General features: G+C 38.2%; 4 protein-coding genes across 6 annotated transcripts; 2 read left to right on the top strand and 2 right to left on the bottom strand.

Annotated features, from left to right (window-relative positions):
• The first annotated feature begins 18,944 nt into the window (after positions 1–18,944).
• LOC119786137 (presenilins-associated rhomboid-like protein, mitochondrial) lies at positions 18,945–26,887 on the top strand. Its single transcript, XM_038289247.1, has 10 exons — positions 18,945–19,061; positions 19,880–20,066; positions 20,354–20,458; positions 20,546–20,678; positions 20,764–20,859; positions 21,908–22,057; positions 25,778–25,848; positions 25,918–26,019; positions 26,293–26,390; positions 26,599–26,887. The coding sequence occupies exons 1-10, from the start codon at positions 18,982–18,984 to the stop codon at positions 26,753–26,755; spliced, it is 1,179 nt and encodes a 392-aa protein (XP_038145175.1). The 5' UTR covers positions 18,945–18,981; the 3' UTR covers positions 26,756–26,887.
• A 1,269-nt stretch (positions 26,888–28,156) lies between these two features.
• On the bottom strand, positions 28,157–31,890 carry extl2 (exostosin-like glycosyltransferase 2). The gene is made up of 5 exons (XM_038289324.1): positions 31,816–31,890; positions 30,275–30,723; positions 29,878–29,948; positions 29,635–29,750; positions 28,157–28,909 (listed from the first exon to the last, which is right to left on the bottom strand). The coding sequence occupies exons 1-5, from the start codon at positions 31,818–31,820 to the stop codon at positions 28,507–28,509; spliced, it is 1,044 nt and encodes a 347-aa protein (XP_038145252.1). The 5' UTR covers positions 31,821–31,890; the 3' UTR covers positions 28,157–28,506.
• zgc:110366 (uncharacterized protein LOC550476 homolog) lies at positions 31,803–35,645 on the top strand. 2 transcript variants are annotated; one of them, XM_038289325.1, is made up of 8 exons: positions 31,803–32,103; positions 32,192–32,302; positions 33,169–33,417; positions 33,535–33,636; positions 33,811–33,902; positions 34,268–34,450; positions 34,558–34,617; positions 35,503–35,645. In XM_038289325.1, the coding sequence occupies exons 1-8, from the start codon at positions 32,034–32,036 to the stop codon at positions 35,596–35,598; spliced, it is 963 nt and encodes a 320-aa protein (XP_038145253.1). In that variant the 5' UTR covers positions 31,803–32,033; the 3' UTR covers positions 35,599–35,645. The 2 variants fall into 2 exon arrangements, with proteins under 2 accessions (XP_038145253.1, XP_038145254.1); XM_038289326.1 differs by lacking the exon at positions 32,192–32,302 and having other exon boundaries at positions 31,804–32,103.
• A 535-nt stretch (positions 35,646–36,180) lies between these two features.
• On the bottom strand, positions 36,181–53,950 carry rc3h1b (ring finger and CCCH-type domains 1b). 2 transcript variants are annotated; one of them, XM_038289321.1, is made up of 20 exons: positions 53,795–53,950; positions 51,477–51,920; positions 48,531–48,651; positions 47,210–47,449; positions 46,915–47,090; positions 46,507–46,707; positions 46,236–46,368; positions 44,781–44,899; positions 44,519–44,631; positions 44,207–44,437; positions 43,864–44,069; positions 42,363–42,772; positions 42,095–42,250; positions 41,833–41,985; positions 41,508–41,733; positions 40,282–40,372; positions 40,036–40,132; positions 39,699–39,914; positions 39,488–39,594; positions 36,181–39,400 (listed from the first exon to the last, which is right to left on the bottom strand). In XM_038289321.1, the coding sequence occupies exons 2-20, from the start codon at positions 51,705–51,707 to the stop codon at positions 39,244–39,246; spliced, it is 3,384 nt and encodes a 1,127-aa protein (XP_038145249.1). In that variant the 5' UTR covers positions 51,708–51,920; positions 53,795–53,950; the 3' UTR covers positions 36,181–39,243. The 2 variants fall into 2 exon arrangements, with proteins under 2 accessions (XP_038145249.1, XP_038145250.1); XM_038289322.1 differs by lacking the exon at positions 53,795–53,950 and having other exon boundaries at positions 39,244–39,400; positions 41,508–41,730; positions 51,477–51,707.
• Between the last annotated feature and the right edge of the window lie 627 nt (positions 53,951–54,577).

The following is a 54,577-nucleotide window of genomic DNA, read 5'->3' as shown; positions in this document are numbered from 1 at the left end:
GCCTTAAGCATAATGCCCGAGTTTAAAAGCCGATAGTCAAAAACCCCTGGGAGGAGTTCGTTAAAGTTCGACATGAGCGAAAATGAAAAATGGCCAAAAATCGCACTTTGACCCAAAATGGCTGACTTCCTGTGGGTTTTAGGGCATACCTCCAAGAGACTTTTTTTCATGATTTGATGAGATCTACCTATGTGCCAAAATTCAAATCTCTGGGACTTACAGTTTCCCCCAACTCACGTTAGGTGGCGCTGTGGCGTAATTTGGGGTCGGCCATTTTGGATTCCATTATAGAACGGCTATTTCACGCGGGGGACAATTTACTGCCACGTTTTCCTGAGTTTTTGAATATGCGAAGTCCCCGTAAAATGCGTTCAAAGTGCTACAAGAATCGTAATAATAATAAGAATAATAATAATAATAAGAAACTTTCGAAATACAATAGGCCTTCGCAGCGCTTTGCTGCTCGGGCCTAATAAAAAGAAACTTTCGAAATACAATAGGCTCTTGCAGCCTTCGCTGCTCGGGCCTAATAAGAAACTTTCGAAATACAATAGGCCTTCGCAGCCGCTTTGCTGCTCGGGCCTAATAATAACAAATAAGCTAAGAAGTAGTGGTAGTCACAAATAATAAAAAAAAACAAAAAGAAAACGAAAACAAAAGCCTATTTGAACATATATATATATATATGCCAAGTGCATATATGCCACAACCAGGGAGAACAGGTTCAAGTGTTTATGCCATTTCTAGCTGTCACTTCAGTAAAAAAACAACATCTTAAAAGGTTTATTTTGTATTCTGACTGAATGCAATGGGATTCCTCTTTTCCTTTCGCTACTGAAAAGGTATGCTTTAAAAGTAAATAATAAGGTGAAGAGTCAGTGAAGAAGAAGATAATCTTCTTTCATATAAGCTGGTCCTGCTTTATTGTATCAATTATTTTTTCTTGAATTTCAAAACTGCTCAGTGGTCATACGTTTCTTAAATCAACATCATGCACCTCTGAATCAGTTGTTCAACCAGGACAATTCTTGGGTCAAATTCAACTAAGTATACTATTTAGCTACTTTCCTTCACCTCTTTCACCTTGGAGTAGCAGCCTAGTGCTTAGGACATAGGGCTTGGAATCCTGGGGTTGTGTGTTTGAAACCCACTCCGACCGACAGCCACTCTGGGTCTCTAAGAAAGACACTTAACCCCTGATTGGTCTCTGGGTGATGCACAGTGGCAGCCCACTGCTCCCCAAAGGGGATAGGTTAAATGCAGATAGTTAATTCCTCCATTGTGAGATCAATAAAGTTATATTTCTTATTAACCTACTTGTGAATATCTCTACAAGTTTGCAAATTGAATGAAAGCAGCTTAAACAATATTTTTTACTTACAATAAGACTGCTAATTTGAAGTAAATTCATAGGCTCAGTCATTGTATTCATTTCAGTCAACACCTTTGAGCTGACCACTAAAGTTTTGATTTAGGTCATTCGGTTCAGGTGACAGTGAGCTGAGGTACAGGGGAAGGACTGCCAGGGCTTTTAGTTTAAGCAATGCAGATCCCAGTGTGCATGCTGCTTTTGGTCTAAACTACCTCAAAGGAATCAGCAATCCTTAATGGAGTTGCTAATTGCCTGCCCTGAATTTGAGAAATTGAGAAATGACAAGAGAGGGCAGAATGAGAAACAATACAGAGTTTTCTGCTTCTTTAATGCCTTTGAAAACAGGAACAGTTATGTCACAAGTGAGCAACTGTAGCATTGCAGTCAGATGCCTCTGAGATGACTAAAGGACATAGGAGTGTGCTCAGGCTTTTTGCCAAACACAGGTAAGTGATAGTTGTGTACAGGGCATAACATGTGTGTTGGAGTGTGTGTGTCTGTGTGCATAGGCCTGTCTCATGATACTTTGGAGTAAATCTTCAAAGTAAAGCTTAGGGATTCTTTCTGTTGTTTTAGACTTCAAATTATATTTAAGCAATAAGATTAATATTATCTTTAAACTAAGTAATTTATTTTTAAAGTTTGTTGATAATCTTTATCAGCTGTAATATAAGCCTTTTTCTTAAATAACCTACACGAAAAGTTTGAATCACTGCCCTGGAGTGCGTCTGCTATGGCGCTATCCATGGTGCTGAAGCCGACCGTCTATTTGGGGCCCTATCAGAAGCGCCTTCTGGCCCCTGAAGTTTAATGACTTGGTCGCTGCATTCGTGTTTTTTTTACTGGCCTGCTTCAAATAGAGTACAGTAAACATGTAGCTCGTCTGGCATAGACCCCTCTGTGTCCGTATCAGTGGCGACTGGCAGTAGCCATCTGCGGCCGGTGCAGACTGCACACAAAACTCGGAACCAAAACGCGAGGAGCGCAAAGGAGAGGAAAGGCTTTACTGCAGACTCGGAGGATGTGAAGCACTCTAGTGTTAAATACAACCTGTCCCACTTCTTCCTCCTTCGCATCTTCTTTCCTTTTATACATCCACCTTCCCTTTTACCCTCTGTCACTCAAGAAGAGAAAGCATGCAAAGCAAAGGCAGCTGTTGAAGCTATGTTTGTCTCTCACCGTCGGTGATAGTGGTCGACTTCGATCGTTGTCCACAGAAACACTGCAGCATATGCGCTCCTTTCTGAAGGAATGGCCTCAGAATCCTCATTGATTTGGGTTTGTGGGAGCCTTTCCTCAATCCAAACAATCGGACAGCGCTATCATAACACAGAAGGGTCAGGCAGCATAGCGTTGCCAGCCAGCCAGCCTCTCTCCTTAGGCTTCGAGGCAGCCCCTCAAATCACCAGAAGGGCACAGGCTGCGGGACAAATTACGCTAAAACGAGGCATCTTGAGTGATCCCCCTTCTCTCTCTCTCTCTCTCTCTTTCTCTCTCCCCTGATCTCTCTCTCTCCTCTCCTTTTTTTGGTCCTATCTCACTCTTTCATAGTCTATGTACGATCACTCCTCTTCCGCCTCAGCAAGGCAACGCAAGGACGTTACAATGTGCTCTTTTAAAATGTAGCTACATCCTATGACACCGCGTCTTTACCGGCGGAGGACGTAAAAGCGAGAGAGAGAAGAGATAGAAACTGAGAGGGGGAGAAGGAAGGGAATGAAGGAAGGGAGGGAGGGGGTGAGGGAGGAGACGGAGCACGCAAGCCAAAGTTAAACTGCAGGGGGGTAAAGTGGCCGGCTGGACACCAGTGAGCTAATGCGGAGCAGACAGCTTAGAGGAGCCACTCAGATGTTTGAACTACCAGTGATCCAATAGCTGTTGTTTTCCTCTCTCTTTCTCTGTCTCCTTTTTTTTTTCCTCCAGAAACCCACTGAGAGCAAAACGCACAGGCTACGTCAGCCGCAGTCAGATGCCTTAAAGTGAGCCTCATTGATAGTAACAGAAACTTTCCGGCTCTGTCTCTGCGTTATAAAAGAGCAGACAGTTACCTCATTCGCTGCCCTTTAGGTAGAGTTTATCATCATCAGTGAATGAGCTGTGTGTCACAATTAAATGAAACACATCAATCATGTATTTTGCATCACATTTCCTACATCTACATGATCAGAAACAGATGCTGCATGATACAAAGATCAGATATTTACTTTAGTATGTTTCATTCAGCCTTCATACAGCCTTTAATGACATTAGCAAACAAACTCTGGATAATATTGCTCCCAAAAAGGCCTCATCATTTACTTTTTCATTTACCACACATGGATTATACTGATATGACTCTATACACTGTGCAGTCAATTATCATATTAGTAGAAATCTGACAAAGTCAAACTGGCTGACATCCAGTTTCATCAGCATTTGGCAACAAACTGGAAATTATACATTTTTTGGCAATTTGAAAAAGGCTTTTTTTATGAACAATGGCCTAATAGTTGTTTAATCAAATCTGTTAAAAAGTACTTAGGAATAGCTCATAATTTAAAGCCACAACTTAAAGCCAAAAGACTCAAGGATATAGATACACTACTGTAAATGTTAGGCCATTATGACAAGTACTTTCCTGAGTAGCAGTAGAATAAGGAAGACAACCAGAGACCTTTACCACTAGAGGGAGATATAGTATAAAACGCTCAAGGCTCTTAAACAAACGGTGGGTCTAAAGTTACAAGCCAAAATATAAAGTGCACAACAAAAGTGAACCCAAAACCAAAATGTGTTTCTTGTTGTTCTTATGTTCACTTTCCTCTGCATTATTTATTCTAAAACTGCTTTAATTAACTTATTTTCTCTTTATAGTGGATTCCTCTTGGTATGCTGCAGCACTGCACTATGTTCAAGGACAAATAATTATGTCATACAGAGTACCTTGGGAAAATGCTGTGGTTGTTCATAGTGTTTAATCTAAATGAAAGAATATATCAGGTCAGCAGAACGCTTTAACAAAAGCAGCCATGCAAATAAGGGGTCAGAGAGGGATAAGAGAAACAGGGTGCAGATAGGATAGAGGAGCCATGGCGAGGGAAGATGTGGGAACTGGCTTGGTACCCAACTTAGTGTCAGACTGCACTGTTTGTTTAGATCCCAAACCTGCCTCATGGCAAATATAGCTCTTGCAAGTTTGAGCAGAGAGTACTAGGCAAAGTATGCATGCATCAAAATAGAGGAGGAATTATGAATTAACGACCAATCAATCTGACATATAAGACCACACAAATAATTAATTTTAAACTGTTTGATGGATAGATAGACTGATTTAAGGAATAATTTTGAAGTTTTTAGAAGTTCTTAATCTTTTAGGGTTCCAAAATATCTGATTGATAATGCCCAAACAATTAGAGATATTATGGGTAAGTAAGAGAAACAGAAAATATATGGCTTTACCTTTTTAAGAAGTGACCTGCAAACTAGGGATGTCCAAATCTATTAATGAAATCTCCAACATCAGCAAGCTGATAGAAATCCTCTGCTTCTATCTGCTTGATCCATGTTTAAGTAACCTTTGGTTAAAAATAACTGAGTCAGTTGTTCTCACGCCTGTTTTTGTCTGACTGTTGTTCTCTGTTTGAGTAATATCACTTGATCAAGCTTTTTTTTAACATCTCACACTACAATTTGAGTTATAAAAGGGGAGTGTTGGCCTACAGGTTAGAGCCGTGTGCTTGTGCTCTGAGAAGGTTGCAAGTACCTGCTGCAATCCCCACAGCCTGAACTCTGGGTTCCTGAGCAAGACTCTTAACCCCATACTGCTCCCCGGGTGCCACAAAATGGCAGCCTCCTGGTCCCCAAGGGCATGGGCCAAATACAGAGAGTGAATTTCCCCACTGTGGGACAATAAAGGTGTTCACATTTTTTTTTAAGTATGAATGATTTGTGCTGCCATTGGGTCAATATGTGTAACAGTCAGTGCTTAAACCTGGAGTATAGTTATTGTATCATAAATGAAGAAGCTGTATTGGGAAGTCCCTACTACTGCCTAAATGCACGATAGTCATTAATGTTATGTCTTTCTCAGGATCTAGTCTAATCTAATAATACATCTTCCTTTTAGCCAAATGCCTCTTTTTGAAATCAGATACTGTGATAGACTGGCGACCTGTCCTGAGTGTACCCCACCTTACACCCATAAATCCTGGAGATAGACACCAGCCCCACCATGACCCTGATGGATGAAGTGGAAGAAGATGGAGAGATTGAGGAGATCAGATATTTACCTACAATGTATGCCTATTAAATTGCACGACCTCTGTCAAATGTTTTGTGTTCTTATCCTCAAGTTTTTCACAACAGCTTACTTAAACTTTGGCTTATTCCTTCTAACAAAACTGATCTAACTTATTTGGTGGAACTTTTAGGGTCACTGGCCATTTAAGACCCATTCATGCCCAAGGATTAACTTCCTGGCTTCCTGTCTTAAGATATCCCCATATATTTTATTTCCTTATTATGCTGTACACAAGTTGCTGTCGCAACAAATTGAGACAGCTGCCTCAGAAAATCAAATTATGGTCACATAACGAAAATAAATGTTATTGATTTTTATCAATTAACATTTTATTAAGTGCGTTTCAAAAAAAGTAAATCCATAACATTCATTTCCCACGTATACTTAACATAGCGAAATTAAATTTACAACAGTCCAAGCTCGAGCTGGGTGACAATTATACTTTTTGTAATTTTAATATTTTATCCTAACTCACAATCCTTAATGAGAAAAACACAGAGTCCCCTCACCTCCTTCTTATTTATGGATATATCTACTAATGTCCACTCCAATTGAAATATTTTTTTTTCTTTAAAACAAAAAAAAAAGTTATTGATTTTTGATGATGACTTGCAACTATAACAGTTTTGGTGATCCTAACTGGCCTAAAACAGGACAAGCTTAGCCTGATTAAATCTCAGACAGATAGAAAAACACCTTATTTATCTTTCCATACAGCATATATCTGAACATCTGGTTTTAGCTGTATACAAACTGTCTGCATTAAAGCAAACTCAGGTCTTAAATGACACTATGGAAAGATGCTAAAAAAAAGCCATTGGTCATTTCCCCTTCTAAATATGTGGGCAACAGGGCAGTTCAAATCTTCACCTTGTAAGGTATTTGTTTGTAGCATAATTAAAATCAATTTGTGCTGTAAAAAAGTGCGTTGCATTAAAAATAATCTAAATTATTCAAAATATTGAGTCCAATCTATTTAGTGTATTTTTGTATTTTTTCCACATAAAGTTTAATTTCTAATGGGGAAACTGAGCTTGTTTTTAAATTTTAACAAAACCTCCCTAAGACCACACGTTTCCCTGTCTTAGAATCATCAGAGACGATTTTAGGTTTTGTTTTTTGTTGTTTTTATAGAATAAAATACCTGTACTTAAATAGTATCATTTACATATGGCTAGGTCTACCTTTTTATATGGAGTATAATACTCTTTCAGCTAAAGAACTGAAGTTGCAACAGCTCTTTATAAAACTCTTTATAAAATGAACAACTATGCCATTACATCACAAACAACACACCAAGCAAAAGAAATGGAATCCTGAACATTATTTTACCCAATTGTTACCCAATTAGAAAGTTTTTGCCTTTACTGAGTTGCAAAAACAACAGGAACTTTTTTTTAATTCTGTTATAATGTTATCATGATATTTGGTGATAATTTATTCCAAGGTTATCACACCGAGATAAGTTCATTCCTCAGCTTAACTGAAGTATTTTGAAATAAGTTTTATGGACATAATATCAAAATGCTATCTTTAATGTATTAAACGTATTTTGAAGCAAATATTTTTCCAAAATTATATATGTTTATATGATAAATATTATAACCATTCACAAAAGTATTAGGGATTTATCAGTCAATCAGACCTTGATGAAAGACCAAAACCAGTAAAAGTCTAATCAGTTCAATAAGATACTTAAATATATCATTGTGACAGTAAGAGAGCAAAAAGAGAAAGTAAAGAACATGACCTACACATATAATAGAATGATATATATGATGATTCAGCATATGCAAAATCATTTAAAATCCAAACCAGTCCAGATTTTACACTTAAAACTAAATGGTCAATAAATGGAATAAAAACTATCAGTCATTCTAAAACCAAAATATCCACATGTCAATGCATTTAATAACAAAGGAAGACTTCGTTCAGAGCTGTAGCACTAAATTAAAATTGCAGCATGACAAATACAACTGTATGGATGACTCAGTTGTTTGTAAGTGCTAAGAGCAAAGCTGCCCACACTGGGGCATGCTGAATGAGAAAAAAACAAAGCAATAGTTTCAGCTAATATTTAGTGCAGAAGAGAGCTAGATAACTGATTGTTCTTACTGCAGCAGTTCTTATGTGCAGTTGTGATTAAAACGTATTTGTGTCCATCCGAGTACTGCAAACCAGAAGCAGATGTAATCAAAACTGCTTTTAAAAGATCAGAAAGAGATTAAAGAGTTACGTACATTGATTTTTTATCTTTTTTTTTTTTTTGTGTCTTGCAAATGTACTCAAACCAGCTTGCTATTTTCAGATTTTGTCATGTTACTAATTAAAACTGATATATTTATTTTTGGAACAAATGTAATAGTAAAACCTAATTTGGTTTTAGAGGGTTCATAATTATTTTAGTGGGAAAAAAATTAAATAATTAAAAAAAAGTGAAACATACATGAAACTGTCTCTAAAGTAAATGTGAAAGTCTAATAAAGACCTGGCCAGAGGGCTCTCTGTGGTCTGGGGTGCTTATTATTGCTTCATATATAAAAGTGTTTTATTGAGTTGAGGTCAGGATTCTGTGCAGGCCAATCAAACTCCTCCTCACCAATCTCCCCTATGTTGAAAGAGAAAGAGGCGATCGTCAAACTTTTTTCACAAATCCCCAGCAATGACTTGTCCAAACTCACTCATTAAGAGTTATTTTCGCTGGAGCCAAGGCAAGCCCAGCTCCTAAAAACCAACCCCGCAATATAACCCCCCTTCCCCAAAACTTCTCAATATGCGCAACACAGTCAGACGAGTCACCAATCAGATTCCAAGATGGAGAAGCACAATTCTTCACTCCACAGAATCTGCCGCCCCTGCTCTAGAGTCAACTGGCAGTATGATTTACACTATTAAATAATTTGCTTTGCATTACCCTGATGTTTGGCCTGGGATAAGCTTGGATACAGTTTGGCGATGGTAAACCATTTCAATAAGCTCTCTACAAATTTTACTTGAGCTAATCTGAAGGCCACATGAAGTTTGGAGTCTGTAGTGACTGATTCTGTAGGAAGATGGTGACCTTGGTGCAGAGCATGCACTACCCCTTTTCCGTCAGTTTAACTGGCCTAACACTTTGTGAATGATGTTTTCATTTGCTTCCACTGTGTTATAATGCCACTGACAGTTGATGAGGGAATATTAACTGAGAAGGAATTAATCGATTACTGAAATAATCATCAACTAATTTAGCAATCTATTCATCGTTAACTGGAGTATAGAGACTCTAAAACAGGCCTTTAGCTGACAGAGCAGCCCACTTAGAGCAGTAGATATACCAGAATTGTAAAAAAAAAAAATATATATATATATGTATATAAACATTTTACATTTAAGATAAAAAATAACATTTATGTCTTTCAAAATGCTCTATCCAGAACTCCTCAAGTGGATTATTTTTAGTTTGATCTGGTTTAATTTCGTAAAAAGCCTTCTTTAAGGAACTTTTGGCTATCTGATTATTAATCGATCAATCATCAACAATTATTGACCGATTAATGGATTTGCAAAATAATGATTAGTCTCAGCCCAAATTGGAACATTTGGTTTAAATTATTTTGATTAGTAAATGAAAACCTTTTTTAATATAGTGTATTTGATGTATTACATTAAGTAAAGTAAAAAACTTATCATAATGGCTTTTCATCAACAATGGCTATCATCTTGTAACTGTTCCATAAAAGCCGGGACTTCCTAAGTGTAGATTAGTAGTTCCTATAGCTGTGGATCCCTCCATCCTCTTCTTTGAATAATGCTTTATTTTCCCAGCCTGCTGTTTATCTTGTGTTATTTGGTATTCTTGGAGTTATTTAAAAACACTGAGCTCTTTCTTGAGTAATGTTCTCAACAAAACCTATGAAACCTTTACAGAACAGCTGTATATACTGTAGTGTATAACAACTACATATTATACACAGGTCTACATCCCAAAATATGGCAAGATGTATATTCTTCACTAACATTATAGCCCATTTTCACAATATATTTTTAATTGGGTTTTACAGCAAATTGTTCTTATGATATTTGCAGTAAATGAAAATACAGTATAGACATAGACAGTATTGCATCTTTTTAAATTTTTCTACCATTACTGTAGCTGAAGAAAAATGAGGACAAAAGCTTATGAATACTCAGTTTTAATTGTAAATATATTTGTTTCCTGAAACAAATATATTTACACAGGCTCTAACCAGAGTAGAAAAGGAAGTGGGAGGCCGCTTTGCACAACTGAGCAAGAAGATAAGTACATTAGAGTCTCTAGTTTGAGAAACAGTCGCCTCACAGGTCCCCAACTGGCATCTTCATTAAAGGAATAGTACACCCAAAACATGTTTAGCCTTCATTTTCTACTCACCCCCATGCTGAACAACACTCTGGAGTACTTTTTTGATATCTCAAATGCATCTGGAGATCTGGGAGGCTTCTTGCTGTCTGCTGACATTCAAATAATGGAGGTCTATGGTGCCCGAGACAGAAAGGTCCATAAAAGTCCACAAAAAACGTGTCAATATTCCTCCATACTGCTCGTCCAATGTATTCCAAGTGTCCTGAGTGGGTAGCATCCAGAATTTACTCGAAACGAAGTCATTTAGAATGTTTTTAGAGCATAAACAGTAGTGTATAGCATTTCCTGAAAGCGCGCACATGCGCGTTCACGACGCTACGGAAGCCGGCAGACCAAACCAGATGAAAGTGCGCATTCAGCGTCTGCTCTGCCAATAATGCAAGCGTAGAAGAAGAAATGTGCTGTTTACCTGTGCAAAGAAAGAAACAACGAAAGAAAAATAACTGAGGACTTCAGTGTTGAGGAAGAGCATGAGTTCTTTGCCGAGCTGAATGCGCTGGTTTGGTCTGCCGTCTTCCGTGAACGCGCATGTGCGCGCTTTCAGGAAATCCTATACACTACTGTTTATGCTCTAAAAACATTCTAAATGACTTCGTTTCGAGTAAATTCTGGATGCTACCCACTCAGGACACTTGGAATACATTGGACGAGCAGTATGGAGGAATATTGACACGTTTTTTTGGACTTTTATGGACCTTTCTGTCTCGGGCACAATAGACCTCCATTATTTGAATGTCAGCAGACAGCAAGAAGCCTCCCAGATCTCCAGATGCATTTGAGATATCAAAAAAGTACTCCAGAGTGTTGTTCAGCTTGGGGGTGAGTAGAAAATGAAGGCTAATCATGTTTTGGGTGTGCTATTCCTTTAAATAGTACCCGCAGTAGCTTGTTTGTGCTGTCCTCTAAAGGGAGTAGTACACACCATTGTAGGAAATCTTCAATTTCTTATCAATTTCTCGCATGGAATAGCCTTAATTTCTAAGAACAAGAATAGACTGTCGAGTTTCAGATGAAAGTTCTATTTTTCTGGCCATTTTAGTGTTTAATTGACCCCACAAATGTGATGCTCCAGAAACTCAATCTGCTCAAAGGAAGGTCAGTTTTTTAGCTTCTGTAATGAGCTAAACTGTTTTCAGATGTGTGAACATGATTGCACAAGGGTTTTTTAATCTTCAATTAGCCTTCTGAGCCAACGAGCAAACATATTGTACCATAGTTGCTGATAGTTGCTGGAAATGGGCCTCTATACACCTATGTAGATATTGCACCAAAAACCAGACATTTGCAGCTAGAATAGTCATTTACCACATTAGCAATGTATAGAGTGTATTTCTTTAAAGTTAAGACTAGTTTAAATTTATCTTCATTGAAAAGTACAGTGCTTTTTCTTCAAAAATGAGGACATTTCAATGTGACCCCAAACTTTTGAACGGTAGTATATATATATATATATATATATATATATATATATATATATCAGAGAAGTGCAAGCATTATTGGTTAAGAGTAGCTTATTCAGAACCTTTTCCATTGAAGTATTGCTGTGACTATTTTCTGTTTTTCAAAGTTATTATGAGATCTGTAATTGCATTATTTTAATTAATGGTGCGTTTTGGATGTTAAAAGTTAATTGCCTCCTTGCCTCATCTACTTGCTGTTCCAGAGGGATGTATATTTATAAAGTAGTGTTCCGTGACTGTTCAAACTTTTGACCTGATAAAGATTCAAGCAGAATCAAAACTTTATCCATTAAATTATTTCAGTAGGATTACCTGTGCAGAATGTGTGTTTTTTCCCCAGAGAAAGACCTTGAAGCTGACCGCATGTGTGTACCCCTCCATTTCACATGAGGAAAAATATATATAAACCTCCACTCTCGTGACATTGGTTACTGTACATACCAAACAAGTTACCGGTAACCAGGTAAATGACTTATATTTAATAAGATTAACTTCACACACTAGACATACATGTTGAATTAATAACAGGACCTTCTAACCAGCTAATAAGCGTCGGTTAATCCATCATCTCAAAAAGAAAAGAGAATAGTGTAACTGCAAACTTAGCAAGATATGGCCTTCTAAATCAAACAACAGGGAGAGCAAGGAAAACATTAATCAGGGAGGCACTCAATGTTAAAAGTGGAGGAGCAAACGGGTAGGAGAATCTTTATAAATATATTCACTCTCCGGAAATATTTCTTAATAGCAGAGTGGAAACAGTCAAGTGTGATTCTGTAAAATTATAAGTAATGTAACACTTACATTTAGTATAAATATTGTCAATGCCTTGTCGAAAAAGGAAAGTGCATTCCTGAAGATGGTTGAACCTACATTCAAGTTAAGACTTTTTATGGTGATGCTAAGTCAGTAAGGGTAAATTCCACACACCTGGAAAACTTGGAAAGCAAAGAATTATGCAGTGTGATGCCGCTGTACAACTGACATGAAATTCAAAGGTCTACTTTCTACATCCTGTGGATAAATACAGCCAGCAGGCTGAATCAACACTTTACACAGAAACAAAGTTGTTCCAAATAGTAACAAAGGGTGTATTGTGATTCATATGTGATGACCTAGTAGTTAGATCATTGCACTTGTGCTCTGAGAAGGTTGCAAACACACGGTTTCTATCCCCACAGCCTGCACTCTGGCTCCCTTAGCAAGACCCTTAACCCCACACTGCTCCCTGGGTGCCGCACAATGGCACCCCACTGCTCCCCAAATGCAGAGGTGAATTTCTCCATTGTGAGATCAATAAAGTTCAATTATTATTATTATTACATCAAAGATTGTTCATATAATTGCACCCCACTAAGTATCAAAATGTTCATACTGATTTGATTTAAATGACCAAAGTCAGCTAAACCATGTTGTGTCTGATGTTTTCCTCCTGTCAGGGGACATGGCATTTTTTTAACAATATAGGACTAACCAGCTCACTCACAGAAATTGACTTAAGTATTAAGTGTACTACTTCTCACCTTTATTTCTAATGTATGTTTAAAATATGTTGTTTTTCCTCGACCTTCCAATAACACCACATTTGGCATTAGCCTTCCACATCCAACCCATTAAAATAAACTGAAGTTTGCAGCTGTTATTTGACACAATGTTTAAAAATGGGAGACCCCTATCCCCGCAAAGTAGCTATTCTGCTTTAAAGAATGTGCACATAACTGCAAGACAACGCTGCACAGAGCTTAACAACAAAAGCTCACAATGAATCATAACAAAAGTTCACCTATCTAAACCCGATCAAAAGATGTAAGAATTGAGAATACTTTAGGGTAAGGGCTTATTATCCCTTCAAGGTGGAGACTATGGAATGAAATCCCTAGGCTTTCAGCAATATAAGGGAAAGGAAAGTGAAAAACACAAAGTCACCTTACAGTGACAATGTTACACTGCAACTATCTCCTAAATCCTGGGTAAAAACGGGACAGAGGTTAACCTACATTAACAAGGGCATTCTGTCTAATCTAAATAGGCTAAACAGTGAACTGTTACTGTGTCTGGTTAGTGTTTCTTGGATCCTATCCATAAAGAAAACGCTGATATTGGCTACAGTATATTACATACTGCAGCATCCAGGGTTTTTGTTTGCTTGTTTGTTTTCTAATGCAACTTTCAATGGATGGAAACAACACAGCTTCTATAGCCATCAGTGACAGAGTTGAATAAGCTCTGTCAACAACTCGCATGCTGATTGCTGAGGCCACCTCTGGGAGCAGCAACACACCCACATCCCAGCAGTGAAAGTGGAGAGGCAGCACTATTCAGCAGGTCGGCTGACAGCACTGACAGAGTAGAAGAAAAATCAGGGAGCTTGGGGACTGAATCGTTTAGAATGGCAAAGTGTTAGGAGCGGTTAAGCAAATTGGTAATTGTGCCAAATAGCTGGAAAATATTGCAGCGTATCTTTACGCATAACATGCGTAAATATAAGCATGTGACAGACCTGGGTAAGAGTGGACAGCCTACCTGTCCTGAGATGCAGTCACCAAGCAGCAGTATTGCGCTGCAGCACTCAGAAAGTCTGCTGATCTAACTGCATATTATTAAAGATCTTTTTTAGAGTAATTATTGTCTCTGATTAATGCATCTAATATTTAGCTGCGTGCAACTAAATAAAGTGAAACGCGTTTCCAGATATGAAACAAAGAGCCATTAGTCTCTGCAATCAGAAAATGCTTAACAATAAAATCAATATTCACTCAAAATGTATCCAAAGACTAATCAGTTATTCCTTACCGGCGTTTTTATCGCTCATGTTTGCGCGCTTTGCAAAACTTGAACACAGTAGGCTCTCTTTTTAGTTCTCCTCCGTTCAGCGCTGCAGAGGCAGGTCGGGTTGTTTCATGCGATGTTCGGTCCAATTGGACTCCACCAGAACTGGAGAGGCGCTTGATGCAGAGCAGCTCCGTTAGAACTCCTGCTTCATTCACTGCTGCTGTTTCTGAGAGTTTCTGAATGAAGAGGACTCAGGGTTTAGGTGAAGATGATGTGGAGAGGAGGGAGGGAGGGGGTGTGCGTGTTAGGGTGCGGGTTTGCAGCGGATGCAGCGTGTATATAGTTACAAAACGGAGACTATGCTTTAATGCTGGCTATTTGTTATGTTAAGTCTCTCATCTAACTTGTCTTGAAGTGTTCAATGGGTTTGACCGGGTGAGTATTCTAGGGATTTCAGGGACTGTGAATGTGATCTGTTAAGTTGACACAAATTAATGTAGGTGCTCCTATTGAAAGTTACAAAAACAAAAATGTAAAAGTTGTGATTTTTCACTTATATAATAATTACGGAAGAGGATTAGGGCCACTGAAAAAATAAAACGTGGCCTAATTCCGTCATTTTTCATATGAGATTAATTTTTCACCAATGTGTCACTGGCCCTCTCAAACATATCAGATCGTTGTCAGTGAAGCTGAGTGCCTCCCACGTCTCTTCCTTCATGGTGCCCATGAGATTAAAGTCAGAATTCTGAGAAAAAATTCAGAATTCTTAGACAAAAGTCAGAATTCTGAGAAAAAAGTCAAAATTCTGATATTAAAGTCAGAATTCTGAATTTACAGTCAGAATTCTGAGAAAAAAGTCACAATTCTGCGATTTATAGTCAGAATTCTGAGATTAAACTCAGAATTCTTAGAAAAAAACGTCTGAATTCTGAGAAAAAGTCAGAATTCTGCGATTACAGCCAAAGTTCTGAGAAAAAAGTCAGAATCCTGACATTAAAGTCAGAATAAAGTCAGAATTCTAAGATTAAATTCTCAGAAAAAAGGCAGAAATTATACTGAAAATTTTAAACTCATTTAACTTTTCTTTCAGTGGCACTAATCCTCTTCTGTATTTATCTCATATTAAACTGAAGTAATATTTCAAAATCAGTTAACTGTTTTTTTATTTTTTCATTGGCACTAATCCTCTTTTGTAAATAATGATATTATATCATACTTTAGATTCAGCTGACTCTCTGTTGAATTTAGATTTGAATTGTCTGTTGATCAGAATATGGTTTTCGGTTTGGAAACCATGAACTAAAAACCTCAGTAGGGGGATGGGTGGCAGTCATTTATTTTACACACCATGAGGTTTGTTTGTTCATTTGTAATATAATAATAATTGACCTTCATTCAGCTCTCATTGGAGAAATTTACCTCTGCATTTTGACCCATCCCCTTGGGGAGCGGTGGGCTGCCATTTCGCAGCACCCGTGGAGCAATTGGGAGTAAAGGGTCTTGCTCAGGAACCCAGAGAGGAGAAAGTGGGATTCGAACTGGGTACTTGCAACCTTTGCAGAGCACAAACACACTCCTCTAACCATGAGGCTAACACTCCCCCTTGCTAACTAGACAATTTCCAGACAGCCAAATTAGTCGTTTTAATGAGCAAGCCAGCTGACTGGCAGTGTGCAGCAATGGAATCGGGGTAGGTTTATGACCTTGCTTTGAGTACTTTTAACCATTGAGAATGCAATGATGTACCAGAAAACTCGTCACATTTGCTGACAGCAAAATCCGTTGAGCTTTTTTTTTCACTATATAAGTATAATATTTAGTGGAGGGACATAAATTTGATATGTGAATCAGATCAATTGTTTGTTCTGGACATTTGATGCTGTAATGTTAATATTATACTGTGATAGATACATATTATCTACACACACACTACACTTGGAATAAATTGAAAATAAGTGTTGTGTACTTATATATTTGGTTTGTTAGAAAAAATCTCTCTGGACCCAGCTTGAGTTGCATAATCAAATTGTGTCAGCACAGGGATACAGTATGCTTATAAAAGTGTGCTGTTTTCCCATATTATGCTTGCTCTTCTTGTTTTACAAGGTCTCTTTTGTTTTCATTTGTAATCATTCATACCTGCAAGGATGCAACTTTCGTAAAACTGCAAATCCCTTAGAAGTTTTTTCTCTTCTCTGTATTAATTAGAATTAAATCTCTCTGTGTCCTAAGAAAATCACAGTCATGCACCAATCCCCATGGTGTATACAGTGTAGCACACACAAAGCAAGCCTGGTATTATCTCACAGGCCCATTGATCAGTGCCTTAGAAACTGCTCTATCAGCATACTTATGGGACGCTATGACAACAGCTAGAGTTTCGTCTGATGGTATAAAAAGAGCATCCTGCTGGTATAAGATGTTTCCAGACTTTGTGCTGAAATAGAAGTCTCAAGGCCAAATGGTGTTCAGCTTCATGAGCCTGTGGATATATGGAAGAAGAAAGTGCCTTAGCTAGCTTATTCTATTTAATCCATGTGGATACATTTGCATTTTGGTAAACTGATGTCTAACATGTTCTGGTTACAGGCATTATACTTCCTGTCCAATGGGAAATGGTGTGCCTCCTTGTTTCTTTTACAGGCTGGCGTCGGTTCACAGTGAATCAATGACAGGACCTGAAAGAAGACACCTCTGTGGGGTAAAATGTGAACTGCATTGATCAGAGAGGAAAAAAAAGGGATGCATTAAGGTCCTACAGAATCAGACATTGTTTTATTTGTCTAAGCAGAAGCGGTATTATCTCTGATATTAGTCCAAACTACCCACATGTTCCCTCTGGCCTTACCTCCACCCGTCCTGGACTTACTACTAACTGCTCACCCCTCTCTGCTCTGCTCATCCATCCAGCCTCTCCTCACCCATATATCTGTGTCCTCCCCTTGCTCCAGACCTTCACCCACAGGATATCATCTGACTTCGCAGCATGTCCTTGATCTGTACAGTGGCAAAGGCATATTGCTCTCCTTTCTTTGTACTCTGGATCTTTGCCCTGAAACCTCCGCCCCTAAACCCCCCACCCACCCAACCACCACCCTCTCTTTTGTTTGACTGTATAATTTTCTGTTTAGCAATGAAAATTTGATTATATTAATTCTGTGAACAAGATGTTTTGTTAAAGTCAGACAAGATTAATTGCTCCTATACTCTTTTATTTTTCTCCACCTTTCCCATCGCAGGTCTGTAAACAATACTGTGTAGAGCTAAAGCAATACAGCTATGCAGAATTTGCATTGGAGGAGAGCCCTGCTCTGCAGACACTGCAGTGCAGCTTGCTCACTGCAAATTCTACCTTATTCTTACCTATTTCTGGAGTCAGTGGGCAAGTAAGCAAGAAGTTTGTGGAAGTTGTCCAAATGCCAACAGAAACACCTAGTGCTGTCTGTACTGTTCACCTATATGACTGCATCCTTTCTGAAACATATAAGGACATATCTGTATATGGATAAGACACTATTGCTGTATTTTTACTGTTATTGTGTGGGAGGTTATTGTTAAGTGTTCTTGCATTCATTATATTAAAGTTTGAATGTGGCCACTGTTTGTACTTGTATAAAGCAAAGAAATAGACACTAGGAATTGGATAGGCAATACTAAACAATACCAAAGAATAAAAGCAATATATTAATTAGTATATTATCTGATTAAATGTAATAACTGAAGGATATATCTTTTTATAGTTTAGTGATTTTATCGCATTTTCTAACAAATATAAATACCATTAACAAATAACATATATCATAATTATCCAAAGTGTAATAAACATTTCAGGTCTTGTGGTGTGTCATGCCATTGCTGATTTTTTTCTTATTCCTTAAATAGTTTTCATTCGGAAACATTATTAGAGCGGATACTATTTTTGCCTACAACTTTTTCCAACTTCCTGAGCTCACAGCGGACAACATAGCAATGCCGTGAAATTCAGGTAGTGGAAAGTAAAATATTAAAAAATTAACCATTATTAGAATTAAAGCCTGAAAAGAGTAATAAAAAGGGAGAGATGTCATTCGCAACCGTTTAAAGATTATGTTTAAAGTTTTGCTCTTTAAGGGAAAAAAACAACAAATTAAGAAAATTGTTGCATTTGACTATATTTCAAATAAATAAGCTAAAGTAAGGGGGGAAAAAAGTAAAAATTTTACTCTTTTTAGGTAGTTAAAGAAAATACATCATAGGCTTTCCTGGATAAAGAAACACAACTTGTCTATGAAAAAAATAAAGCAACCACTGCTAATGTATGTTGCGTTCATATTCCGATTTCACCGCTAGAGGGTAGTAATGTTGTCTCTGTAAAAGCAAAATCAGTTTAAAGCCAAATAAATTTTAATAACTTGCTTCAAGCAAATATATAATAATAAAATATATCTTAAGCTACGTTTTAGCCCTACAAACTCATGCTGAATATAGAAGAGCTATAATGACATACGTGTTGCTATACTGTCAAGATTGAGACACATCCAGTATTTAAATTGGTGCCACTAATTTTGAGATTGTTTAACCATAAAATTAAATACAGCTCTTTAAAATCCAAATTTATCTATCTCTATCTAAGGAGGTGTTTGCTTTTTTTTTTTTTTACGAGCGTCCGTGAACGCAGCATCAGCTTGAGTCTGACAGTGGGCGGGGCTTCAAGCAGGAGGTCACGACAGTCATGGCGTGCAGAGGGTTTATTATAAAATGGGGCAAAGCAAACCACTTTAGAATACCAAATACGATTTCCAGAAGCTCAAGGTGAGGGGTTAAAAACAGCGCTCAGTTTTCTGAAAAAGAATAACCCTGACAGGAGGCGCGTTTGAGGGTGTCTGGGTTTTCGTATCGTCTGGTAATGTGAAGTTACCTAACCGTTCTGTCTTTGCAAATGAAGCTAACGCTGTTTAGTGTAGGGAAAATAGTGCTGTCATTGTTATTCGTTTGCATTTCGTTACAAATTATGCTGCTAAATGAGCCGAAATACTCAAAAAATAAAGAATATGTGGCCTATACAAACTTGCTAAATTTATAACACGGTTATAACTAAAGGGTCTTCAAATATTTCACATGTAGTAGTTTTATTATTATTAATAATATTATTATTATTATGGCAAATACACAGGAAATATGAATTATTGTTGGAAAGAAAACTCGACGTAACAGCAGCTGCGTAACGAGTGTTTAGGGACTGTCAACAAATAGTCAAATTTAGCTAGAGTCTAAAAATTGCTTTCAAAAGGCTCTGACCTTGTTGCCAAAGTGTAAATATTTATTGCAACCAATATTCAATGTTTTTTTTTTTTTTTTTTTGGTCTGTTTGCTTTGAGGTTTAAGTTAGAAAAAAAGGGGAGGTGGGGGGTCTATTATTTTTGTACGTTTTCACACAATTTCTTCCAGTTGACTTGTTCCCATGAGGAAAGGTTCCCTGCTTGGGGGTTAGGTTCAGAATTATGGGGTGAATGAGTTTAAGAACATGATAAAGGTCTAAAACATTTAAACTATTTAAAAAAAAAAATGGTACCGGTCCATGTCTATCTGCATTAGAGAAATTTTCTCCCTTTTTTTTATTTTCTTGACAGACTCAATCCGTTCCATCAACAGAGATGTGGTTTCCGTTGTGAAGCCAAAAGAACAGAAACCAAAACCGGAAATGTCCCCCAGCAACAAACCAAAGCGCCACCCCCCGAGGCTGGCACGCCGGGACCCCCACCTCGTCCCAAAGTGCAACGGCCGACGCTCTTCAGACCATTGATGTTTACAGTAGGGGTATGCTGAATTTTTCATTAAAGCAAAGATCTCAATATATAGCATAATATGAAAAGAATTAATGTATTTGTTTTAGCTCTTGAAATCCAGCAGCTCTAAACTCTTTTAACACAGGGCACCTACAGAGTACCTATAGTCTTTCCCTAAAGTGGTCGGGGACAATCGGATTTATAATATCAAATTATTAGAATTTGACAGCTTTGCCTTTTTAGTCAGTTTGGTGTAAAATGCTGCTAAGATAATAGTTTGGACACAGGATTGTTGAATGACCTCTGTCTCCATGTCAGTTTGCAGGATGCTCATTTGGTGGAGCAGCCATTCTGCAGTATGAGTCCCTGAAAGCAAGAGTTCAAACTGCAAAAGATGGAGAGGAGCTAGAGAAACTTATGATGGTAAGGATTTATACAAAACTGTTGTAGTAGCTGTTACGTTAACAAATACCCTACAGTGAGTCTGTTTTCCATTACTGTGTTAATAAGGGTTCCCAGGACATGGCATACTGGCATGACTGGTGGAACCAACTGTCCAACTTCCAGCGACAGCTCCTCCTCCTCATGTCCATGGTAGATGACTTCTGGAGCAGCCTTACAGAGGGACAGAGGACTGCTACTGGTAGTTTTAAAAGCTGATCTAGTTTTTAGCATATGCATGTATGCAATTTTTCACGATTCTGTAATTTCTTCTGATTATCTTCTAGGCATTATAGCGATTAATGCTGTAGTTCTGTGTTGCTGGAGGATCCCTGCAATGCAAAGATCTATGATCAAGTACTTCACATCCAACCCAGCATCCAGTGAGTGCGCTTGTTTATGTGGGAAATTGCAAGACATAACGTGAAAACATCTGTTGGTGAAAGTTATTTCCAAGGAGGTTATGTTTTTAGTCGAGTTTGTTTGTGTGTTTGATTTTTTATTTGTCTGTGTACAGGACAGACTTTTAGCTAGCAATGCTTACTAAAAATATTAGAAATTATACACCCTGTTTTTGGGATGTATGACTTTGGTACGCCCTCATTTTCCCCCGGAAACTTCACTGTCCCTACGGTCAGCTTCATTCGCGGTAAAAAGCAAGCTGCATGATTTGGGAATACGGTACAAATTCAAAGTTAAATGTTTCATATTTTCATCATCGTCGTATGAAATTGTTTCCTACAGTTCAATTCATTACCGCATTACTATTCATCTGAAAACAGAAATGTAGTTTAATCAAACCGCAGGCGACCCGGAGATCAGGATTTTACCACTCTATGGTCTTTACTCTGCTGGGCCTCATGGAAGTGTTGTCGTTCAGGCAAAACAATAAAGCTTTTGTCCACTGGGTGGAGCCTAATTGACAAAAACTGAAAGTTTATTGATACTGGTTTAAATTTTGGTGATGATCCACATCATAATCCAGATGCAGGAATTTTTTAAAGGATTATTTAACATTATTTGCCCGAACAAGCAGTTACCCCCCTAAACCAGTGTGGCAGCAGTGACCATTAAAAGCTTCAGCATCAGACACAAAAAACTCTGGAAGTATTATACTAAAGTCAAAAAGACACAGGGAAGGTGAGCCATGGCTTGCTTAAAGTCTCGATCTGCTCAATCAAATAAGAAAGCAGAGTGAATGAATAAGGCGAGAGCAGAATACCAGAGGCTGCAGACACACGCCGTGTCTTATTTACAAAGAAGGTTAAGGAAATTGTTACCAAAGGTGCCCTTAATGACATGGAATAGTTGATTCAAATTTTGTAATGTTTAAGCTATAGGTATAAGTCACAGTATGGGGAAAACTGCATTCTTTGAGTGCTTTTCTAGTTTTTAATGTATCCCTTTTTTTATTTTTCTTCTCCTACCCAGAAACCCGGTGCCTTCCCATGGTTCTGTCTTCCTTCAGCCACTACTCCATTATCCACATGGTGGCCAACATGTACGTCCTGTGGACGTTTTCCTCTGGCATCGTCTCCCTCTTAGGCAAAGAGCAATTTCTTGCGGTCTACCTCTCTGCTGGTAAGTGGACCTAAGAAAATGGCAGCATTATTTCAACATTGTCCAACAATGATATAATTGAGAATATGCCAAGGTCATAAAAAGATAAGTATTCTTTGACAGATAGAGATCATTGGTTTCAGTTGTTTATGATGGAACTGAAGTCAGAGGTTTATGCTGTGTCTACAGTGGAATTATGGCCCTTTACCAGTAACGATTGCTGCTCCACATCATTTAGATTTGAACAGGTCGACTGAAAGCTGCAGCTGTGGCTCTAAGCCCACCTCCAGCTGTCAGTGTTATGGCTGTGGCACTATTTACATTAGTTTGTGACATTAACACATGAAATGAAAATGTGCAAAATTGTAAGATTTTTTTTAATTCAAAATAGAAATAAATGGGTAAAAAACACAAATGTTATTTTTTATTATGCAAGAATCTGTTTGATATTCACGCATTAGAAGAAGGGGGAAAAAATAATGAAATTTAAAAATAATGAAAAAAATAATCAAATTGTTTTTTGAAGTATTAATTATTATTTAATATATGTTTTTATTTTATGTCCATATGCTAAAGACATGTAGCCTGATAAACCAAATGTGAGATTAAATGTGTAATTTAGTCGGGCCCTGATGAATGAGACATCAAAAGATCGTTCATGAGAACAACCCGTTGTCTTTCAAACCATTGCCGTTTCTCAATATGTGTGCTTGTGCGTTCTCATGTGCTCGTGTGCTCGTGAAACGTCATTACCCTCAGCCCTAGTACTGTTCCAATCGCAAGAACAGCAGACCGAGAACAGACAAAGTCCCCAGATGTTGTTCTCGCCCCTCCCTATTTACCGAGTATGCATCAGAGCAGACTTGTCCGTTCTTAAGACTGACAGCTGTCCCAGCATGCACTGCGGCAGCAGCAGCTTTCAATGGAGCGCTCCATTGAAAGTTAAAATTTCTCTTTTCTGTTGCTGTTGTTGTTAAAGCATCACTATATGGTCCATTTACCGATTTAATGCATACCTAAAAAAACAGTTTCCGAAGTTTAGAGGACCTCTGTAACCAGCGGACGTCCGAGGCTAACAGCAGCCAGGGCTAACCGCAGCCCATCTGCAACGGCCCTTTTTCGACATAGCCATGTGTGAAGGGCCGCTGGCTCTGATGGTGATTGTTTTTTTTTGTTTTGTTTGTTTATTTGGCAAAATGTTCATTTGATTTGTGTTTATCTGACTTTGTTAATTATTATTCCCCCCGCTAAATGAAAAAAGTAATAATTTATTATAATCTAGAGACTAATAATAATTGGAGGTGAAGTGCAGCTCTAGAGGAGCCGGGCATGTGGTGACGTCCCGAGTACGCTTCTGTTCCAACTGACCCATATTTATGCTGCGTGCTCCCGTTCTCACCAAGTCCACGCCTTCCTGTGTTCTTCTCAAGAACATACTTGGCGAGGACACGAGTCCGTACTCGTGTTCTAGTGACTTGAGAAAAGGCTTGTGTCTGTGCCTATTGGCCAACGCTCTGACCAATGAGCGCAACTGACTGTGACATAGTAAGCGCAATAGAAAGCTGGTGGGGGAGTGTAAACAAACAGCCTGTCGGTAAAACGGCGGATACGTCCTTCTTAAAAATGAATGAGCGTAGATCCTCTTCCTGCTCACCTTTGAACGAAAACCCCAATTCTAACCCTTTCAAAACTGATTCCAAAGCGGAGTCAAAAATCGCCATCAGAGCCAGCGGTCCTTCAAACACGAATATGCCGAAAGAGGGCCGCTGAAGACAGACTGCCTTTTGCCCTGGCTGCCTTTAGCCTAGGAGGTCCGCTGGTACTTTTATTGAACAACAGCAACAGAAAAGAGAACTTTTAACTTTCAATGGAGCGCTCCATTGAAAGCAGCTGCTACTGCAGTGCATGCTACCGTTCAATAGTTGTTGCCATCTTCCTAGTTGTGCTCCTCCCCCCGCTTTGCATTCAAAACTTCGAAACACATCTCTGCGTTATGATTGGCCCCCCAGTTCTTGGGCCTGGGGCATTGATCGAGGCTAGACCACTCACAGGCAATACTGATTTTGGCCGCTGACGGGTGGGGCTAGTTTACGAGGCTAAAAGACATGAACTTATTTTATCTTTACCCCTTACAAATCAAAACCACACTTGATACTAGAAAATCAGTCCTAATAGTTTGGATGTGGAAGGGGATCTGCAACTGATTTTCATCGTGTTCATGTCCAGGTACCTTGTCCCAGGGCCAGCCACGGCTGCTGGCCCGATGAAAATGCCTGTAAAGCTGGCTGATTGGAGAGGGACAGGCCTTAGAAAAGCCTCTGGAAAAGGAAAAGGGTCATTAGATTTGGTCATGTAACTTCTTTTTTTTTTTTTGACAAACAAAGCAAACTTCTAGAGTTTGCCTTGCACACATTTTTTATATTTTTGTCATCTGTTTTAAGTTTTATTATTCTATCTAATGTGTTGTATTTTTAGACAGACAGTGCAATCTGAAGTCTGGCCACTAGGTGCCACAAAAGTGTAAATATTGCCTTGGAAAATCGAGAGTTTAAAGGAATAGTACACCCAAAACATGATTAGCCTTCATTTTCTACTCACCCCCATGCTGAACAACACTCTGGAGTACTTTTTTGATATCTCAAATGCATCTGGAGATCTGGGAGGTTTCTTGCTGTCTGCTGACATTCAAATAATGGAGGTCAATGGCGCCCGAGGCAGAAAGGTCCATAAAAGTCCACAAAAAACGTGTCAATATTCCTCCATACTGCTCGTCAAATGTATTCCAAGTGTCCTGAGTGGGTAGCATCCAGAATTTACTCGAAACGAAGTCATTTAGAATGTTTTTAGAGCATAAACAGTAGTGTATAGGATTTCCTGAAAGCGCGTTCACGGCGCTACGGAAACCGCGGCAGACCAACCCAGACGAAAGTGCGCATTCACCTCAGCAAAGAACTCATGCTCTTCCTCAACACTGAAGTCCTCAAACATTTTTCTTTCGTTGTTTCTTTCTTTGCACAGGTAAACAGCACATTTCTTCTTCTACGCTTGCATTATTGGCAGAGCAGACGCTGAATGCGCACTTTCATCTGGTTTGGTCTGCCGGCTTCCGTAGCGCCGTGAACGCGCATGCGCGCGCTTTTAGGAAATCCTATACACTACTGTTTATGCTCTAAAAACATTCTAAATGACTCCGTTTCGAGTAAATTCTGGATGCTACCCACTCAGGACACTTGGAATACATTGGACGAGCAGTATGGAGGAATATTGACACGTTTTTTTGTGGACTTTTATGGACCTTTCTGTCTCGGGCACCATAGACCTCCATTATTTGAATGTCAGCAGACAGCAAGAAGCCTCCCAGATGCATTTGAGATATCAAAAAAGTACTCCAGAGTGTTGTTCAGCATGGGGGTGAGTAGAAAATGAAGGCTAATCATGTTTTGGGTGTACTATTCCTTTAAAATGTGACAATGTCAAGGGAGAAAATAGTATACATCATGAATGGGATTACAATTTAGATTTTTTTTTTTTTTTTTTTTTTTACTTCAGATTTTAAGAGCCTTCAGTTCATCCATTTTCAACTTTTTTTTTCACCAGCATCATTAATTTGATTTAAAAAAAAAAAGTGTTTGTTTTCAGTTTGTTTTCATTTCCATTCAAGACAGGTGGGTTTCCTACAAAGTATTTAATAAAGATGAGTAGGGCTTCATATTTAAATTCTGTTGGTTTTTTGGGTTTTAGGTGTGATTTCCACTATGGTCAGTTATGTTTGTAAAACAGCCACTGGACGATTCTATCCATCGTTAGGGGCGGTAAGTTTTAATTATCAATATTTCATTGAATGATAAAAACATTGTAATCAGTGACTGTTTTCTTTACAGTCAGGTGCTGTCATGGCAGTACTTGCTGCAGTCTGTACAAAAGTACCAGAGGCCAAGCTAGGCATCATCTTCCTTCCTATGGTCACGTTCACGGCCGGACATGTACGTGTTTCACAGTTTTTATAGGCATCCAAGTCTCTGAATGTTTAGATCCTGTGGTTGTTTGCTTTTTCTTACATTAAATGTGTTCTCGTTCCTGTATTGTGTTTTTTGCTGCAGGCAAAAGATGTAAATCTGTGCATGAGCAAAGCAAACAAGTGTATGAATGTGTGAATGTGTAAGTATGCATGACTGAATGCACGGCAGAGAGATTGTTGTTTTGCTGCATTCAAGTACATCGGTTTTAATTAAAACCTCCTGTTTATTTGTCTTCAGGCTCTCAAAGCACTTGTTGCCATAGATACAGCAGGACTGATGTTGGGATGGCGGCTGTTTGATCACGCTGCTCACCTAGGTGGAGCTCTTTTTGGAGTGTAAGTCTCAGATTTTTTATTTTATAACTTGGATATATGCCCAGATTAAATGACTAAAACCCAACTTCTATTGCTGTGAGCATTTAAAAAAGCTTATTCAATAGTTTTAATCTGGCGATTTTTATAAAAAAATTTTTTTTGAGGTTTGCAAATGTCATTTAAAATGAGTAGTCTCCTGCAATCTCAGGCTAACTGTTTTGTCTTACAGCTGGTATGTGGCATACGGTCACAAATTAATCTGGAGGAGGAGGGAGCCTCTCGTGAAGCTGTGGCATAATCTCCGCTCTCCAGGTGGGAGGGGATCAACGCCTGGTGGTAGTTCAGGGGTCCGAGGTGGTGGAGGCCCTGGAGGACCAGGACACTAGTAATACTACCTGAAGATGCCTAAAGTCCTTTAGAGACAGAATTTCTCCTAACTCGGAAAAGACTTGGATGTTTTTAATCTGTTGGGAGTGGGCTGTTATTTTTAATGAATAAATACATGAACATTTATGAGACCACGTTGTCATTTTGGATTCTTCCCTCCCATTCTGTGGTGTTTTATTTTCACTTTTTGACTCCATCACAACATACAAATAGTAACCTAGTTCTTTTTATAATTTTGTTGTCCGTCCAAGGAAACTGACATTAAAGCTGTACATTGTTGAGTTTTTAAAGTTAGATAAATCATACTTAGGACAGAAAATGTATCATTAAACATTGCTCTGTTGAGCTGTGATGCCAGCAGAAACTCTTGAGGAAGCTAAAGATTTCAGTATAACAAGATAATTTGTTATACTAAAGTGGAAACCTAAAAGTTACTCAGCAATCAAATATGGCTTTGGGGGAGGGGGTCTGGCTTACTCAACATAGCAGGGTTCAAGTCTCAGTTTGTTAACCATTGCTGGAGGTCATAGCTCTCCTTACACCACTTCCTGTCAGCATACTGTCAAATCAAAGCTGTTGCCAAATAAGGGCTTGATTGTTGTAATGCCAGAGATTTTATCATTGACAGGTTCATTTCAACATGCCATTCTTTATTTTAATGTTAAGTTTATTTTCCATTCTGACATTACTTTAATTTTGAAAAGACACTCCTGTTGTTCTGTATCAGAAAAAAACAGAATGGATGGAATTTTTTATCTTAATCTACCATGGCTAGGGGCTTAACTTTCTTTGTTTAAAAGATATTATGCATCACTTTTGACCAAAGCATTTGTGATACCAATTAAACAAGTGATTCCTTTATTTATTACCATTTAAATTGTTTTACAAACCATCCTTGAGGACCAAATCCTTAAATTGGAACATTTAGGTGTTAAAAGAAAGCTCTGCATTTACACATGAAGCTTTCTTTTCTCCGGTTTTTTCCTAAAAAGGATCACATCATTACATCATACACGTTTGCAGATGAGGAGGCATCCATGGTTCCAGCCTTATCAAAAAATTACATTTTGTTCTTACCTGAAGGACACCGCTCTCATTCCATTTGCAATCTTTGCCATTTACAGAATGAAGAATGTAACTGTATATCAGGACAGAGGAACTGTCCTGATTAGATAAACTATTTGGGAAAAAACTAGTTCCGACACACAATAGGCAGGTAATACCAGGGTGTAATAAACTCACACATTAATTATAATTATCCTAACAGGTAACTTCAGATTAAATCCCAGCAATTTGAATTGCATTATTTGAACCCAGAATGTTTCTTCCGATCTTGACCCCAACTCATGTTTTCAAACTGCATTTCTATATGTATATTTAAAAATCAGTCATTACTCATGTTTAAGGAAAAAAACATCTTTTATTTCATTCACATTCTACAATAATAAATGGTAATACAAATGATTGTCATAGCATGCATGGATTTTTTCCAATATTGTGACGCTATCAATAATTCAGTCAGATTTCTAAACCTACTGTGACTGCTATTTTCGATTTATTGCAATCCACCAAGTTACTTTATCAAAGATGGATTTTTTTTCATCAGTGTCCTGCTATGAGAGCTACCTTCAGGTCACATAGCCCTCGAGGCATCAGCTGATTGGCATGTGAAGTAGTACCAACTAAACAAGCCCACCAACCTAATGAGTGTCATCTCTTATCTTAACCCTTAAACACAGATATTAACTTCTCATCCTTTGCTCTTGTGATTGGCGTAGCTTGGGAAACCTAACTGGGAGACCATGAGATTGGAGTAACAGAGCGGCATGAAGCCATAAATCTTTGTCAACCGGTTGAGACAGTAGGACCTCTGGAGAAAATGCTCAGGACGATGCCACAGTCCCTGGAATCCACTGCTGGCATCTTTTTCAAGGTTGCGAAGGTCAACAGGCTTGACAAAGATCCCAGAAGGTCTTTGGATTGCACCTGACTTGGAGTGTTTTCGTAAATCTAGAGCGACAGCAAAATTCACAGCGATATCATCACAGTTTTGGGTTTCATCAACTAAGGAGTGGACTTCTTTAGGCTGATCCTGAAACAGTTGTAGGTAGCGCCGATGAAAGAAGGCTGCACTGATTAAAACCATGGAGTACCTGCAAGAGAAATAGAATGGAAAAAAAAAGAGCACTCAAACAAGAAGTCAATAACAAGAGGATAAACTTAAAAGGTATAGTGGAGGATTTTCACAAAATTTTTAAAAAACCCACCCCCCCCCAACTTAAAAAAAAAGATGCACAACCCTGTACCCGCTCCTGAGAGGGAACGCTTATATGCAGAGAAATAACTGCCTGCCGAGAATTACCTCCCCTCTCACAAACTTATGAGAAAACAGATTGAAATATCAATGAAAAGGGAACTTTTAAACATATTCTTAATATTCTCATATTTCTTATGTATGGATGCCCTAAAATTGAACAGATAAATGCAAAGAAATTCCTGGCTAAGGAGAATTGACCCCGGTCACAGGAGCATGCATCAACCTAAACTCTCGCACACATTGATGAGAAAGCGGATTGAAATATAAATGAAAAAGCGAATCCATGCATAATATGAAGACATTGATAAGTTTAAAAGTTCCCTTTTTGTTTATATTTCAAACTGTTTTCTAATCAGTGTGGGGGGTGGAAGTGATTTTCAGCAGCCAGGTATTTGTCAGCAAAGAGTTAGGTGAAAATGGGAGCGAGCACGTAGGAAGGCCTTACTTTAAAACATATCATCAGATTGGTTGACAATTAAGAGGGCCACTTATTTTGATGATCCAGCCAGAAAAAAAGAACATCCTCCACTACACCTTAAAGAAAATGTGAGAAGATATTACATGTCGCCTCCAGCCACTTCTGGATTCTGCAACTCAAAGCTGCCATAACTGTAAACACCTGCAGCCGTTGAGACGTGTTTCCGTGGGACAAATCCAACTATTTGGTCTGGAAATTGCTATTTAAAAAAAAAAGGAAATACTAAAAACATGGCCAACATCATGCAGCTGATTTACCAAACCATGCCAATTTGAGTCAAACAGACACTTTCATTTCAAATATATAACATGGAAATGAAACTTTACCTTCCAGACAGAAAAAGCAAAAGTGAGGTCAGGAACACTGAGGAGAGTGTCATCATCCAGCATTAGGACAGCTAAATGGTTGAAAAAGACAAATCATCATGGATTTAAGGAGGGAAAAAAAAAACTGAATAAAAAAACAATAAAAACTGTTGACATATAATGTCAAGTCAAAGTCTACCAATCAGTCTTTTCCTTACGCACAATGATTTCCATTTTTTTTCCTTCCAGGTCTCTAATTTTGAACAGTTCAATTTTATACAAAGAGAAACCATTTAGCTTTAATACATACATTTAGAAAGTATTAATAATAAGAGATTACAAAAATATACTCATTGATGTATGTAAACGTACGTCCCTAAGCTCCATCTTTTGCTGTTGGTTGTTAAATAAGACTAACCATTAGTGGCAATCTCAGGGAAGAGCTGGAGTCTGTTTCTCATTTGGTTGCTCGCCTGTTCTTTGAAGATAACCTGAACTGGATGAGGACCCAAGGATTCCCACAGCTTTGCAGGTGTCTGCTGTCCAATGTTGTTCCAAACAATGATGATCAGCTGCAGATGAGGCACCGCCTGATAATGGTTTAAAAGCTTGAGTAAAATATCTGTGCGGTTGTAGGTTTGGATGATGATGGTAAACTTCTCCTCCTTTAAAGTGTCTGTAAGTGAACTCTGAGCGGGATTCTCCTTTTGTGGCGCTGCCCTGCGCAGGACTCCCAGGACCCCAACAGCACCTCCATGGTCTTCGGCAGGAGGCAGCAGAGCTGTCAAGGCCGCTCCCACCAAGAGGATCAGCAGGAGTGGGAAAATGATAAACTTTCGACGAACCCCGAAGCAGCAACGGAGAAGCCTGCAAAGAAAAGGAGAATGAAGCTGAAAGGTTTCAGGATTAAGATAATCTGATTGTAAATGGCTGCAGATATTATATAAAAAAAAAAAGAAAACTTAGTTAAATATACATTGTTTTATCTTCAAAAAACGCTTTATTGCAAAATGCACGTATTAGAAATGTACATAGACCAGTTTAAAAAAACAAACAGTAGACATAAATAAATACTGAAACATAAACTTAGGAATAAACATTCTAGGGCTGAAACAATTAATCGGATGAATCGGGATTAATCAATTATTGAAATAATCATGAACTAATTATGTAATCGATGAATCATTAAACGGAGTATGGAGACTGTAAAACAGGCCTTTAGCTGATTAACCAACCCACTTGGGGCAAATCAGGCTGCAGTGTGAACGTAGCCTAAATGTCTTCATTGAAATCAGAGATAAATAACTACTTAAATAATAAGTAATCCATTTAATAAAATTTTAATGTATGCAGAAAAATTATTGATAAAAGTAGATAAGGAATGACAATGATTAAGATGTTCGCCCCAGAGCTCAAACTTGAAAGAATTTTAATTGAGACCGCATAGATGTTTAAATATATGCATCTATTCGTATTTATATTTCTTGTATTTCTATTGTCTACTATAAAGACTGTAGGAAAGTATAGTTAGTTTTTATTAAAAAAAAAACATGGATGTTGTGGTTGTTCCTGTTGGAACAGTGTAGATTGAGGCGCCTATGTGCTTTGGGCCCCCCCTCAGTGTACAGTGGTTATTGCCTGGCCACCTTTATTAACATTTTCTGGCTATTTATAAAAAAATGTATTCAGAAAACGTTATTTTCAGAAATACTCCAGAATATTTTCGAAACGTAATTCTAGCGTCACTGATAACATATTCAAACCAGTGATAGATTCGAGAAGCGTATTGTTTTATAAAAGGTCCAAAATCTCAGCCACGAACTGAAGCTTTGACCAAAATGCTTCTTTCCGTTCAGCTCCCTGTGTTCATATTTTATAACAGCGGCGTCTTCACTCATGTTAAACCGTTATTTAGTCATTACTCCCCACAGACATGTACCTATCTATCATGAGACTCACCTCATCTCGTTTTCATAGTTTAGTTTGTTTTACTGAGCCGCCATATTGGATGCGTAGCTATGACGCAACCATCTGATCCGATAAATGGGGTAGAAAACGTAAAATAATAAATAAAAAAAGGGAGGAGATGACCTTCTTTTAACAGCTGAAACAGACTAGATACAATAAGTAACTTTTAACAGCTAAGGTTATTTTTTTCTCAAGAGAAAACAAAGAATATGAAAGAGAAAAGGAGTCCAGAGGTGAATCTATTTTGGATGGTTCACTCCAAACCCGAGCAAAACTTTGGTGAGTTTACGATTTCGTATATTAAATAAACGGAGCCCTTCCAGTGTGAATCGGGTGGGCCTATTACTTCTCTCATCTGTTAACGTAGAATGGTTAAAGACTAACTTTTCTAAACCAAGAATGTATTTATTGCCACCAACCCTGAGCTGTCCCACAGTCCAGTTGTCTAACGGAGTGGAAATCCCAATACTTGGATTAGGTGCGTATGAGTTTACATTTAGGACATGATCATTGAGGTTTCAGTCACTATTAACATATGCATTATTTACAAACAGATGTTTAAAGAAGAATGCATGTTGTTTACAGCTGAGGTCCATTACAGCCTTGCACCAGAATTGATATTGTATCAAAATACAATAAATGTAGGGTTAGGTAATGTAATGTGGTAGTTTTTATTAGACTTAATCTAACAGTTTGTGGGTTTTTAGATGTGAGATTTTTCAAATAAACTGTATTTTCACTACAAAACTGTTTTCCTAAAAAATTATTTCCTCTTAACTAGTATCTCTGAGCAAGACATTTCTAATGTGTGAGATCAATAACATTCAATTACTATAATAATAGAGATTATAGAGGAAGGCTGATATATTTAGGTTTTGATATTTTATTACGTTTTTTTTTTCTAATATCGGACCTATATCCGATATCTATAGTGTAATGGGCGTTTGAATCTGTCAGCCATTGTAAATATCAGTAACGGATCGGGACATCACTGGTCTCAAGAAACATTCAAAGTATGATGAATACTTTAACAGTTGCATTTCAAGCTACTTTATTCTCACCGTGTGTTTTTTTCTCTCACCTTAAAAACGTATTTAGACTGTTAGCTGTCAAACAATAGATGTTTTTCTGCCAAACTTGGATAAGCTGCCCTTTTTTGCTATTGTGTGTCATTATCAAAACTACACCTTAAAATATTTTAAATAGAAAGTCTTTAAATTATTGATTGACTACTTAGAATTTTATCCGCTATTTACTTTTTTGATGAAAAACAAAGAACAATAGTCCACACTAAATCAAAGAAATCTTCTTTTAAGATAAGATTCCTATTTGCTCATCTGTCAGGTACATCTCATGATGGTGGATACTCCCATGATGCCATTGTGTATGCTCTCACTGACTGTGGCATTCGCCACCTGGACACAGCAAAGCGCTACGGCTGTGAGGAGAAGCTCGGTGACGCCATCAAAGAGAGTGGGCTCCCTCGGAGTGATCTATGGCTCACCAATAAACTCTGGCCTGGGGACTATGGCTACAAAGCCGCACAACAAGCATGCATGGATTCCTGCCGGGCAATGGGAGTGGAATATTTTGGTATGAGGTGCAACTAATAAAGCTATGGGAAGAGAGAGCTTTTGTAAAACAAATTTTCTAATTAAAGTGTCTTTACATTTTTATCATTTACCTTTAAAAGGTGTCCATGTTTTTCAGATCTGTACCTGATGCACTGGCCTGAATCATTAAAACCTGGTTGTCCTAACAGAGAGATGAGAGCTGAGACGTGGAGGGCTCTAGAGGACCTTTATAAAAGAGGTAAAAACGATTCACTGACTCCACTTCTTTTTTCAGCTAGCTCTCCATCTTCCCCATAACAAACTTTTGTGCTCTCTTTTGTCTTCAGGAATTTTCTCTGTGCTACAGCCAGTACACAACCCAGATTGCTCCCTATAATATTAATACTGCCTAAACTGGAGTTTTTCATTGCAGGGGTTTGCCGTGCTATTGGGGTGAGCAATTTTTTGGTCCATCACCTGGAACAGTTGAAAGAAGACTGTAGTGTGGTGCCCCACGTTAACCAGGTCATTCTCCCATACTTTCAGTTATTTTATTCTTTAATAATGACAGTCCACGCCAAAGCTCAGAAGTTGATCCTAGACCTAAATATAATCCTGAAAGGCCTCTTACAGAACAGTTTACACAATGTTTGAATTTCTGCTTTATAAATTGCTGTGATCCGAGAGCTCTATTGCTAAAAAAAATGATAATGGAGATTCTTTTCTTTTTCTTGCCCTTAAACAAATTTTTCTGAGAAATAAACAGAAATGAACAACTACTGCTTTTACATTTCAGGCTTAGTGAAGTATTAAAATGATGACTCCCCAATTGAATGTTTTTTACACGGATGCTTTAAAACACTGTTGTGTTTATTAACTGACTTTATCAGGTGGAGTATCATCCTTACCAGCAGCCCAAGGGTCTAATGGAATATTGTCGAAGCGGTGGGATAGTGTTTGAAGGCTACAGTCCCCTGGCTAAGGGTCAAGTGCTCAATAATCCTGTTGTACAGCAAATTGCAAAAAAGCATGGAAGAACGGCTGCTCAGATCTGCATTCGCTGGAGTATTCAGGTGTCTAATTTGTTTTATGGCTACTACATTTAGTGAGGTTTTTTTTAAAATATGTTTTTAACCACTTATTTTCTGTTTTACTCTTACTCTTACTGTTTTACTCTTAGAATGGAGTTGTCACTATACCAAAGTCCACCAAAAAGAACAGGATACAGGAAAACTGTCAAGTGAGTTTTAGGCCTGTTGTTTTTTTCCAGCCTTATTCATGTCCATTCAGAGTGGCAACATATCTGATGGATTGCTTTTAATGGGCTTTAAATTCATTTAATCTAAACTGTTCATGCTCAGTGCAATAGTTTATTGATATTGTGTGAATTTACAACATATGTAATTTCAGTGCACTTTACACTCACTTTAGAGTAACTACAAACAAATCATGCAGGCCTGTTTCTTTAGTTTATTATAAACGTTCTGTTGAAGCATAATGGATAACTTATTTTCTGACTAATTTATTCATTTTCATAGAACTTTTATTACCTTTGTCAGATTCGAGTTATTTTTGTGACCATTGTGCATTTTTCTTTCACTAAACGAGAGAAAGAGAAAAGAGAGAAAATAAAACAAAACAGCAAAAATAGACAACACCTGCACGTTTTTGGGGCCTACAACGTGGGAGGAGGCAAACACGTTCATCCAGTAACATTCACACAATCCCACCCTTGCAACATTATGGACATATACACCAACACTTGACAGAGAAGCGCACAGGAGGACACTAGACATATTCTTACACTCCTCATACAAATATTATGTTCTGCATCTTGGGGCCAATCCCCCTAAGGGGAACAGACCTAGGAGGAGATCCTCAGACCCCCAAGTGTGTAAAGGGGGCAGGCAGCTCTAAAGAAAAGGGAGCTCCTCCAAAGGAAGAAAAGCATGCGTATGTGTATGGTTCTCTCACACCTCACATGACTCATTCCCCCATCATGAGGTTTGACCGAGTCAGGTGTACACCTTTTTTGCACAAGTATGCAATTACATGGTTTTAACCAAAGGCAACTAGTAGGGGCCTCACTTTACCAACTAGTCATTTAACTCTTTTTCTCTTACAGGTATTCGGCTTCCAGCTGGACGAGGAAGACATGGCTACTTTAGGAGGCCTACAAGATGGACGGCACGTAACTTGGGATCCTACAGATGTGGATTAAAGATTCATGAGAAAACAAATAGATTATAAAAATACTTTTTGAAATGATGGATGAGGAAGGTTTTGCTTTTAAAATGAACCATGTAACATGCACCTTTCCTTGTTTAAAACTTTTAAAGTCCCTTCCAGTAGCAACTTTTTCTGTTCAAACCACCTGTCAACTCCATATGAAGTCAAACTTAATTCAACTTTTATTTTATCTTTACATTTTACTGTTAAGTATATAGTTCTTAGCTGATTAACTTAAACAATTATTGCAGTAATTCCACAGTTGAATAGGTCTTAAAGTATCCATATAATACCCATTAATTTAATAACCAATTTGATATTTTGGACGATTAACCAGATCTTTTGTCTGCAATTATAACAGTGGTTTTATATTTTTGCAGAAATTAATTGAAAATATACCTTATTTCGTGAGTTTAATTATCTAGAAGTGGGTGTATGCTTTACACATTATACAGAAAGATATATATTGGATCGGCCACTCTTTAACATAAATTTCTCCATGCAGGAAACCAGATTTCAATCATTTTACATAATAGACTGCATGTTTAAGGATAAAGAAGGACAAGGAAACTCCTCAGTTAGCAATATCATTTAATCTTTTCCCCTCAGCTTAGAATCACTGTTGCACATAAGTTACATTTTGTTTTCTCAATTTCACAGGTTCTTTTTCCTTTCTTCAAACTTCCAGTTTGAGATCCCTCTCGTATCAAACAAACAAAAAAAAAAAAAAAAGCAGATTGTATTATACAAAAATGCAAACCAATTTTCACACAGTGAATTCTCTTACAAAGTCATAAAATGGCGTATTAATGGCTACATCCACATTGGAGGAAGATAATTCTAGACATTCCTTAATGGAGTATAATATACATATAAAAACCTTTTTTTCCTTGCTGAAATCAAACCTGTACCTTAATTTAAGAGATATTTTACAAGGGAGTAATAATATATATATATATAAAAAAAATTCAATTTGTGAATTTCCTCAGAAAGTCTGAGAATAAAATGTGAGCCTCGAACAGCAGTAACAGAGGTCAAGGGTGTGGGTGGCATTTTACCATTAAAGGATATAGGCAGCAGTTTCACTCAAAACAAAACACACAAGATTGAAATAAACATCTTTGCCATTTACTATAAAGTAAACTCCCCCCATACAATCACTGCACAAACGCGTTGCTAAGCTAATAGGTGTTTTCGGCTCATTCCGACCTGCAATGACCCAATCAAGCAGAATGAGCTTTTTGGTAGTTTTGGCTTCCTCACTTTTAGAGCTCATTGGTATGACTCCATCTTCATGACATGTTCATTTTTTTTTCTTTTTAAATCTAATGTTCCTTAAACAAATAATGTAAAAAGAGCATTAGGGAGGAAATGAAAGCTAATCTGAAAGAGGAAACTTCCTGGTTACTCTCACTAGAGCAGTCGTGGGGAAAAGAAAAAGAAAAAAAAGAACAACCAAAACCTGATCTAAAAATCTCAACACTAATACCAGGTACAGCACAATTAAAGGAGAGTTACCAAAAACAAATGAAAAGGGGAAAAAAAATGTGGGTATGTTTTCTACAATACAATCTATCACACACACACGAAAAAAAAAACATCTCAATATAAATCTCCAAAGTTACAGATTTTGTCTTCTTCGGAAGCATATTCTATAAAGAACAACTTTGTTTGAACACAAAAGATTAAGTGAACACACATCAATGCACACAGAGGTCCTTCGTCTGGGAAAGGATAAAGTCTGTGTTGGCAACCAGTGGACAGAAAAACAAATAAAAAAAACAAACAACATTTAGCTGATTCTAAGTAGAGATCATTTAATATAAATGCTGAGCAAGTAGAATAAGAGGTGGCACATTAATAGTGCTTTAGTATATTAATGTATGGATACATACTCATATGTATAGGTGAGCTGTGTACCTAAATAATAAATGTAGCGAGGAGCAGCCTGAGGCTTTAAGTGTGGATGGAAATAAAACTGCAATCCTGATGAGGACACAGAAATCTGTTTATGCCTTAAACAGATTCACCAGAAACTAAGAAACTTTATCAAAGTGTCAGTTTATAAGCAATATGAGGACTCAGCATAACCCCTCGAGCCAGAACATCTCAATCTATTTAACCGTTCAAGCACATAAACTCATGCTTATTGTTTACAGAAGGCAGAGAGTTCTGTGTTGTTATCAGTGGTAAACAGTTTTTCTGTTGAAGAAAGAGCTATAGCAGTACTAATGGTGGTGAGGAAGACGGCATGCGCTGCTAAAACCTAAATTGAAATCCGCTCTAGGGAATGTTGGCATAATTCAGGACAGAGTTTAGAGGCAGATCTCCCTTTCAGTAACCAACATTTGTCGAATCTGAGCTGCAAACATGTTGTCCAATCAACTATGCAGCTGCAGCAACAATAAGATTCCCCAAAAGTAGCGGAAAGTGCAACTATTCTGCAGAGAGGACACGTTTATCACGTATTTCTGTATGATATTATAAAGAGGTAAGCTGCACCACCCAAAATTGTAACAATGCAAAGCAAACAATCAAAATTAAACTAAAATAAACACACAAGGGAAGGCAACTTCATAGAAGTTATGAGCACAAATGACAAGATGATCCCAATGGGGAGGCCTCTGTGTGGCCAGTGAAGATGCTCTGATGAGTGAAACGCCTTTTTTTTTATTAAACTTAATATCTGAAAAATTAACTCATTTATTTGAGTCTTCTAAAGTAGAAATATGTTCTCAATTCTTTGTAATGTAAGGTTTCTCAAGAATACTTTTGAAGATCACCTCACTACTCAGCAAAAGTTGGCCTAACTGAGCTGAGAAATGGGTGAAATTCGACAATTTCAACCTCACACAGCAACACCTAATATTCCTTTATCAAAAAAGAAATATTATAAACATAACTGCAATCTTTAAAACAGAATGCTTTCATTAAATAGATAACTGCTTTCAAGTATGAAACAAAACTATGTTTATAAAATAAAAAAAAAAGACATACCCAGAGAAATGCAATTCTAAAAGCACCTGATGTGTCCATTTCGGCTGAAAACAGGTGGATTCTGCGTTTCCCTCCTCAGACATCTACATCTGGCCAACCTCTTGTTACCATTTTGGGGGCGCGCCCTGAGCCACACGTCGGCTCTTTCCTATACTGCTGTCACATTACAAAACTCAGAAAAGCTCCTTAAAATGAATGTGAGTGTGTGAAAGTGCTTTCTAACTTGTGAACCTCTGCATGTAACCATTCCGACTCTATGGGTAAACCATGAACCTGCTAATGTGGCGGGGTAATCAATTTGCTTCTAATGTGTAATACATTTTAAATAAATATACACCTGCAGTCATCATCACCACCATTAATTCTTCTTAATTTTGAGCCTTGTTAATCAAATAACAGTACAAAAAAACAAAAAAAGAAATAACACACAAGAAATGTTATTATATGCTCTGGTTTCCAGGCAAGGAAGGTCATAAAAAAGCTCATTCACAGAACAAAAAGAAAGAAAATTCATCACGGCAGATACTGCTCATCTTCTAAATAGAATGGGTGTATGTGTGCCTGTGCATGCTTTTCAAATGAGCATTTTTTGTGTCTGTGTGCGTGTGTGTGTCTGTGTGTGTAGATAAATGTGTCCTTCCTATGAGCAGGAATGGACAACGCCGTTTTTCTGCATCTCTGACCCAGTGACGACGGGATCAGAACACAGGCTCAGTGTTGCTGTCTTATTGGCCAGTGACAGCATGGACCCGCCCACCGCATTTTCTGGCAGACTACTGGAGCCGTTGGACACCTCGCTGAATTAGAAGTGGAGAGAGAGAGAGACCACAATAAGCCAAAAGCAATAAATAGAATCGATAGAGTTCAAGGAAGTTTATGCTCACCCCAGAGCCAGAGACATTTCCTCAAGCTGGCTCTCATGCTCTGGCTGTCCATTCTCTGCAGACTGCATTTTGTACTGCTGAACATCATGAGTTACCTGGTTTTCTTGCTAAACAGAAGGAAAATGTATATATATATAAAAATCTGTTGTATTCCAAACTCCTGAATATATTAGATAACTTTATTTATACACAGACAGAGAGAGCCCCTTACCAAAGCCATCTCACGGGTCCTCTTGCCGATTTCTCTCTCCACCTGGTGGAGCTCCAAGCTTAACTGCTCATTGGAGACTGACACACTTGCACCCCCTGCTGGCCATTTGGGCTGAGGTTGCTGTGGTACAACTGCTGTCTTACTCTGACTGGGCTGCACAGGTTGGCCCCCCAATGCGCTGGCCTCCCTCTGCAGGAGCAAAGAGTTACCTGCCGCCTGCAGCGTTGGGACAAAGTGCAAACAAGGAGGGTGGAGACATGAAATATGGGCAAAAATAAATGTATAAAAGACTTAAACAATTGCTTTGGTGCCTCAACTTCAGATTTATCCAACATACCTCCATGTTGTGCATCTGAGTTTGTTGGGTGATCTGCTGATTGACCTGTTGCAGCTCAATCTTTAGCTGTTCTCTGTCTGGGGTTGACATGGGAAGGCTGGGAGAATACAACAAATATCACTACACAACATTTGAAATTCTCAATTTAACAGGTGCACTCAAAAGTTTTCTAAATTCACTCTAAAAATATATAAGTGTTGTGGTTTATCAATCAACAGGGAAAAAATAAAAATAAAATTTATTTACCGCTCAATAAAATGTCCCTGAGAGGAAGAGGCAGTCTGGTGGGAGGGGTATGAAGCACCACCCCATCCTCCATGACTTCCATATGAGTATTCTGCAGAGGGGAAAAAATAATAAAAATCCTGCAATGAAAACCTGGATATTATCACACCATACAGTGCAGCTAATCCATATTTTTATAATGAAAAAACTCAGGTGGAGTTTCCAAGTAGTTAACTAGATGATATTCCAAAACATTTCTCAATACCACTTATTTTTAGCAGAGGTGCACCTAAATAATGTCATTAAAAAAACTCGTTCAGAACATTTCAAGTACTTATTCATAATAATATAATAAAAATGCTACCCTTTTTTGTTTTTATTTTTTTTCCTTTAGTGTAAGACTTCCAGACTTTTTGAACCCAATGCTAAAGCTGTCAACAGTCACTGCTGCCAACCTCTGGGTAAAGGAGGAACTGCTTACCGCGCCAACTAGCCCTTTCTCACAATGTTTACAATACTTGTCACAATACTTAAAAAAATTCCTGGAATGAATCATGATCGATATGAATCAAAACTGAATGGATTTTTCCTTTGGAAGAGGAGCAGCTTTGCAAAAAATGTCATTAGAATCTGTTCAGAATCTTTAAGGTTTTCCTGTCAATTAACAAACCAACAAACATGACTAAAACTTAACCCCCTTGGTGGAGGTAAATACCAGGCAGCAAAGCAAAATGCAGGTTGAAAAAAGGTCTAAAATTTAAAAGTCCTAATTAACTTTAGGGTTAGGCAGCACTTTTCTGTAGACAGACACGTCCTAGTCCTCTTCTCTGCTTCCAGAATTACACTTGGCAACAAGGTGGAAAAACATGTCTGCCCAGTAATACTACTGGGGCTTCTACAGACGTTTAAAAATAAATAAAAACACACTGGCCAATAGCCACATTAACACCACTAACTTGGGCACCATTAATGAGGATGATGTGCAATTTAAGAATAAAATAATAGATAAAAAAAAGACCAATCCGTTAAGAAACGTTAAGTTGACTGGATCTTAATTCCATTAGCCATCCATAAGATTCTTTTGAGAAAATAATAGTACCTGATATTTATAATGCCAAATGTTCCAAAAATTAAATGTGTATATAACAGTTACGAAAATAAGGCCTAGTAAGTATAATTATAATGTAAAATCTTTAGTCCAAACCACACGCCTTCTTTGGTCCTATAACTGGATGCAGGTGTCCTACCTGGCATGGTCATGTGTTTAGAGTTTGGGTTTTGGGGAGTGGAAGCCATAGCCTGAACTGGGAAAGTGGTCTGGTAGCCTGTCTTTGAAGTGCGAGAGATGGCACCGAAGCGTGACACAGTCGGCTGTGGGCCAAAAGGTATAATAGGGTCATCATCTTTCACTTCTGTTCCCCTCCGAGGAGCCTCCAATGAGGGTTCCCTTTGACCTTTATCCTCCACATTCTGCTAAAAACAAAGAGCAGATGAGAAATACACAAATACCTTTAACACATTCTAACTGATGCCTACAGCAGAATTAACTAGCAGTTACCTATCTGAACTTACCATCATCTCCATGGTACCAGGAACCATAACATTTTTGGGTTTGGCATCCTTTGTGTTAATATAGGAGCCAATGGTTTCACAGGACCAGGGGGAATACTGCCCTGCATAGTTCGAATCTCTGCATTTCACCATCCCTTTTGAGCTGTCATCATACTGCACGGGAGAACAAAGTCATTAAACAGACTGACTCTCTGCAGCATTACTGCTCAAAAGTTATTTTTTGGGGAAAAAACAGTGTTATTTGTGTAGGAATAAAATTCACCTCAGTGGGGTAATCGCTGGGGAAAGGATGAGAAAGCGTGGGGGAGGCAGCAAACGGAGGAGGGGAGATCACCTTCCTTTCTGCCAGCTGAGATAACAGTTCCTGCCGTCGTCGATGGAGATAGTCTAGGCTTGGCTGTGAACCACTGTACGACCCCTAATAAAACAAAACAGTCAAAAATACCACTGCTGAACTGTAAACGGTCTAATCCGCAATGATTAAAAACCAAACAAATCTTCATGGCTTTGAAGAACGAAAGTTGACATACCCTGACATAAGCCCTCATGGCTGGAGGCTGGGAACCTTGTGGGTAGTAACCATCTGGAGCGTATCTGTCCCGGGAACCTGGCCCCTCATGGTAGAGGGAGCTGGTCTGCCCCGCCGAGGGTGGAGGAACATCAAGGGGAGCCTGATTCATTTTGACAAGGGGATCCCTCCCAGATGGATAAGGCTGAGGGGGAGGAGGAGGGGCACCGTAGGCACCGTGGTGACTTCTATCATAGTGAGAAGGGTGAGTATAGGGGAAAGGTGGGCCAGAGTGCTGAGATGGGTAGGCGCGCTCTGGAGTACTGTACCCTGTGTAAGGGTCATGGTAAGGGGGTCCTGACTCATTCGGGGGAGGGGGGTTAAGGATGTATTCCCGAGGAACATACTGTGTTGGCTGTTGGTAGGGATAACCTGGGAAAAAATTAAAAACATTCAAACAACTGACATAAAGACTCAATCCTGTTTAAATACATAAAAAAGAAACACCTAGCATGCCTGTTTGTTGGGTCATTTTTTTTTTATGTTAAAAACCAAACTTAAAAGAGTAATTGTTTAAGAACCTTTGGTGAAATAATCAGTAGAAAGGAGTTAAACAGTATATTGTTAAACAAATAGCTTTACTTTAATTAATTTTTTTATTTAATATAATTTATAAACGCTCCAACTTGCTTTTTACCTGAGATTGTTAAACAGTGATTAAGGATTTAAAGATGGGATGGAAAGATGTAAAATAAGAGCCTTCACCGTTTCACAGTGAGGGCAGGACAGTTATTGACAAACGGCAGAGAAATTTCATCAGATTTCCAAGCTAAATCTGAGAACCCACCATAGCAACCAAATACTTTGGCTGTGGTCACACCGGGTGATCAGCTCTCCTTTGACAAGAGCTAAAGAGACCATGTTTGGTTTTTGAGCGACACACTTTAGCAATTACCTGCAGTAATGCAGAGATGTGAAGCAAAGCACTGCTCTCCAGAAGGTAGTGTACTCTTTGAGTGGCCTAAAAAGATGTCTAGAGCATGGATTTGGACAAAAAAGCAGAGGCAGGACCCATTCTTTGATTGGATTATTTTCGCCATGTGATGAAATACGCTCACTTGACGGAAGACTTCTAAGTGTTTTCGTCACTATCGCTATCCATTTCATTGTATATATTCGCTTTGTTGGATAACAATCTCCTGGGGTGCCTTTACTCTAATAAAATTTAGTATAAGCTAAAAAAGCAGAACCAGCAAAACAGCCTTTTCTTTTTGAAAAATTATAAATTTTATCTCCACACTTAAAAATTAACTGTAATTAACTGCAGAAAAGGACCATCAGTTAATGTTTCATCCAACCTTTAACACTCAACGCAATGCTAAGATTCTGATCAATCATATTTATCCTAAAAATATTTTACTTTCACTTTTAATTTAAAGCATCTCTTTGCAAAAAAAAAAACAAAAAAACATGACATGTTTCTACCTTGATAAAATCATGTGAACTTGTTTTTATTTTTTTACCTGCTGGGTACTGTGGCGGCTCATACTGAGAGGCAGGTGGCGGACGAATGTCATATACGTCACGGGGTTGTGGTTGAGGATAAACCGGGGAACCTCTGGGAACCCCAGATATATGCTTAACCCCTGAGAGATGATCTGCTGGCATCCTTGGGTGAGCCATTGCATGAGGTGGCAGTGGTATACCGGTTTTGGGCATGGAGTCCAGGCTAAAGGAAAGAAGGATTTATGAATTGTTATTTTTTCTACCATCATATTCTTCTCTTTAAAATTATCTCAACAGGTAAGGATTTGTGTAATATTCTCTCTAATATAATTATATCTTCTAGGGCATAATTGCACTCACACATCAGGCGGTGATCCCGGGACACTTGGATTTCCTTCATCCACCTTGACCTGTTTAGGTAACAGCTCATATGAGACTGTGTCGGTGCCGCGAGCGACTAATTGTGCGCCGCTGCCATTGGTGACTGGTGAAGGCTTTCGGGTCACTGCTACATCAGGAGTAAGGCCATCTTCTGAGAAAAACACTCCAACTCCTGAGCGAGCCGCCAGCCGCTTATTCATCTTACGATACCTGGCAAACAAAGAAAGGTGTTATAATAGACCTACAAACAATGCAGTGACAGTGAATAAAGCGTCAACTATTTAAACTCACTTCTCTAGTTCTTCCTGAGAGTGGGCAAAGGTACAGCTGGCTCCACGCGGACACCCTCCTTTCTGCTTCATGTCGCGGCACATGTATGTCTTGTATTTGCTGTGCTGAGGAGGCTGAAGGGAAACAAAAGAACAAAAGATATATATTTACCACAAACAGCTAAAAACAAAAACCCTTAAGTGAAGGGTAATCTAAAGTTTGTGTGTCAAAGAAACTGATTTTGTTGTTTAATCCTTACTGAAGAAGTCCGATTAAGACTGACCTGTTGAGGATCAGCTCCTTTCTTGCTGTGGTGTTGAATGAAGTCCACCAAACCCTGTACCACTGTTTTCACTGCTACCAACCCCTTCTCTAGCTGGTCCCATGTCGGAGGAGGAGCATCTAAAAAAGAGAGATCAAGAAACAAGGGCCAAAAAAAAACTAAGAATGAGAAAAAGTCTTTATTTAGGTTTCCCTGAAAGAATTCAGCTGATGACCTGAAGCAACCAATCTTCTGTCTGATGGGCCTCGACTCAACCTCAGCCAGATAGAAATGCAAAACGTTTTACCATAAAGGACTTCACCAAAAACTAGCTATCTGGCCTCTGGAGTGACATCCGCAATGATGTGTTGCTATTAACAACGCCTTAAAGTTGTCAATTTTTAGTATCAGTTATGAGTTAAATAATTAAGTCCAATGAAGTAGTTTCAAGAAAGTTCCTAATATGTCTAGAAATCTCTTTAGTTTATTCATATTTTAACAAAACCAGAAAAACAGCAAGAGCATTTCAGCAGCTAACAGGATGGCTAATTTATTGCTGCACAGTTACTCTGGTGAGCTATAAAGCTACATCTGCCGTGAATCTTGCTAACCTTGTGCTGCAAGCTGGATTGTCAAGAGATACGAGTTTTCAGTCTCACAACAATTCCATCTTGAAAGACTCCAGCTAATACGTCTGTCTCGTAAAAACCAGCGAGTTGGACCAATGACATGCCAGCTGTGTTTTTTGGGGCAGGACATGTAGGATCGATGACAATCAGAAGGGCCTTGCCGGGCATTGGAAACATGACGTTAATCAAAATTTTACTTTGTGTTGCTTAAAACGCCTTCATGCACAGGTGTTTGTCTTGCAAACCTGTGCAAAAATCGTTGCATAGCGACATGATTTCTCCGTAAGCAGCCAACGATGGTCTACATAATAATACCCCATAGTAATTACATCCCACCTGACATTCCTGGTGCATGTCTGAACGTCACGATTCGCTGATATGATTGGCTGAAAGCGTATTATACAAGGCGGGTACTAGCTGGCACATCACCCAATCAGCTCAAAGTATTGTACTAAACATCCTTCTTTTCACCGTCAGACTGAAAGCAGCCATCCCAGATTTATAACGTAGAACTCAATTAAGTTCTACACATATCAATCTGGTTACTGCTAGGTTAGAATCTTGCTGGGTTTGCAGAGTTTTTAAGTTACTTATCCTCTAAAAAATATTCGGATTCTGTTGTTTTAAATTGCAAACTGTGCCGGTTATAAATATGAGGTGAAATCCAGCCTCATAGCATGGAAAAAATAGATGATTCAAAATACCGCTTTGAGATTTTTAGTTAGTCTTTGAGAAATTCATCTAAAATAGTTATAGTTGAAACGACTAAATTCAGACGGATTCATATCTAGTCATCCATCTGGCATATTTCCAAACACAGGACCAATGAAGTTTGCTTTCTTCTTACCAGGACTGGGATCGATGTTTGCCAGCAGTTCTAAGTGGGGTCTTAGTCGGTTGAGGTTGGCTGGGTCTCCAGTCCTTTGCAGTGCAATCGTCAGCTCCTGTACACTTTGAGCAAAAGATGCCGGGGTCTGCAGCTATACAGCAAAGTAGAAAAAGGAGACACATGACACCTCAGTTTGCTGGAATCTCCAAATGAACGGCCCTTTGTATTAAACTGTTGAACCATCCACAATCAAAACTGTGAATAGAAAAAAAGCTTCCCTTTTACATACCTTATCAATAATAGACTGCATATGTGACTTGTGGGACTGATCTCCATACAACAGAGAAGACCACTGGTCAGGGGCAATGCGCAATCCACCCTCCATTGCAATCTGAACTATCTGAGAGTCATGCTCTCGCCGCAGAGCCTCATAAGTACGAAACTCTTCTTTCAGCTGCATGAGGGACGAATCTTCATCCCGTTTGGTAACCTAAAGCCACAGGAGAAGGATATCTTAATACCCAGTTCAACAGTTATCAAATTTGATCTTTATCTTGTAAATATAGCATTATCCATTATTAAAAACTTGTTTCTCTGAATAGAAAATGTTAGAGATAGAGTGAACTAATCCCAAAGCTAAAGGGTATCCGATTAAACATCAATGATCCAAAAACATCAAGGACTGACGGAGATATACCTTGAAGCAAGAAGCCCTATAGAGGAGCTGTACCACATGGCCTATACTGGTTTTAGAGGCCTGAGGGAAGCGTGGTTCAAGCCTTTGGACAACGAACAGAACCAGCACTTTCCTGGACAAAGCAGAACCATCCTCCAAAGCAAGAAGAACCAACTTGAGGGCTTCCTCCTGCATTGCTGGAGTAAGAGAAACCACAATGATGAAAAGTTTGACTAACAGCACAGTTTGTTGTTGGGGTTTTAATTCAATTTACTGAATGAGTACTGGCATCCCTTTGTATCTAACAAACCCCTACCTGGTCCAAGAAACTGACAACCTCGTGCACGGACTGCTGCCCACAGATTAGAGGAGAGCTGCTGTGGGTTCTGGTGCTGCAAAATGAGTTCGGTGACCGTTCGCTCGCCAAGAGACCTGGCAGCTCTCATAGCTCTAACTCGTCCCTCCTCCTCCACCAGCTGGCAGTGGACCAAAGTCACCAGTTTCCTCTGCATGGGTCGACTCAGCATACTTTGGGCTGTGCTGCTCAAACCCACACCTGGAGAGAGATTTATGAGGACATTTCTTAAAAACTATGGCATCACCTCAATTTCAATCCAGCAAACCTGTCCCTCAAAGAATACATGCGTTCTGGACATCTACATAAAAATGTTAACATTTCCAGCATGATAGATGGGGGTTTAATCAGGTGTCACATTATACGAAAACATTACACTTAAAAAGGCTAGAATAAAACCAACACATCTGTTAAATGATTGTAGTTTTACCCTAGGATAATAAAAATTATGACTAAAAATTTAAATAGATATTTTGACTAACTTTGTGCATTTCTTTTATTGGAATAGCAAAAAAAAAAAAAAATTCTTCCAAAGAGTAGAGTGCTGTGCTTTTTTGTTGAAAGTGTGTCCATTCGTTCAATGTGCATCTGTTTATCAACGCTACGTCAAACATTAACATGACCTCTGGCTGAGTAACCTAAAGTGCTTCAGAATGAGCAGTTAGTTAACGTGATAAAAACAATATATCGAGCCTTAGAAAGGAGATTACAAATTTGTTCACCTTTTAAAAGTTGTAAATTATTAAATCCCATGATTAATACTCATCTATAATAAATAGGAAAATCTGTCCCAGAGTTAAAGGATATTGTAAATATATGTCACAGAAAAACATTCTCTTTTTTGGATCGGTGTTTGCATGGATTTTTTAACCAAGTGTTTTTATACATCCATAGGAATGTAAAACAAGGTTTGAAAAAAAAAAAAAGTGTACTTTCTGCATTGATGTATACCATTACTATAGCAACAAAATAGTTACAAAGATATAGTTGTAATTTAGTTTTACTGCTAGAGTGTGGTATTCTGATTGAATGGTGGATCTTCTACCCCCTGTAGCAGAGGTGTTTGCTCTTTTTCCCTATGTGTCAGCCATCTTGGTTTCACTGACTTTATTTTTCCACTTCATTGACCAACAAGTGGGATTTTTTTGTTTGGGAGGATGCAAACGCTTACACTAGATTGGACTATATCCGTAAGTTCCCAAAATTGAAGGTGTATACATATATATAAAAAAAATATACACTGTAGTGATCACAATCGTTTAGGTGCTGATGGCTCGAGTACCTCTGGTGTTGCTAAGGGGTTTGAGGTAAAGGGCCAGCTCTTCCACACATTGTCTCGCCACCTCATAGTTCTGAGTGTCCTCTGGACTTGTAATCAAAGCAACCGGCTGAGCCTTGGGAACCTGGAGGAAAAAAAGCAAAATAAGAAACTTTAAGTGCATCTTGCAGAAACATTCTGAACTTATTTTGTCCCAGTTTGTAGCACCAGCTAAGTTGCTGCTAGAATGTTGAGTATAATCAAAACACTATTTAATGAAACACGTTACCCCCTTAGATAAAACCAAGATAGATTAATACATTTCATACTTAATGATTACACCTATCCCCTGTGCAGGGGCTAGGTACTAGGGGCCACTTACTAAAGCCATAACATCTGGCTCTAGGCCAGGTCCAAAAACTACTTAAACCCAAGCCTTTTCTCACACTGGTGTCAGTGATGACACTAATAAGGTAGGTTAGAAGTTAAACCACTGCTGACCGACTGCTAGTAACAGAGCTATCGTCAGTATTCAGTTGATGGGTAGATGTGAGTGAGAAACAGAGCTTGACAACATACACACAGCTTTCACTACAATGATCCCACATTTCAGAGTTGAATGGCTGGGCTGGGCAAACATCAACAAGGCAACAAAATTTGCTTTACTTTCCATGTTTGAACAACCAAAGGAGAATAAAGCTGGCTTCACAAAGACATTGTTCTTCTCTTCTCCCTTTTATAAGATTTAACTCGTGTAACAGAAGGAAAAAAGTGTGGATCACAGGACAGTCAGAGGCAAGCTAAGGGCATGAGGGAATTTCTTTCCCGGTAAAAATGAGTTCTAGTGTCACAAAGAAATCAAGAATGGGATGATTGAAGTTCCCAGTATCACAAAAGACCAGGGATGACGCATAGGATGGCCTCAGACATCGGCATTGTCTTAACATGAAAAGGCGACAACGTAATTGAGACAGTGGAAATTTAGGTTAAGCCCTTTAGACACTATGGTCCATCACATCAGAGAATATGAGGGTTTACTCTTCACATAATTCTATATTTTTGTTTCAAAAATAACAGTGAATCAAGCTTTTTCTATATTTTGGGGGAGAATGAAATTGTTTTTTAAAGATGGTATTATACATATTATATTAAAAAAACCTGAAGGCAAAAATCCCAGAACTTCCTTTTTCATAATGAATGCGACAGTGGAATAAAGACATAGAGAAAGTAGGGAGGTTATCGTTTTGTGCAGAATGTATGAAATAAGCCCCAATCAAAAATAATAAATAAATATTCCTCTCTTGTCTATTAGTCAGACAGACATTCAGCAATGAGTAAGCTGAAAGCAAATCGGTGTTGATCTGTGTGCTGCATTTAAACATTGATCTGAATTCTGAAATAAAAACAACATCTATGTAGTAGACATCCAGTGCCCTTTGTTTTTGACATTGGCTAATAAACAACGCTAGGAGCAACACTATTTTACCTCTTGAGCAACAAATATTTAAATGAAAAACAAAAACGTTCAACACCATGTCAATACATTCCTTAATGTTGAGCCTTTTGTCACGTGACATTATGAAAGCATGAGGAGATGGAGCTATTAGGAAACTTTACAAGTATTGCTATGCATCATAGCCACCAAAATCGGTCTGAGAAACAACAAGAGACAAAATCATCCTGGTTTATTCAACTTGCTTCATTAAATACAAATCAGGATAAAAAAAAAACAGAATTACCTTTAGTATCTGGAGAGTAACTTTAAATCTAAGACAATAATTGTTCATATCTGGTTAGATATTATGGTTTTATATATCAGCACTAGCTATGTGGGGGAGGTGGGTGCTAAGTTTAATCCTTCTGTCTTGTGTGATATTTGCTTCCAAGTGAGAGCACAGTTGGTGTTTTAGTTCCCATGTTCTTATTTTTATCAGTTAATAAAGGCTTGAGCATTTCCATCCATTAGGATGTTAAATTGGAAATGTATTTTGTAAATAGTAAGTAAATGAATGTTTTTTATAATAACTCATGAGGTACTGACCATAATAAAATGATAGTAGGTAAAAATGAAATTGAAATCAGACAGGAGTGAAACCCTGCTCAGTTTCTGACTCAGAGGTTAATTGGTGGAGACAGTATTTTGCTGTTTTTCAATAAGCAGATTTGTGAAATAAAACTACCAGGTTTCAATATCTTGAAAAAAAACCCTGATTGATTTATGTGTAGATAATTGCTTTTTAAATAGCACAGAAAAAAAACAAAACAGAGAAAGGAAACCAATGGTTTTATAAATTGTTTTAGAAAATATAAACATAATTTGGCTGCAAATTGATTTATGTGTAGATAATTGCTTTTTAAATAGCACAGAAAAAAAAAAAAACAGAGAAAGGAAACCAATGGTTTTATAAATTGTTTTAGAAAATATAAACATAATTTGGCTGCAAAGATTTCAACAAAATGTTAATTGCAATAAAAACAGACTACTATTTTTAGAAGACAGTAACTAAAAGTATTTTTGCAAATGTAGGTCAAACCCATTCATTACCTGGAAATGTAACACAGTTCTATGTAAAATGGGGATATTATTTAGTCAGTTTGGTATCATATGGTGTAGTGTTAGCACAAATATAACCTGAGACGAGGGACAGCCATAACTACAGATGATGGGTTTTTTTGTTTTAAGGTTGTTAAGACTGAGAGTTTCTATTACGGCACTGTCAGCTCTGCCTCACCCTGCTGGTCAAACATTGCCTCATAGAAACACGACTTGATCCACTGTTATAGAACTTAGTAAACCAGTAAAATGTAGTTCATAGCTTAATGTGTGTAAATTGACACATTAAAGGAATCCCCATGCTGTGAATGTTGTGTAAAATATCGTAAGAGGCTATAAACCCATACTTTTCCAAGCAATGTGAACTGATACACTTGTTTGGTAACCAACGACAAAGCCTCTCACACACGTCTTACCTGGCCTCCCACCAGCTGCAAAAGGGCTGTGTTGACAGGTAACTGCTCAATGTCTGTGCTGATGGCCGTCTGGTCGAAAGGACAGGCCTTGCGGTGCAGCTTGTTTAGGCACATCTTGCACACAGTGTGTCCGCAGCCCAAACTGATGGGCCGCCGGATAGTTTCCTCAAACGTCTGCGTGCAGATCGGGCACAGCAGGAACTCTGTCCATTGTGGCGCTTGCACAGGCATGATTATATGTGGATGGGATGTGTGTGTGTGTGTGTATATATATATATAAATTTAAGTAAGAAGTAACACAAAGAAAAATATAATAATTATATATATATATATAGATATATGGAAGATTCCACTGGAATCAAGATTTGTTCTTTTGTTTCTGAACTAATTGTTCTTAAATGTCCTCACACATGGTGGATGGTGGATCACATCTCGTGATGAATACTGTAAAAAGAAAAAGAAGGACAATGGTGAGAATCCCTGGTATATCAAACACTTTACAAAATGTCAATTTACGCTTTCTAACTCAACTTTTTCCAAGTGTTAAAATAAAATATTTGCCTTATAGTTCATTTTACTGCAGCCTCTTGTCTAGGATTAAACCAGGTGAAAGTAAAGCTTTTCCCATTGTGTAGGTCTGGATAGGGCATATTGACAGGAAAAGTTCTTTTTTATCTTAAATGCAAAACATTTCTATACTTTTTCTTTATCTTGGTATATTTACTTGTATAATTTGGTTGCTCTGTCAGCCAAAGCCATGTTCTAGAGTCTCTATACTCCAGTAAAAGAGTAATCAATTACTGAATTAGTTGACGATTATTTCAATAATCGATAATTCTCGATTGATCCAATGTACTGTTTCAGCCATAAAATTAGTGAATTCCTACAAGATATTGCATGTTTAAATAGCACAGAAGATCCAATGTGCATCAAAAAGTGTCACTAAATAAATAAGCATAAAGTTACTTGTCATTACTTATAAAAGACATATTTTGAACACCCTGCTACTTGTCTTTAATTCTGAAAAGGCCACTTTCTGCATCATGAACTGTTGGTGGAATAATAACGTTATTAAAAGCAAATTTCACTCAGGTGTATACTAAACATTAAAGGCAAGTTGTTCAATGGAAAGTCAAACTTTTTTCTAGATGGCTATTCACAATCTATGAATCTGATCATTAACCGAGGGTTAAATATACCCACTAAATGGCAACTTCTAAAACATTTTAGATTTCTTAAGTTCCAACCAGTAGATTAACCTGATAGCTTCATAAAGTCATTTTTTGCTCTCACGGATGAAATCGGTTACTTAAACAAAGAAATCTTAAGAGCAATTTGCTAACATACCTGATCACATCTACGAAACACAATGTAGACAATCGGTAATTAGGTCCATAGCTTATACTTTAATCACAGCGATCACCAATAAAATGCCAAATATAAAGTGATATATTTAAAACGTAAACTGATGTGGACGAGAAAAACAACAGCTGTGGGGCCTGCAAACAGAGCCTGTAACTACTATGACTATGGACAAAGGATACCGAGTTAGCCAACAACCAAGTCTACCGAAAGATGGCAATTCACGCTAGATTTTACTAACATTAACATGACTTATTTGTTCAGAATGTACTTATTCACATCCAAGAGCATGACATTTTGGGTTTTGTTTCAAATGAACTTTTGTGTATGATACATTAACCGATAGGCTAGCTGACTGTTAGCAAAGCAGGCTATGGGAGGCTAGTTGGCTAGCTTAGCTCAGAAGTAAACGTCGTTTGCTCACAAAAATCAATTCCACAATATTCAGCGCTAGTTTGTTTAGCTATAGCGTAGTTATTATTCACAATACTACCTTCTATTTTGACCCCATACTTTGTAGAGAAATTTAGGTGGAGTATTTACATTTCAAGAAAACGATAGTTAGCTAACGAACCGTGGACTGCCGTTTGACTTGCAGGGGTATTATGTAACGCTAGCATTTTTGCTAACAAACAAACATTTCATTTAAATGCGTTTGCGTAAATAGGGGGCCGTTTTTTTAATATGTCAGTTCAACTTCAAAGGTTCATATTGATGATGTGCGTTGTTTTCATCTAATAGGGGCTGACTCGCAGGCGTATTGTTAAAAGAAACACCAAGTGCTAGCAGGCTAGTGAACAAATGCTAGCAACTCCTCCCTATAGTTGGTTTCTAAATATCTTTTTGTCAGCGACTAACCAGCGCTATTGGTCATTAACATCACTTAAACTAATAACATAGCAAAGGATATTAGTTTCCGTGTTGATAGTAAAATTATATTAATAGTTATTACTCACCTATTCCAAATTACTTGGAAGTATTTCATCCTTCTTTACAAAACTGTTGCGATATTTTCCTGCCATGTCGACTGTGCAGCTTCACTGCTGCCGAGGATTCGGGGAGGTGTCACAACAGTATGGCTAGCCGGTTAGAGCTAGCTGGGCCTGGACGTGTTACGTGCGTGTGCGTGTGCGCGCGTATTTCCATGTGTAAATAGCGCCCTCTGTTGACATAAAACAGCTTGTACAACACAAAACGGAGACGCCTGCCCAAAACCAAGGGGCAGAGTAACATTTAACATTACTTACAGTAGTACAGTCTTAAATTAAAGTACTATAAGGAATTCATAAACTAAAAAATTTATTGACAAATAGAGGTGAAGGGAGGTGAAGTATAAAAGATTTTCATGGATGTGAGAAAGGGTAAGAGAAGATTAAATTCTGAATCCATCCACCCATCTTCTCCCACTTCATCCCTCAGGGTCGCAGTGGGGCTGGTGCCTATCTTCAGCAGCCTATGGGCAAAAGGTAGGGTAGACCCTGGATAGGTCACAAGTCTATAACAGGGCAACACATAGACACACAATTATAAATACTAACATATACCAGTTAATCTGGCAGTCATGTTTTTAGACTATGGGAGGAAGCTGGAGTACCTGGGGAGAACCCACAAATGCACAGGAAGAATTTGGAAACCTCATACATAAGGATGTTAGGCCAGGAATCAATCCAAGGACCTTCTTGCTGTAAGGAAACAGAGCTAAAAAGTGTGCCACGGTGCAGCCAAGTGAAGGTACACTA

The sequence above is a fragment of the Cyprinodon tularosa genome, unplaced genomic scaffold (assembly GCF_016077235.1).
Source record: "Cyprinodon tularosa strain WSP-4 unplaced genomic scaffold, ASM1607723v1 ctg267, whole genome shotgun sequence".
Lineage (NCBI taxonomy): Eukaryota > Metazoa > Chordata > Actinopteri > Cyprinodontiformes > Cyprinodontidae > Cyprinodon > Cyprinodon tularosa.
Note: the sequence above shows the minus strand (reverse complement) of the source record. Positions and strands in the feature narration are given on the sequence as shown.

Bases quoted from the DNA above. Each gene is read 5' to 3' on its own strand.
- rc3h1b (XM_038289321.1), bottom strand. From the start codon at position 51,707: ATGCCTGTGCAAGCGCCACAATGGACAGAGTTCCTGCTGTGCCCGATC. The intron at 44,070-44,206 runs GTGAGTGCAATT...TCTTTCCTTTAG, and splicing joins CCGGGATCACCGCCTGATGT to CCTGGACTCCATGCCCAAAA. The intron at 40,373-41,507 runs GTAGGACACCTG...TCCCCTCTGCAG, and splicing joins TAAACACATGACCATGCCAG to AATACTCATATGGAAGTCAT.
- LOC119786137 (XM_038289247.1), top strand. From the start codon at position 18,982: ATGGCGTGCAGAGGGTTTATTATAAAATGGGGCAAAGCAAACCACTTT. The intron at 19,062-19,879 runs GTGAGGGGTTAA...TTTTCTTGACAG, and splicing joins ACGATTTCCAGAAGCTCAAG to ACTCAATCCGTTCCATCAAC. The intron at 20,679-20,763 runs GTAGTTTTAAAA...ATTATCTTCTAG, and splicing joins GGGACAGAGGACTGCTACTG to GCATTATAGCGATTAATGCT.
- extl2 (XM_038289324.1), bottom strand. The intron at 29,751-29,877 runs GTAAAGTTTCAT...TTTTTTAAATAG, and splicing joins TTGCTTTTTCTGTCTGGAAG to CAATTTCCAGACCAAATAGT. The intron at 28,910-29,634 runs GTAATATCTTCT...TTTCTCTTGCAG, and splicing joins GAAGTGGCTGGAGGCGACAT to GTACTCCATGGTTTTAATCA.
- zgc:110366 (XM_038289325.1), top strand. From the start codon at position 32,034: ATGAAAGAGAAAAGGAGTCCAGAGGTGAATCTATTTTGGATGGTTCAC. The intron at 32,303-33,168 runs GTGCGTATGAGT...CTCATCTGTCAG, and splicing joins AATCCCAATACTTGGATTAG to GTACATCTCATGATGGTGGA. The intron at 33,637-33,810 runs GTAAAAACGATT...TTTTCATTGCAG, and splicing joins AGAGGACCTTTATAAAAGAG to GGGTTTGCCGTGCTATTGGG.